The sequence below is a fragment of the Channa argus genome, chromosome 23 (genome assembly GCF_033026475.1).
Source record: "Channa argus isolate prfri chromosome 23, Channa argus male v1.0, whole genome shotgun sequence".
NCBI lineage: Eukaryota > Metazoa > Chordata > Actinopteri > Anabantiformes > Channidae > Channa > Channa argus.
This window is the reverse complement of record NC_090219.1, coordinates 9,603,828-9,675,916: the sequence shown is the minus strand read 5'-3', so window position 1 is coordinate 9,675,916 and position 72,089 is coordinate 9,603,828. Positions and strand designations below refer to the sequence as shown.

The following is a 72,089-nucleotide window of genomic DNA, read 5'->3' as shown; positions in this document are numbered from 1 at the left end:
TCCTTTTTCTTCCATATACACTAATTACAAAAAGTTAGGCAAAACTTGATTTTCAGGCTACAGTGATATCACCAAAGTGACCGTGAAAGTAGGGCATTGGACATTTCTTCATCTCAAACAATTTATTAAAGTAAATAACTTGTTAGGTGTCCTCTTGGTGTCATGATGTCAAAATGTGAACAGCACGACGAAGACGACTGATTAAATACATTTAGCGGTCGATTCATGGATATTGTTTTTTAGACTTTGTTTGTATTTTAAGAACCTTTTTTTCAATCACTATTTAACTATAAACTTTTTGACAGTAGAGATGTGACAGGACACGAGGACAGAAAGAGCAAATAAGACCCAACAAATCTGCAATTCTACAGTTAGTGTCCCACAATCCTATAGACTGTGGAGAAATAAAAACGAGTCGTAAAAATAGAATTTTTGTTAAATGGTTATTCTGAAGAATCCAACCTTTTGTTTCTTTAAAAACCGCTGGAGAGGGTTTTCCTTTTATTTAAAACAAAAAAAACCCACCGAACTTTGCCTTAAAACTCAGAGGCTTAAATTATAAACTGGGCAAAAACATGGAGAAGGACCCACTCAGCGTATGGAGATACTGCAAATGTGTATATTTTGGAAGAACTCCACTGTTGATGTTGGATGCCTTCACTCTCCTGTGACCACAGGTGTGCAGGTAGACAACCACTAGATGGAAGCAAATATCCATGTTATCCCTGAAGCCATTGTCCATTTACAGTACTGACTGAGAGCTTAGTAATGTGAAGAGAAAAAAAAAAATTTCAAACAGGGCGAGCTGGATATAGAACGGCGGCCGCACCATGTGGCTTCCCCCGTTCATGGGGCTTTTTATTGAAGAAGGCCTTCAATGGAGCCTGGATGTCGACTCGTGCGCTGTGTGAAAGCTAAATCCCCCAGACGCTGTTAATAATTACTGTTTCAATACAGCACACTGACAAAGACACAGTCGGGTCACATTTCAATTTGCTGATTGACATTTTAAAGTCTGATGTACATCAGCAGAGTTGCAGTCACAGCTTAACATAAGGGAGCCTCAGTATCACCTTCATCAGAGGCAAAAAGAAAGGGTGGGGTCTGCGGCTGTGGGGGTCTGGCCCCTAGGAAAAAAGCCCCTATAAAAAAAAAAAAAAAGGTTAAACCTCAAAGGATTTCATGTTGTTAAGCTGCGAAAAAGTTTTGATTAAAGTGAAAGTCATAATCGGAGCCGCTTTAAATTCAAATCACATTTTAAAAGGTTCATGGAATATTTTTCTACATTTCTAAATTTTGGATTACTGCTAATTTGACACCTCTTACTACACTGTCAAACACTGAAGAGTCACGTTACAAACCCAACTTTTTTCACTTCACACACCCCTTTGGAAACTGATCTTTCCCATGTGGACGGCATTAAGGGGGAACTGACCTCCTTGCATGAGCTGCATGGGGTGTCCTATAATGTGCTGAAGGCACAAATACACATTAAAAAACATATAATCCTGAAGACAGAAGTTGAGAAACACCTTGTAATGATTGATGTTTTTTGTTGAGCGGTCAGAGCCAAACGTGAGGGCACAAAGGTCCCGACCTCAGTGAAAGTTCCCTGCTTGTTAGACCTGAATAAATGCTGACATGTTCTGGAAAGTACCAACAAAGGCAAAGTCTTCTGCTTGCGCTCTTTACCCAGCTCCTACCTCCCTTAAAGAAAAACATTTAATTCAGTGTCTGAGGAAGTCTTTACAGTCACCACAAAAAAAACAAAGGAGAGATTCTTTTGAAAAATCCAGTTTAACGTCAGCACAGATCAATGGTGAATATCTATATGAGAGGAGGTGGAACACAGAGAAACTAATACCCAACGCTACGCAAAATTATTGTCATTCGCGACTAGCGTCAGACTTTAGTTTATATTGTCTTATGAGAGAGGAAAAAAAAAACCCAGTATAACAGCAATATCTTAAACAGCCATAACACAGAGGTAGATAATGCTGGAATGTTAATCCCTATAGTGCAAAGCCGCTATACGTTCATTGTTTACTAGCCTCCCTCCAAGTGCTGTGGCCATTCTTATCTGTAAGCCACTTTGGCTGACTGGCACCAAAGTCAGGAATTTTTTTCTATTATAAGAATCCAAAGCAACATGGTGGCCGACAGTAGGCAGTAATATTATTTTCATCTCAAGTCACCGCTTAGAGTAATGGCTACAAACTATAGTTTTCTCAGTTATGTGAAGGGAAATACAGCAACTGGAGCTGTGCTCGGCCCACATAGATCCACATAGCGTAACTCACATTAATTCTACTGCGGACGCTCCGTTTTGAGACACTCTCATCTGAGTTAAACTAAACTAACAGCATTAGATGCGAGTGAAGATAGAAGGCTTTCTGTGAACTTCCTTTCCCAAGATGAACAAACGTCTGTATTCACTGACAAACGTCTGTATGCTCACAGCAAGAGTGAGTTCAAGGTGTGTTTGTGTCTTAGAGAGTTGGTGTCCGAGTATTCCAACTGGAAAAAACTGCTTTTTATTTGATGTTGCATTATTAAACTCCTCTGCTTCCTTACAAAGGGCACAGACGGTGATGAACAGCCACCGCTGACAGTGGACCTTGAGGAGCGACACACAGAAGCCCTGGATGAGACCGTGCACAAAGGTGTAGACTTGCTTTACTCCCTGAATGACAGGCCGCCATGGTACCTCTGCATTCTGCTTGGGTTCCAGGTAAAGTGATGGGCACATACGCATGGACACCTGTGCAGAAAAACCTTCCACAAAGCTGCATCAAAGCTTGACAGGCTAGATTCTTTTAAAGACATGCTCCATAATCTTATTGACAGACTCTTGCAGGCCAGGCCCTGTGCATCACGTGCTGACACATCGCGGCATCAAAGGAAACCCACCGACACCAAGCGCTGACCACTCATTGCTCTGCTAATTATATTCTATATTACTGTAGTTAAACCTAATTACTGTAAAAACACAGCAGCCGAGCTTGTTTTCCAGCATTTAAACATTGGATTTTTTTCCCTCACCGTCTGCCTGTGTGAGACATTCTTAAAGATTTTTGCCTTGTACATATGAGTAGAACAGAACACTTGTATTGATCAAGGCATTGGAGGTTTCTACATCTAATCCAGTGGCTTATTTTGTCTCATTTAAGGCTCATTTGTTGCCACAAAGTACAATACTTTAAAGCACTCGATGGAGAAGACGTTACACGTCACATTCAATATAATTTCTACTTCCAGGTGTGTTGTCTCCGGGCAAATGTCTAGTGTGTGGGAAGACAGCAAACGCTTAGCCGCTGGTTCCATTAGGAAATCAGGGGAGCAGAGAGTCAGGGGTTTGATTTTAGAGACTTTTGAATCCTTCAGTACAATTCATTACAAATAAGTCCTTTTAAACCCTGGAGTGTTGGCCACCAATCAGTTTTCAGTGAGGAGGGATTTATACTGAGGTGTATTACTTCCAGCAGGGCGTATGAAACAATCCACATGTGCGTTTGCAGACTGCTGTGATAATCACAACTGTCTGCTTTTGTGCTGGTTCTCTCCCGTGTTTTGTCATTATTTTATGTGCATTTCTGTGAAGAAAATTTTGGAGACATTTGTTGTATATTATCCATTATTGCATCACTTATGTACACAGATGTCCTTTGTGTATACGGGCAGGTATTTGTTTTGGAGCCTGCTCCGAGATATGGCACCTTGCTGCGTGCAAAAATAAAAGATGAATGTCTCCTTTGTTCACAGGGGGCAAGGTAGGCTGCAACGACATCTCCCACGGCAGATACTATGGCTTGTACGTCACGATTGTAAAAACCAGCAGTGTTTGTTTGCACGCAGCCACATCTGTATGTGTAAAACTGCAGGACTGCTGTTAGACAGGCCTTAAAGCAAGAGGCTTGTGTAAAGCTGTGGTTATTGACAATAAATTCAATTGAACAGACAGAAATCAACCACCCTTGATATGTTTCTCCTTTTTATGAGCTCTCTGTAGCACTCAGTCCTAATGTTTCAATGCAAACGTCCCATTTTATCAGAAAAATGCTGTACGGCTTGTAGGATTTGCTGGAATGGGGCTCTGATGGTTTTTCTGGACTGTACAGGTCTTTGTCAAAGAGGTATAACACACTGTACATCTGACTTGAACTACACGGGCTTTGCTTTACTGAAGAATCGTGCAGATCGTGGGGCTTTTTGTTGGTTTTGTTCAATAGAAAATAAAACCAAATAAATACACGACCACGTTTCTTCAAAGTTAAAATGCTCTGACATCAGTCTATCATTCATTCACCGCCATTTCCTGGACACGTCCATTGATGCAACGTGAGGAGAGAAGATCGGGAGTAGAGCTTTGCACACTTGTGATGTATGAAGGTCACGCTGAGATTTACGCTGCTGTCCGTCAGTCTGAAATGAAATGAATTTTCTGGGGATAACATCCGATCTTATGAAGGCCTCCCTCTCACAAGGAATCCTTCTCTCTCAGTTTCAGTTAGCTTCCAAAACATCCCCATAAATTTTCATCTACATTTTCTGCAGCATTGTGCGGCTGTTCACAAATGCCAGATGTACAGTAAAATATGCTTAAATTTAAGAGACAAGCGCCGCCATCCAACATGACCAACGATAATCTATCAACCCTTAAAGAAACGCGCTGTGCACTTTAAACCAGCATAAACACGTGATGCAACAATGCCGACATCCTGCATGGACCGTGTTTCTGGTCACGACCTTTTAAAACGCCAGTATGTGATTTTTCATAAAAAGTATGCAAACGTTTTACGGCCGGTTCCCAGTGATGTGCAAGAGTTGACACAGACCATCATATCTTACTTCAGAACTGTTAACGAGCATTAGATTTAGGGGGTTTCGTTAAGGTGTGGCACCCTTGTCACGGAGAAACAATGTTGTGTTGCTTAATAGGGCCAGATCAGAGTTTTAGTAGGTGCCGTTTAGTCGTTGAGGCTGATTAATTTATTTAATTTTTTTTGGTGTGTGAATAAGCGAGAATATATCCAGATTTATGAGAACACACACCCTGCCAGCTAAAGTGGTCTGGCATGATCCGATGTGGTGTTACGGCACCATCACAGCTGGCCCTGGTCATGTTACGGCCTTGTTTATTGGACGAGTGACTGGGGTAATTCTGACTGGATTGTTTTTTTTTGGTTTTTTTTTTTTTGGTTTTAATTATGTTGCCATTATTATGTGCACACACACATCTAATTTATAACAATGCAGCAGATATGATTGGGTTTAATTTGAGGAATGAAATACATTCCCGTGGCGAATATGTAAATGCAAAGAGCCCTGACACGTCTTCGCTTGCTCCTGCCTCCACAGCATTACATACTGGCCTTCGGTGGCATCATTGCCGTCCCACTGATCCTCGCTGAGCCGCTCTGCATAAAGGACAACAACACTGCCAAAAGCCAACTCATCTGCACCATTTTCTTCGTGTCTGGAATATGTACAATATTGCAAACATCTGTCGGTACCAGGTAACACCCTCATTTCTACATTGCACAAGTTGAAGCAGGCCTCGACGTACCAGGCCACACAAAGTTTTCACGCGCTCTGTTTTTTCCTCCACAAACACATGGGAAGTAGAGTAAGTACGTGGAATTCGACAGCCTCCATTGTTCGTGAACCTGATAAGCACTACGTCCGTGTAATGGTACTGATTAGTGTTTTTGTTCACTTCTAATTCCTGCCGTCAATCATATTTAGAATTTATAGCATGCACAGAGTGAGGGACTCTCCCCGGTAAGAGATCGAGGAAACCTCTGTGGATTTTACCTTGCTCTTATTTGGGTGACAAGGAAGTATTTAGGTCCTGTATTTAGGATAGTGTGACACTATAATTTCCAGCACTGAGCCGGAGTTTTCAAAGGCCTGAAGTTACAGCTCAGCTTATGCAGAGATCCCTGAGGTGGTTCACGTGGCATTAAACTATGAGTCAGTCCTCTGCCAGGGGTCAACGGGATGCTAACGGACGAAGAACTCTCCGGAGCACAAGTTCTGGCTTTTATTTTATGACTGAGATAATCCCGGGAATTGTTTGCCACTTTCGATTGGAAAATCCGTCTGAAACTGGTGCAGCACATCAGTCTTCGTGCGCCGCCACAGTGCAGCTGCCTCCCACACATCGAGTACAGCGCAGTGCAGGGCTCCATAACACTCTCCTGCCCACTCAGAGCCAGTGCCTAACGCTTCCGTTTGACATTTCCACCTACACAGTTTGCCAGAAGCCTGGAGGGACAAATGTAATCTCTGTGAAGTTAGTCTCTAATTGTACAGTATTTTTCAGAACTGAAGTGCTTTGTGAAACGGGAAGATAAAGACGCATGCAGATACAAACACATACATTTGTACACTGCAACACAACAACTACAATATATTTTAGTTGAAAATACACAGACAACTCAGTCCTTTGTAGCTAGGTGGTAAAATCTGTACAATATAATATTTTACTCGTTTGTTAAGTTTACGTGTCATTCAATCTTTGGTCACATGGTGAGGTAAAGCTGCCAAGGTGCTGCAAATTGCATGCTGGGTATTTGTTCCTGTTTTCCTGTGGAGATACCAGAGAACTAGTTACCTGCTAATTATGACCAGGATGCCTTTGTTTTTAAATGAGTAAAAAAATCCGAACCACTTGCGGCTGCAGGTAATGCTACATGGAAAACTCTGATTACCACATATTTATTATGAAAAGGACTAATCTCCGGGTTCGCGGTCCCTAACTATGACCTACCAGTCTAGAGTAGATTTTAACACACATAAGGAACTAAGCTGTTTTTCATTCCTGCCCACAGGCAAAAACAGAGGAAACATTTTGGACTTGACCCAGTCTTGTGTCCACATTGTGCCTGCAAAGCTCCCGTAGACAATGCCACTGGCTTGGTAGGCAGTTTAGTCTGAGTGCTGTGTCCTGCATTACCGCTACAGTACTTATGTAGCCCACAGAATGACCACTTTCTAAAATGGTGCAAATTCTAATGGTTAGGTACGATTCGCTCTTATTTCTGCTTGGTATTTGCTCATATTCTACTCAAGTGTCTGGCACAACGGACTCATTAGTGAGCTGGTCCCACCTTCTGACAAGTAGGCCCCCTCTAGAAACAATTACATTTCATAACACGGTGCTCTTGTTGAGATTTATGTGTTCACATTATCTTTTGATGGTCACCAAAAAGCCTAGTTTTAAGCCTCTGTTAAAGTTTAATTCTGCCTCTATGTGGTAACAGGTGAAAACATTTTTTAAGCTGGAAACGTAACTTGACCGGACATCTTTTGGTCAGACCCCTGATCTTTGTGCCTAAATGACTCGCAGGCTGCCAATCCTCCAGGGTGGGACTTTCAGTTTCATCACTCCGACCCTGGCCATCCTTGCTCTTCCAAAGTGGCAGTGTCCAGCATCAAAAGCACCTTTGACTTTGTCTGTGCAGCTGCAAAATAGCACGAGCCCACAGCACACGGAGAATCCTGATGAGGTCTGGATGTCACGAATGCGTGAGGTAGGCTAAGATGATTGTCATAACTAAGTTTATATATACCATACATGTCTCCATGAAATCTGTGCACTGCATGTAACCCTTCCCCTAAGCACTGCCCGGGGACTTAATGTTGTGTGTGTTGCTCAAGGAAGCACCTGGTTTGTGAGCTGGGATTTCATCCTGGAACTTTCGCATTCCAACCAAACGTCGAGCCATCAGGCCTAGTCACCAGGTCAAGCCAATGATTAGTGGGGCCTGTTAACTATTTATAGGAACCAGATAATTCTTAGTGCACCAGTGGGAAATCTAGAAAAAGAAACATGTTTCCCCTTATTTCCCTGACTGGTTGATGACCCTGCATCCTTACTGTCACACATACAGTATATTACTGTGTGCAAGTAGAAACAATAATATCTCTACGTGGATCGACAAAGTTCACATAAAAGGTACGATTTTAAGGGTTAAGGTCAATCTTGTTGTGTTGGAGCTTAAAGTGTAAGAAAACCTCTGCGATCACACTGTGGTGAGGCATCGATTAGGACAATAGCATAAAACGTTATTAAAGCTTTGGATGTTCTCAAGAGCACTGTGGTCATGAATAAAGATGATCTGGTCTTATGAGACAAAAATGTAAGTCTGTGTGCTGAACTCAAATGTACCTGGCTAATAAGGACCCTATGGTGAAGAATGGTGTTGGCACGTCATGCTTTGGGAGTGTTTCTCATCTGAAGGGACAAGGAGACTCATCAGAAGTGGGGGATGAATGGTGCTTAAAGATGTACCTTTCAGCATGACAATGACCCAAAGCACACAGCCAGGACATCACTGGAGTGGCTTCGAGAAGTCTCTGACTGTCCTTTAGTCCAGCCAGTGCCCAAAGAACATCTGTAGAGCGATCAGGAGAAGTCTGATGGAGCTTGAGAGGATGTGCCAGGAATAATGTGATAATGTGCCCAAATTCAGGTGTGCTACTGGAAAATCATCCAAGAAACGTCCCCAAGAAGACGTGAAGATAAATTGTTGAAATAAAAAAAATATGCATTTGCGCCATATTTTGTTTTTCTAAATACTTTTTCAGTTCCATGTACATAGGTCACACTTGACCGATAAAGTTCATTCTCATTCTGACGATGCCCACATGTTTACTGAAACCGTGTCTCTCCTACATTGTCATCCATAGATCCAGGGAGCCATACTGTTGTCGTCTCTGCTTCAGGTCATCCTGGGTTTTTCTGGGCTGGTGGGCCTTGTGCTCAAATTCATCGGCCCGCTGGCAATCGCTCCCACCATCAACCTCATCGGCCTGTCATTGTTCAGTGAGGCTGGAAAGAAGTCTGGAGGCCACTGGGGAATAGCTGCCCTGTGAGTGGATGGTGGTTTACACTGTCTGTGACTGTCCAGGACTGCATGCAAATCCACCTGATTTCTAGATTGCTGCAAATTTCCGTCTGCTCCTGCCCTGCCCTGAAATTCATTACGTGCAATATACTGACTGATCCACCTTCTGCTTCCAGAAATAATCAAGCAAGATGATCAACTGATGAAGTCGCAGTTTATATCAGCATGCATCGTTATGCCAGCAGCTGTATATTTATACTAAGAATACTGGTAGTTCCAGGTAGTTAGAGATTATAACACATCAGCAAACAGTAAATCAGAGACGATCTCGTTGATCACGCCTCCACCCTGCCCTACGTCACATTTTCCTGCATGTCACTCCCCTGATTCCAAGAGATCTCCTGGCCCCGTCCTGTTGTTTTCTCAATTATCCAAGATCATTAACAGCTACATTGCGTGACATTTAAAAAATATTTTAATTCACAAAGGTGCTGTTGATGCCTCCCCTGAATACTCTCAGAACATATTCCTTCCTAAAGGTTTTCGTGCAAGGCTTGACCGACAGTCATAACCAGTTCGAAATGTCCACAATTTCTGCTTCATAATTTGTAATTGTTTTTATTGCTGTTCCCATAAATCATTTCCAGGATGACGAGTATGATGCAAAATGACCTCCCCCTGACTATGATATATGGGACCGTGCAATTCTAAAGCGCAGTTACACTAAGGGGCATGAAACAGGTTAGAAACATCTGTGGGCGACACATGTTTTCTTGTCTTCTGTTTTTCTACAGCACCGTCTGCCTGATCCTCCTGTTCTCCCAGTATCTCAGTAAAGTCAATGTTCCAATGGTTGCTTACAAGGACAAGAAGTGGAAGGTTTTCCATTATCCGCTGTTTAAGCTCTTCTCTGTGAGTTGCCGACACCATTGAGATCTTGTGCTTAAAAACTATTCAAGTTTGCGGACCCTGTTTAGCCTCCTCACACAAGTACATATTTCTAATGGAAGAACCACTGCAAAAGCATCATTCGGTGTGAAGCCAAATCCACTATACAAACATGTATAGAACACATTTGTTTTATTTTTTCCTATGTTGTTGAAGCTGTCGTCATATGGATCAGTAGCTGTTGGCTCTTTAGTTGCACCTGATCCACACGATCAGCTTTGAATGAACAAATTGATTACAAGTTAAATTCTGTTAAACAGTTAAGACCGTATATAATAAGTCCAGTTTTTTTAGAAGTCTATACTACACATTCGCAATTCCAAAAAGGTCAAGTCCAGTGTTTGCTGTACAATTGAGAAATGCTGGTTTAAGACCAAAGGATAATACAAAAGTCGCAAATTTCTTTAATTAGTTTCTGGTATGTAGCAAACAACCCACAATATAAAACGTTTTTCACCAAATCGCCTAAATCTAACTTAAGCAAATGTATTGAAACAGATTTAAGATAATTTCAGATTAGAAGAGTTTAAGATGGACGTAAATAAAAATATTTGGTTGCAAATCGCATATTTGCCATCACCAAATTGTTGGATTCTTCCTTCAGTTGTTGTTGGAGTCTCATTTGCAGCAAATCTTCTACCTCTGATAAAATCCTTTCTTGATCGTTATGTTGCTGCACAATAAATTACTTCTGATGCATTTTTCGATGCACTGTAGGCCTGGATTGTTTGGATCCTTTCCATCACATTATGTTGTTAACTTCTGCACTTTTCTGCAAGTTCCAAAGTCAATAGCTGCTGTTTTCCTTGGCTGACCCATTTTATGTATTTTTGCCCAGTACACCAGTGATTTCTTTCATTTTGATTGATTTTCCCGTGGTTTGTTTTTACTGTTTGAACAATCAATCTCAATTTGCGTGATTTTCAAACAAACGGGGCAATTTTCTAAGTTGTTTAAATATCAGGAAATAAAAGCTTATGGCCATTTTCAACCCAAAGGCCTTCAGTGCTCAGCAAACATGAAAGGACCTGCATTGTTGTTCCAGTATGTCCAACATGTTCGATGGGACTGTTTACATTTTAAAAGCTGATTTTTGAATCCCGAAAAAGGCCCGGCCTGTTTTGTTAACACTAAAATAGCCAATGCGGATGGGAAAAGTAAATCCAAATGTAAAAAAAAAAAAAACAAAGATAGGATTGCATTCATTTTTTTTCCTCCTCATTGCTGGGGATGTTTTAAGGGCGTATATGTTTGACTTCAGCAAACATGAACCCAGTCACCCTTTTGTGAAATAATGTGAGTCGTGACTCTCGACCTTTCGGCTATGACATTTTTGGGGGGATTACAGTTTTCACCTGTAAGATAGAAATCATCTCTGGAGATGCACCAGCCAAAGAGAAAATGTTTTTCTAGCCTTCGTTCACATCAGGATGGCTTTGAATCAACTACACATGCTCTGTGCGTCACATTCAGGCACGTACACGTTAAACGGCCAAAACACACAGCTCTGTATACTAAGGTTTACTGTATTTACATTGGGACAATACAACTGTATATTTTGCTCTGATTAATGCAGAAGGGCACTTTTTTTTTCTTTTTGTTCAACAGTAGCCAAACTAAACAAGCTTGGTCATTGGCCTTTTTGAATCCGAGTGAATTTGTTTAACTCACTGACTGTTTAGAAAGTTGGGGAGGAAAGAGAAGATACTCAGCTAATGGAATGCTAAGTCAATAAATGAAGGTTTAAGAAAAACAATATCGGAGTGATGACAGAAGCCCAACACCCGCCCGCCAGGGTTCAACCTTTGAGGTGCTTTATGTATAGCAGCTTTACACATTTTGGCGGAACGACTCAACATCTGGGTCCTCTCTCACCTCTTGGAGGCTTTACCATCGGCCTTCCTTCATTTATAAAGCCGTTCTTGGGATTCTACCAGCATATTTATGTGCATATATGAAAGGAAACATCAAAATAACTGTGCTCTTCATTCTCAGAGCCTTTTTCCGTTGACTGAACCTAAAGTTCTTCAGCATGAAACTTTCTACAGTCATTGATTTCTTTGGCAGATTTAAAGCGATACTTCAGGATCTCAGAGATCTGTCAGAGATCAGTGCTTTGCTTGGTTATGATAATGTTTCTTAAACAATTTTAATATGTTTGACGATTGCATACTTTTTTACTATGATTTTATCATTTATTTTGTTTGAAACTTGTTTGCTGTGTTGCCAGGACATTCTTGAAAAAGATGTTTTTATAAACCGTCATTTTTTTTTTCTGCTAATATAATGAATGGAAAAAAAAAAGGATAAATTAATAAAAATTAAAGTTTGCAAAACTTGGAAACAGTAACAGCTTTTTACCGTGCCCCATACATCATTAAGTCCCTGTATAATGCCTAAAATAATGGGTCACGTAAATCAAGTGACATCCATAAAAATGCAAACCTATAAACACATTCAAGGGCATTTATCTTCCTCTTGCATCATATAGGTAAAACAGAAATCAAGCAGATGTAAAGAACAGATGTTGGCATCTTCATCTCCCCTCAAACTGCTAGTTGACTTTCCTCCAAGAAGCCTCCAAATGATAAAAGTATTATTGCACAAAGCAAAACTCCCATTTAATTTGTGTACCAATGCAGCCAGGTGTGTTCAATGCGGTTCCTTTGCAGAAACCTGAAGATTCTTACCCAACAATTGTGGTTGCAACATTGATTTAATTGTTTTCAGCTTGATTTGATTGTCATTAACCTTTGATGAGAACAAAAAAAAAAAGAGAGAACTGGCATTTTTTTCTCATTCATTTTAAGGTTTTTGTCCTCGAATGAAGTAAATGCTACCTCGCCAGGCCCCTCGAGGAGGCGCTCAAAAGATTTATGCGCTGCATGTTTCCTGTAGGTTTAACTTCAATTCAAATGTACTGAGACACTGTGTTTCTCCTAATGGACTCTAGGCTTTGTTTGGGATGTGTGGCGGCTGGCTTGTCTGCTTCTTATTGACTGTCTTTGACATCCTGCCTTCAAAGTCTGATGAGTACGGCTTCTCAGCCAGGACGGACATCAACCTGGATGCTGTGACGAATTCTCCATGGTTCCATGTACCTTACCCGGGTAATTGCATTTAACACTGATCTTATCGGTTAAAGAACTCTCAAAAGCCATTTTAAACACTACATGCAGTACTGTGGGTCCTACAATTCAACTTGTCTGTCAGCCTCTTCTTAATTTCATCTTTGACAAACATCCAAAGCAAGTACGAACCAAGGACACTGTGTTCTTACCTGAGGGTTGCACACCTGTTCTTTAATGATCTGCCAGAAAGTTGTTGAGTCTTAATGCAAGTTTAACATAACGTTAAACCGGCAACAACTTGTGCTGAATTCATGTTGTAGCAGCACATTATAGCAGGTTTAATGGGGAAAAAAATCCAACCTCTGGATTGAGGTTTAAAACAGATTCTAATTAAAATATAAATTAAAAACTAAAGTTTGCTTACTTTGTGCCTATAGGTCAATGGGGTCATCCCACAGTGAGTTTGTCATCAGTGTTGGGCATGATGGCAGGAGTCTTAGCATCAACCATGGAGTCGATTGGTGACTATTATGCATGTGCTCGCTTGTCCGGTGCCCCTCCACCGCCAACTCACGCCATCAACCGAGGTATTGCTGTAGAGGGCATCGGCTGCATCCTGGCCGCACTGTGGGGAACTGGAAACGGCACCACCTCCTACAGCCAGAACATTGCTGCACTTGGCATCACCAAGGTACAGATAAAGTTGGTCTCCTCTTGTGTTTTAGGGTTTTTTTTAATGCCGCACTGATTGATCTATCTGGCCACTGGGTGCAGGGAATATTTCCTGAAAGGTCAATGACCTAAACGCCAGTAACGGCAGTTGCCACACAAGGTGCTCACCTGACCTGCCGGAAGCAAACTGGGGTTCAACGTCTTGCCCACGGACACTTTGACATGTAGCCAGGGGGGACAGGGAATCAAACCACTGACCCTCTAGTCTGTGTAGCGGATGATTGGTCATCAAACAACAAGTTGCTCATTTTTTCTCATGTGATGCTGTGGGTTCAGATCCCGTTTAAGGAAAATTGCTCATTTGTTTCAGTCGCTGTCTTCGTGTAGTTTTTTTTAAATCCCTTACATCTGGTGCTAGTATAAAAAATGACTTTTGTATCAAATAGGGTTGAGATGAATGCTGAAAAATGAAGGTGGCCCTTAGGTGCAACAACAACAAAGGCAGGCATGGCTGAAAAAAGTTTGCACGAAATTAAAAAACATACTTAAAAAAAAAACAATCATTTTTCTCATGCAAAGTTTTTGGTTTGAATTTTTGATTCATGCAGGCTTGTTAAAATGGAAGCCTGGATGTTCTTTCCCTTGTCTATTCTGAATTTGAGGGTGTCGTTGTTTTTCATGCATGTTTCTTCTTGTCATGTCGGTTTTCTGTATTTACTTCTATAGTTTAAAAAAGTATTTTGATGTTGCATGTTGCACTTAACCTTACAACCTTTTCAACGTTTAGTTTTGCTACATACAAAAGCTTATGCCATCGCAGTATTTGAAATGATGCTGAAGTTGCATAGAAATCTACACACGGACACACACGTGCACAGTGAAACCCAATAAATTGTATATTTACCTAATGCTGTCAGCGCCACAGTGTGATTGGTTGATTTTGGATTCCTTCGACAGCAGGATCTGTTTTCTGTATCATGACAGATGGATACTCATCTGTTCATGCAACAGTCAGTAAAGTACTTTAGGGTCGAGCACATTCTTATGACATCAACTCCCTTGGAAGAATCCCTGCTGCTTCCTCGAGTGCTGTTACATTACAATGAAAACTCAAACTTTCAAAGACCCAGTGAAAGGCAACAAACCTCACGTCCTACCCAAGATGCACAATGGAAGATAAAAAAGATGTAAATTTGTAAGACTGTAATTAATTGTGTTTAGATTTCATGTAAAACTTGATTATGATTCATTATTACCAGGGCAGTTTGGTGGCAATACATTTAATTCGCTCTGTGACGTCAGTGATCTGCAAAACTCTTTATCTGAGAAACTCCAGCTCAGAGAAACTGGAGAATTATTTGAAAATCGCCAACCCAAGTTCCACTTTTGTTCCCTGGTATCAGCTTCAGAACAGTTATTAATAAATCTTGGCGCAATTCTTGAGTCGGAAAGGTAATTTCTAAGCTGCCCTCCCAAACATCACTCTCAGCCCTATCTCAGTATTACTGTGGATAAATCCGGTTTTGGTGTTTATCAGTTCCATTGAAAAGATCCTGACAGGATTTGGCCAGGAAGCTGCCACCTCACAGCTAGAAGTTTGAGATTCATGCTCTTAAAGCTCTTAATGCTCTTAATAAATCATCCGCATGCTTCTCCAAGCTTTATTCCCACGCACCACCTTAAGGCATACGATAAAAAAATTGATCTATAGCATTTATCTGCTATACCCTGAGTAATGATTCCCTGTGTGTTCCCTGTATCGCAGGTTGGCAGCAGACTAGTCCTGCAGACGGCTGGCGTTATCATGATCATCCTGGGGATCTTTGGCAAGTTCGGAGCAGTTTTTATTACCATCCCAGACCCAGTGATTGGAGGCATGTTTCTTGTTATGTTTGGAATGATTGCAGCCGTGGGGATATCCAACCTCCAGGTAATTGCGTAAATATCAATGATACGAAGTAAAATGTTACTGCGCGGACAGAACCAGCTAGATGGTGTATTAGGAGCCTTCGTCTTTGAAAAACACCACGATCAACCCCGTTAAAGGGTACCTGAAGTAGACACGGAGTCTAGCTGGCTCCAGTGGTGCTGGCCCTAAAATATTAGCGAAAGCAAAAGGAATTGGTTAAAAAATAACTACTTAAACTACTTAAATCACAGACGAGCAGATTAAATATAAAATCCAACAGATACATCAAAACGGGTCAAAGGTTAAAGTAATCTACTGGTATTTAAAGGAAATTGGTGAGTACCATTTATACCATTATTCTCTCATTTAGCATCTATCATGGCTCAAGTTCCAGAGTCTATAGAGTTAAGACTAGGGTCTATGACGCATTAGAGTGTCTTTTCCCCCCCTAAGGGTAATGACACAGTTTTAGTTACGACTCTAGGTATTAAATAGCAGCAGGTAACCTAGGATCAAGTGAACTAAGGTCAACTGTAATCCTGTTTTCTGGTACAACATATTTCTACATGATTAGAAAGCAGGTCTTTAGCAACCCTGTGCATTAAAACCAGCCAAAAGTGTGGAGACATGGCTACACAACATGGCTATACTGGGTTAAGGAGGTACGAGGAAAGTGGGGTCATGGTCCCACTGATGTAATTTAATCCAAATTAAGTTAAGTTAGCTGTCAAAGGTGTGAGTGAGCGAGTGTGGAGGTCTGATGGAAAGTGTTGGTGTAATTTAAGAGACATGTGAGATGTGGGACACTGAAGTGTCGGGACTCCTGAAGAGGGGCCTGGTGAGCAGGCAGACCACAAAACTGAGACGACAGAGACCAAGCAACAAACAGAAACACCGCATACACGGAATTGGGTCTCATGGACTATTAACCCTCTCAGTACAGACCAAGACGTGTTTTAATGTGCAAGATTCTGTCGAATAAAAAAAAAATAAAAACTTGAACTGAGTTGACAAGTTTCACTGGTGTGACAGGAAGCCAGCACACTGGTCTCTGGTTTCCCTCTACTGTACGTCAGAGCCAACCCCCACACAATCAGATCAGTAAGACATTATGGGGGGGTGGGGGGGTGCTTTAAGCTGGTGCTTCTACTATGTACCAAAACCAAAGCATTCTGCTCTTTGTGTACCTGCACCACCGTGATCTTCTACCACCCGTCGTGCTCCACTGCATTGTGCACAAGCTTTGCACGTCCCAGTTATTAACTAATTGCCCTTAGTAATTTTATTATCACATCTTCACATTCATCATTATGTTGTTTTTTTGTCCTTGTTGACAGATGTAAATTTTTATTTATTTTTTTAGTCTTTGTGTGATTTGTGTCAGTGTAGTTAATTTCCCTTTCTCACGGTGCCAAGAGCAGCTGTAACGAGGCAAAGTGGTTTCCCCCAGGGATTAAAAAAGTAATCTGAGTCTTGAATCTTAAGTGTTAGAGTGCCATTGTGTGTGTTTTTTCGTTTTCCTGGGAAAAAAAAGAAAAAAACAAAGAAACCATAATAAGCACATCAACACATCTCATAGCATCACACTCGTATCATTTTTCCACTAACGAAACATAAAAGGTTACAATGCAAAATCTTGAACGCTTAACTGATTTTTATTAGTTTTTGGCTTCAGTATTTAAACGGCTCCTTTAATAAGCAGTAGGGTGGAGGAGGATGGGGGTTTTTGGGCGGGGGGGCTTCCATCAATTCTGACCAACAGGGAGTAAAGAGGAATGTTTGCCAGAGAATTTCACAAGAAATGCTACATACTTTCCTACTCCTCCTATTGGGAGGATTTTATTGTTTGAATCCCAAGATAGTGTTTTCTTGTAAAGGTTTACTTTATTCTGTGTAAATAAGATTAGGACACATGATGCAGCTTTGCCCCATGTTCTAAGTATGAGTTTTTTGTTTGCATGTGAGTCTGAACATGTACCAGGGGGGCCCGAGGGAGCCAGTCCACCAACTGTAAACCCTACAGTTGATGGGCGCCCACTCTGCCGACTAACTCGCCGCTGCCTCATTGAGCCACTGATGCCGACACTTGGTTTAGGATAATGGCTTAAAATCCCAGAATCGCTTCAGACGGCGCGATGCAAGAAAGCGAAAGTTAGGAACTCGTTTGGTGTGGTGCCGGGAAACTGACTTAGCTCTCAGGAGCGACACAGGACCAACTGGGGTTTGATAGTGACCAAGTAAAAAGAATTTAAAACAGAAAAGGCAACAGCATTGGAATAAAAGACCAAAATAATGATTTGTATCCGAGAGGTAACAAACCAATTAATACAAATGTGACGTGGCCAACAACATAATCTCTCGCTCTCTCTCCATCAAGTACGTGGACCTGAACTCCTCTCGAAACCTCCTCATCCTTGGCTTCTCTACCTTCAGTGGACTTGTCTTACCTGCATGGTTTCACTCCAACCCTGGCATCATTGACACAGGTGATTTCCACACAGACAAAAAAAAAAAAAAAAAAAAAAGGTTTGCCCCAAATCTTCATTTCTTTTCTGCCAATGGATTTGTGCAGGAGAAATGACATGGGTGGCTGTGGCTGCTCCCACTGCTCCACTTACAGATTACCCTTGAAAAAGGTTGCAATAGTTCTGCCAGCCTAAGCTCCTAAGATCAAAGTGTTCCCAAATCCCAAAGGCCCAGATGGCAAACACTAGGATTTTAAAGTGGCAAGGAGCTCCTCTCTAAAAGGGAGGTGGCCTTTTTAGCTTTTTAAAGTTTTTTTTCTTTGCTTGTTTGTGCATCTCTTTGCTTTTTCCTGGATGTGAATTAATAGTTTAGTACTGTAGGTCAGTTGGCCACAAGGCTCCAGTTGGGTGTAAAGATCCGTTTAGACAGTAGGGGGCACTATTGGAGCTTTAACATGTGAAGTTGTTTTCTTTCCCACACATGACTTTGACTTGCTGTTATTCGGGGTATTAGGCCGGGGTGTCGTTTTTATTTATTGTTTAATCAGATAGGTGCAAGTCGGTCTCTTTGGGAGTGTAACTGTGCGGGTTATTGCAACAGGCTTTTCTCGATCATAGCGGCCACCTAAGGAAAAATACAGGCAGAACACCAGGGCAGGGGGTGATTGTTAATTTCTAAAAAAAAAAAAAAAAAAAAAAAACCACTGATGGAGGCACAAGCAGCATTACACACATGTTTTCATACAATGGCCACTAATTTTTTGGTTTACTTTGGCATATTAATAAGCAAAGATACAGTCATTTTTGAATCTAATATCAGCAACAACCCCAAATCCTTCTATTTGGATAATAATAATAAGAAGAATATGAATAATGATGTTGTTTAATATTAAGTAAAGTAATAACAACAACAACATAATTAAAAAAAAAGTTGCAAATCTATTTGTAAAAACCTGTTTTGGATGTCACGTAAGTTGTAAAATGACCAAATGACCCTTTGGGAATTTCATTTGTTATGTGATTCAAAAAAAATTTGGGTTCAAGAAGGCAAAGTTCTCACACATTACCACCTGGGTTTAATCTGGGTTTAGTGGTACCTCTCCACTGGCTGTGTGTCCCAGTGTACATAAATACTGCTTATTAAAAAGCTGGTGGATTATGTCTTTGCCACTTAATTGGCGTCACTACTGACTGGTTAGGTAGGAAGGAGGCAGCCGGTTGGAACCTGGACAAAACGAACTGTCGAAAAAGTCAAAATAAAACAAAAAATGTTCTTTTTTGTTTTTTCTATATACAAATAAATAAATCAAGAACACGAATTTTGTATAAATGGCAAGTTGGGTGTGCGGTGTGTCAGACACATGCCTGCCATTCATCCCATGTGGCTTGCTTCCATTAGCCAATGTACCGGTGCATTCATTCAAAACTAAATATGTTGCATGTAACGTGATCCGTAACGTGCACGACCAAAGACGGAACCTAATTACACTAAAGCAACATGAGCGTGTGGAGCCTGCGACTGATCAATCGGAGATCAGTCGCAGGCTATTAGCTGATGACCCCCTGCTTTTGATGACACACAGATCAGCCGCCTCCTATGAAGTGCCGTCAAAAGAGCAATGCTTAAGATTAAACGGCTCTCTTCTGTAGACATAAGACCTTGATCCCATGAGTCATGTGATGCGAGTGTCTCCCAGGAAAGTGCTAATCCAGAGTTTAACAGTGGGCATGAGGGCTTGTCTGGTTTTCTCAGGTCTAGGCTGCTTACCTCTCAATCCTCTTGGCCGGGCCCCATGTCACTTGCTGTAATCTGCTCGGCTCAGATAAAGCACTCTTGCCCCCGAGTTTTTTCCTCAGCGTCGACACTCAGCTGAGAGCTCGACAGAAGACGAAACCTGTCGGCTCCCTTTGTAAACAAACTGTTGTTCATCCAGACGTTATTAGATGCACCGGCTGTGGGACTTAATATCAACTCAGCGGGAGCCTTGAACTTTTGACTGCTGCCTCTCTGGGAGAAAATCATGCATACGTGTGTGTGTGTGTGTGTGTGTGTGTGCGCGCTCACAAAGCGACTGCTATAAAACAAAAGTGTGTACAGTGTCCCTGCTGTTTGTAATCCGATTAAATTGGATATGACTTAATTTGGTCGTTTGTGACCTGAAGGGCCGGCATCCACGTCATCAATGGCGCTTTGTGGAAACATTGAGCAACCGACGAACCTACGTTGACACAGGAATTTGGACTGCCACAGGGGGGTCTGACGGTGATGACAGAGGCTGACCCGCAACCATAAAGCAACATTGTCAAGTTCAAAAATCTGGTCTGGGGCATGCAAACTTCACAGGACTCTCCTGTGAAGTCCTGCGGTTCTGCATAATCACATCTCCCTAGCTGCCATGTCAAACCCACCATCTCTCCTCCTTCAGTTAACTTCAGAGGGCCTGGAATGACTTTAGAAGTACATGGCAGACATTTGAAAACACAGACGCTTTATCATAGGGGCATCTAGCTGTGCAGACTGTTTTGGTTGAGGCTAGGCTTACGATATCCATCGCTGAGAATGTCGCCTGCCAAACTGTTGGCGATTGTGTTGCCTTGGCGGTAATGTAGGCAAAGATTTTGAGAAGAAGGAAGATAATGGGAAATGGGGGGGGGGGGCTCACTCCCTGCAGCTTTAGTTTCTTCATTCCATTCTTCTTTAATTTAGCTACTGAAGAGGAACTAATGACTTTTTGTTTATCGTCTTCTCTTCTGCGTTTGTAGGAATAAAAGAGCTGGATCAAGTGATTGTAGTGCTCTTCACCACACACATGTTCATCGGAGGATTCTTCGGGTTCGTCCTGGATAACACCATTCCAGGTAGGACAGAGACAGAGAATTATCCAGCACACCCTAACATCGCCATCGGCCGCAGGGACAATGTCTTTTTCTGTTTCAGGCACTCGCAAAGAGCGGGGCATCGAGAGCTGGCAGGACAAAGTGCGAGAGGAAAGCAAAAGCACGTATGACCAGTCAAGCTACGACATCCCTTTCTGCAACGGTGCTTTGAAACGGTTTAAGTGTTTCCGGTACCTGCCCTTCCTTCCTTCTTACAAGATGACTCAACCAGAAACGTCCCGGTAATAGTTTCCTTACAGAGTAGCACTGGCCAGTCCCTCCAGGATTTCGCAACCTTGTTTATGGACCAGCGCAGCCCAAAAAGATGTGATTTTGCTGTCTCAGCGTTGTGTCCATCCTCCAGGTGTGTGGGAGAAGAAAAGTGTCCCGTGACTTTTGTCTTCCGCCACATCGTTGTACTTCCATTAAGAATTCCTTTACACGTCAACAGCACCAACTTTTGCAGACACCTGGCCTGTCCTGGAAGTGCCTGGGGGTCTTGGGTCTTGTGTCCTCACTTTCTTGGCACAAACGTTTGTTTTTACATTATTTTTACTGTTTTAAAACCTATAAAACCTCACAGTGCAACGAAAGAGACGCGGCAACATCTTTCGGGTCCAATTTCATTACACACTTCAGGAACCCGTAGGTTTAAACAATCCGAAAAACAAAATATCCCTTAAAAACAAATGATTTGACTTTATGGGATTCTTTAATTGACATCCTAAATAAAGCCTGGGGTCAAGTCGATTCAGTCCGGGTGCCATTCAGACTGGACTGCCTGCTAATGTAAAGGGTGCTAATTCCTGGTCTTCTTGACTGCAAAGGAGTCTGAGTAATAAAGATGTTCTGTTAATTAAATACTATATAAAGTAACTTGTTCTGATCAGCCACAACATTAATAAATTAATTAATAAAACCTGCTGGTTTTAATATTTAATGACATGTTGTCATGAAAAAAAATATGAAGCTGATGCATCATTATGGGTTAACCACCCGTTAACACATAAAGTTCCTAAAATCAGCTCCAGCTTTGATACTTTGACTTATTTTTACTACACTAACACAATGTTTTCTTAGTGGTTTTCCTTCGATTTTGTAGGGTAATTAAAATGAGTAAAATGACAGATTAATGTACTTGTGAAGTGATGCTTGTACTAAAGAATTTTGTTTTTTTCAGACGAATACTTTTACTTGACTTCTAAGATTGTGTCCTTCTACCAGAGGTGCACACGTTGTGTCACATTTTACTGTGTCCCTTAGGACAATATTAAGACCACTAATAATAATGTTGTGGCTGATGGAAACTTTTTTCGGTTCAGAAATTGTAAAGATTCGTCACTAAAAGTTATATATTTTAGCATCTTTACCAAAGCTTTATTGAAACTCTTGACATGCCCTTCGTGTTTAAAGAGGACTATAAAAATTAAGTCCTGATGTTGTATGAAGTTGCTCTGAAGCTGCTGTTTCATTGTTGCTTAGGTCTTGTAACCCGTTCGTTTTCAGTAGGAGCATTACTACCTCATCACTACGTTTCAGAAAGAGAATTAATGGAAGAGCTGTTTTTAATCAACATTATTCATCTCACTGCTGTATGCATTTGATTTGTAATGTGCCATTGTGTGTTCAAACATTTTACACGTGATTCCTGTACATTTGAAATATAGTCATGTATTCAATTTTATAACTTTTTTGCATCATAGGTTTAAAACAGTCCTACACAGCTGATAAATAAATTTGGAAGTTTCAATATCTTTCTCACTCATCACGAGTTGACATGTTATATTAGAAATAGGTATTTATTAGTATTTCGTATTTAGCTGCATCTTCGTTATCTTACTTTAACAGAGTTGTGTTTGTGTGTGCAGTTCTTTCATTTGAAAATTAAAAGCCACCAGCAGGTCACAAAAACTGGCATTTATCATTTTAATATTCTCAATCCCAAAGCAGGTTTTAATCTCCATTTTTAACAGTAGGTATGAAATAGAAAGACCGCATCAGAGATCTGACTCAGGGTTACCTGCAAACAGCTACGGTCAAGTAAGAAACCCTCATCACTTGCATTGCCACTTAACTAGAATGGCCACCTTTGACCCTTAGAGCCGTATGGAGCCTGGAATGTCTGATCATGTCTTGTGCGGGCAGCAAAGAATCCACCAGCTGCAGTGAGAACCATGACTTCTGGAATTTGCCATGTTCCAGTGACATAGAACAGAACATCCCAAACATGAGCGAATGCACACACACACACACACACACACACACATGTGTGTGATGTTCCCCAGGTCCATTTTCCAAGATTCCAATAGACTTTTTTTCACATTTCGTCATTTCTAAACTGGAAGCAGCTGAGAACATTCTGCCCAACTTCCGTTGAAAGTCATTACTTAGGAACAATTGCAGGATTTAAAAACCTGAACTTTCGCTTGTTAGTTTTAAGATCTAAATTATTAATTGGACTGCAGGTAAGAAAGATTATAACGTTAGCTGCGATTTAATATAAAATGGCTGTTATGGTGGAATTTTAACCAGTTTTCTGTTTTGTTGGCCCTAATTTAAACCAAACCAACTTAGCCTATAACTTAAAGCTACTCAGCTTGACATATTTTCATATGATCATAACATGAAACATCTTCGAGATGTACAGGAGAAATATAAGCGATAAAAGCGCTGGTAGTCTTTGCTAAATGCTGCTATTGTGGCTCTAATTGTGGTGAAGAGACAGTTGAATAACCGAACTTCCACTGGTGTCACATTGTTTCTTTAGTTTGCTAAGTTAGCTCATTAGCTCATTTAACGTGAGCTAACTTAGCTAAGTAAGTTAGCAGAGCAGCCCGATGTGTCCAGCAGGTCACCAGAGGTCAGCTTGTTAGCTTAGCTAGCAGGCTGCAAATAATCAGCTAACTCGGGAAATCCTTTTTTTGTAGTAAACTGATGAAAGCAAAGTCCAACTAAGCTAACTGTCAAGCTATGAATGCTAATTTATGAAATTTAGTTGGAAAGAAATTTGTGTTCTATAAATCACTACAGTGTATTAGTGTAACTTGTTGTGCTATGTGCGGTGTGGTGTGTCTTTTATTGTATTGGCCATATCTTTAAGTTTTTAACTTGCTTTCCATGGCTTTAGTTTCCTATGGCTTCTAGCTGACAAACTCACATCACCCGGAGGAGTTTTCCATCATTAGGAGTTCAGCTGATATCATCTCTGGAGAAGCAGGTTGACTATGATTACAAACTCCATAGTGTGAGCAACATGACGACATAATGTGAACTGAAGGTTCCTTTCCAGTGATGTCATCTGGAGGCATTTTTCAGCTAGAAGTAGAGATATTTTGATACCGGAAAGTAAAAGGTGAGTTTAACGGCACTTATGTACACGTACGACATTTACATTTACATTTTGCATGTTCAAAATCAATCAAGGCCTCCCTAAGCATAGCCGTTTTATGATTCATAAATTTTTGCCTAGGGTCCGAAAGATGTCTGAAAGACGTTTGTTTGAAATCTTTTTTCAAAAAGATTTTATTAAAAATTTAAAATGAAAAAAATCACATTCACGTAGGTATTAATGACCTTTGCCATCACACTCAAAATTGAGCTCTGGTGCCTCCTGTTTCCACTGCATTAGAGATACCCCAATTTTATCCAGACAGAGTGGAGAGGAGGAGAACAAGATTGCTTAAATGTGTTAATATTATAAATATTTGCGTAGTTCTTCTACTCTACATGTTAGTACAGAGTTATATAACATTAATCATTATTCCTCGTCACACGGCAAGATTTGAAAGTTGTGCAAATCTGCTTTTTTGCAAGCGTCTCCCATTTACAGTAGGAGATCCGTGTCATCCTTTTCTGCAAAGGTCCCTGGACCATCAGAGAAGCATAATTCTGCTTTTAGAGACACTGGCAGTAAATGCATCACTTATAATCAGCGTTGGGCTTGTTACTCAGAAGATGTAAAATATTACTCTTTATTCAAAATGAACATTTCATTATTTACTACCCATGAAAAGTAACTTTACATTACTAGTTATAAAGCTTTTCTAGAGGGATGGACGGACAGTCAATAGTGGAAATGGGCAACATTTCATCCATCACACATGCAGCCACAAGCTTTGTTAGTTCTTTGTTTCTTGTTGTAGCCTGTTGTTGACCAGTTTGGACAAAGTTTTAGTTTCGTGACCATTGAGGGGCTGCAGGCATCCTGTGCGGCCGCAGGGGGGCTCATCTCTGTCTTAATAGGCGTTTCAAAAGGTTTGAGGTTGTGTTTTGGGGTGGGAAGAATCCTACACCTCCCTAATGGTAATCACCTTTCATCTTGATAAAATCAAAATAATTAAATAATGCAGGCACTTCCATCTTCCTTAATAGTGACATGTTATGTTATCGGTCATCTGAAAGGCCCTGTTGGGATCATTTTTGTCTCTACAGAGGATGTTGATTTAGCAAAGAAATGTGTTTGTTTATCAGTCGCTGCCACAATTGGCAATATTACAATGCCAACAATTAATTTAACAGTCACGAAAACATTTCCATCCGATTTTTATCCTGTAAATTGGTTAAGATGCTGGATAAAAGCTGAGGAGAAGTTGAGGTTCAGCACATGCAGGTGTGTAAATGTGCGTAGGTTTGCGAGAGGACAGATGAGTACATGCACTATGTGGACATATTTTGAGGTTTCCTTCCTGATGTTTGACTGGTGTTTTGTCTCGGCCTTCGCTTCTCTCTAGATATCGAAAAGCTCCATAAGCTCTTCCTTTCTTGTGATTACAATCTGTGCTACACCCCACAGCACAGATTAGCTTTGCAGCTTTTTCTCAAACAGTTTTAAGAAATTAGTTCAAACGGTCTTTGCGTGTCCTTAGGCACCAGGCAAATCATCCTTCATCAGGGGTCACAGGTTTAATCCCCTGTGGTATTTACTGTATGTCTGTGTCATTGAAAGAAACAACCAGACATCTCCAGACTCTTTACACAAACGGAAGAAATACAAGATGTGCAGTTTAGTTTAAACTTTCGATAAAAAGTGAAAAATTGTATGCTCATTTATTTTGTGCACTTAACCTGAAACAGTGGGCAGCAACGAGGAAAGCTCCCCTTTAGTTTTATGGCGAGGATGGGGGACTAGGCTTAAGTTACATGGAGCTTTGTCTCAATGACCAAGGGCCAGATTTTGGGATTTGTAAATCAGCATTGTGTTGAAGAGCAAGTCTGTTAAGGGCTTTCAACTCCAGATTTAACAGTGAGCCAGCTGCCCCTCACTACAGCTCTGACCATTTTCTTAAAGGTTCAGTATCATTTATCATTTTTGTCAACACGTCCATTATGTTAAAAGATTTAAAAGATTTTCTCTGGTTTCAGTTACATTCTGGTTTAGTTGCATGAAAACCTAAATTGTAGGAGACAAGCTCGTACATCCTCGTTTGTTTACATGTATCAAGTTTACTTCCACTGTGGTTAGGTTGTCTTCAAATAAAGGTCAAAAGGGCAAAAACAATGGTGGATTACCCTGCAGTCATAGTTTAGTGACAAAAAGTCTCTTTGTGAAGCTCAGATGGCCACTTGTTTACTTGTGTAGACATGCAAGTGTTTATCTTGTGTGAGATCAGATATCTCTGTATGTGGCGAAGTGAGAATGCAGAATTTTGGCAAATGCGCCTGAGCAACAGAAGGACATCATTGACAGCCACCTGACAACTGAAGGGAATAAATGCCTCTTTTGTAAGTTTTGGTGTAATGCTTTTTTTAGGGTTGTTTCTAAAGTGGGATCCATTCGGCTCTTGCTTTTGGTCTTATTGTGTTCTAAAGTACAAATGATTCGAGCCTGGTCTCAACCAGATGGCTGAGTTCAGCTACAATATACTGTGAACTTCGGGGACAGGTGAATATGGAACCACACTCAGTGAGCACCATATGTAAAAGCCATGTGGCTGGAACCCAGTCTGACACTAAGATCATCACTCAATCAAGGAACAGGCTCATTGCCCACATATATATTTACTATGGTTGTCTAGCCTTGCAACTCGGTTGGCAATAATCTAATTAGATTATAGGGCCCAATCAGGATTGAGATGTATTGACAGATGTGAGTTTGTTAAGTGAAGAGGCGCCTCCAGCATGAGTCTATCCGAGCCTCACTTGCCCTGGGTTTGGGAAACGTGACTCATCTTGGACCCGCGCCACGTCTAAGCTGAAGATTTGGGTTTTCTGGTCGGAGAAGTTACCAGTGGCACAAACTGAACTCAACCTAAAAATGCCACACTGAGAGTCAATGAGAAACGTTTTCCTCCTCGTAGATATTTTGAAACCATAACAGCTTAAAACTTCGCTTTCAAATCAGATGCAGTGAACTGCAAAGACATGGTTGCACCATGTGGAGAAAAGCTGGCAGAGTTAAAGAATAAAAATTCCAATAGCAACCAAACACAGATAAGGGATTAGGTGGTGGCGGTTGGTTTCCTCATGCTTAAGCTACTTTCTGCAGCTTTACTCTAAGGTACACCATACTGCGATAGTCCACACTGCCCAGAAGGCTGGAAGCTGTTATTTATTAGTCTTAATTAGGTCACGACAAGTCTCCAAGTTGGTCAGAATCAAAAAGTTTATTGAATTTCTATAAAACACAAAATGTCACATAGTAGTCTAGGTTTGTTTTCCTGTTTAGTTTTGAAAATGTAAAGTTGTCGACACACTGACACTCAAACTCATATTTATTTTACAAATACACTGTTGTAAAAACTACACTTTCCAATACTGCACATAACTGGACGTGTATTAGTAAGTAAACCCCATAGTTTGCTTACTTTTAGAACATGGACTAAATCTGTCTAAATGTCATCCTGCTTCCCCGACTACTCCAAATTACATTCATGTGGAAATAATTAGCATTGTCTAAAACCTTTGTGGTGGAAATGTAAAGCAGATCACATTACATTCTCTGGCAACAGTTAGTAGCAGTAAAGTGCAGGGTCAGGTTTGATATTCTACACAATGCAGTTTCCACTTTAGTTTACTGAGCCGAATCATAAACCTTGTACCAACGTGTTTTTTTTTTTTTAAATTAATGATCAATAAAATTACAGTGTATTATGAAGGTGGTCTGAAATAGTTTCAAATGTACAGGGTGTATTTTTTTAGTATTTTCTTTTGTTTGTTTCCTTGTGGCTTTTGTTATGCTTCTCATTTTTGTTATTGTTTTAAGTGTTGTTTGTTGCCGTTTTAATTCTGGTTACTGTTGTTATTTTGGTTGATTTTGTTGTTGTTTTGGTTGTTTTAGTTAATTTCGGCTTCGCTTTACATTTTTCGTATGCTTCATTCTTTCATAAGTGTTGTTCCCTCCAATGATCGGCTTAGTTGCTTATAGCAAACTCAGGAAAATCACATTAACTCAGAAGTGTGGAATTTCAAAAAATTTCGATTGTCACGCTAGAAAAGAAGAGATCGGAGCGCAGCCATGGTCCTGGGCCTGTTTAGTAAATACTGAAATTACTAAATTTCATCACTACAGACATGGCAATGGACAAGCAACCTGTCATCACTGACATCATTTCACTCCCTGCCCTGTGTTTACACAGATTTCTGGGAATAAGCCATACGTTATCAGGAACGCTGAACTGATGCCAAAGCGTAGTGCAGGTAAGAAGAGAGATCTAACCCGATCAATTGTATTCTCAAGAATGTTTTCACCTTGACAGTTACTCAACATAATTGTGCACGTTGTTCTGACATGTCTAATTTGTTAAGTGTGATACTGCCTGCCATAAGAGCATTCCTATGAATGCATGCAAACACAAACAAATATGTTGACAACATGCCAGGTTGCGTGCTTTACTCATACTGCAAAATGTGACTATTTACGATTAAGAGTTGTCATTTTTGATAAGTATTCTTGTTTCTTTATGTTATCTAAATTCGAAGTGTTTGCCATATGCATTTCACTGTAATAACTGTCACCTATGAAGCAACTGGTAGAAAAAGAAATCAACAGGAAACTCGAAAAACACTGGTCAGTGTTTTTGAGTTTGTCTTCCCCCCACCCACTGCAACACAAAATTGGAGTCATCAGGATCCTGCATCACAGGGCAGAAACAATTCCCATTTTCATAGAAGCCAAAAAGAAAGACAATCTGAGTACAGCTCTCAAGGTCTGCGGTTATGCTAAGGGGGGTTTTAACAAGATGGTGTCCAGATCCTGCAAAAGGACAACAGACATTGCAGAGACCTAAAGTGGATGAAAAGACCTGGTAATTCCTTGCACAGCTGGAGTGAAGAAGCCGAAAAGGATTTTTCGGAAACTCAAAAACACTGACCAGTGTTTTGATTCCCCCCACCCACTGCAACACAAAATTGGAGTCATCAGGACCCTGCACCACAGGGCAGAAACAATTCCAATTTTCATAGAGGCCAAAAAGAAAGACAATCTGAGTACGGCTCTCAAGGTCTGCGGTTATGCTAAGGGGGTTTTAAACAAGATGGTGTCCAGGTCCTGCAAAAGGACAACAGACATTGCAGAGACCTCAAGTCAATGAAAAGACCTGGAAATTCCTTGCACAGCTGGAGTGAAGAAGCTGAAAAGGATTTTTCGAAAACACTGCTCATCTGTTCGGTTCAAACCCACTAACATACTGAGGAAGAGACTCGTCCACCCAAAAGACGGGACACCAAAATACAAAAAGACGAACGTGGCATATGCAATCGAATGCAGTGACCATTGTTTCCCAAAAGAGAATTGAGTCTTTAGCATACATCGGGACATGGTCCATGTGAGACGCGCACACTTGTGAGGAAATACTCAAGGGGGCTGGTGAAATTTTGTCTTTTCTAGAGTTAGTCATAAAAATGAGTGTTCTTCATAGTCAGGTATATTTGTTTGTCTTTGCTGCAATCGCTTGACATAGACAATAGACACTCATCAACACGCCCACTCGTTCACCGGAATTCTCTGGATAATTACCAAGTCTATTCACACTTGCTCTTTTTTGATGCTTAATGCTGAAGAGAACTAATCCATTATCTTTAATTCGGCCACTTCTGATTATGTGCCAGCTATTATCTGGACTCTTGTACTAAGGAGCTAGAAGGAATTTCTGATGCAATTAACTTAGAGGTTTGCATTCACACATACAGCCCCTCCAGATATTATCCAGATAAACTCAGTCTGAAAGGGGCTTCTGTCTCCATTTTCTATGCTGCCCTTTCATCCATCCCCAGGAAGATTAGAACCACTTTACTCATCCAACAGGGAGCCCGCACCTAATGATCCCCTCCTAGGGGGATGAAGGATGTTTAGAGTCGTGATCCTTAGATCCCTATGACTCTGTCTTGCTCTCGCCTCCCTTATTTTCCATCCAAGCCCATTCAGGCCTTGTGGAAACAAAGGACCATCCTGGAGGATTTAACTGGGTCCAATAGTCAGCTTTCCATTACACCGAAAAGAAGCTGAGTTGACTCAACGTCCACGTAACCGACATTAGGGTTGATACTGAAAAGTTAACAAGGAAAACTGCTTTTAGTTGTCTTTCTGGTTACGTGCTGGGTCAAGAAAAGTAAATGCAGTAAATTCTCCTTTCAGAATCATGTTTAAACTTACAACGAGCTAAGAAATTGCTTTTTTCCATTCAAACTTAATTTTTATTGGTTTGTTTAGCTCATCCTCTTAAGCCCTAGGGGGCTGGGAGGCTTGGCTTTCCTGCACAGATATTTAAATTATTGCCATTTGTATTGCCAACAAACATTTCTTGGAGCAAATACAACGCCAATTCAAAGAATATATGGGTTGATGAGATGTGCAGATTGTAGCATTTTGTTTTTATTTACATTTTACCCAAACTCCCCACATTTTTTAAAATTGGGGTTGTTTTGATAGCATTAGGGCCTGGTTTTCAAAAAATACAGCTATACAGTTATTTAAAGGAACCGTACGGCTGATCATTCAGATGCAAGTGCAACAGGGCACACATCCCCTCAAGCAACACTAGTTATGAACAGATATAATAATAACTGTACAGTTGTTGATGGTTATTGACAACTATTGGTTATGTAGTTTTATAGTCCCATACATTTCTACTGTCATTTGTAAATAGCTTGTGGTTTGCCTTCCAGACACATTAACATGTGATCCGGGTGATAATGTCTCGCTATTTGTTAGGACCATGAGCCAAAATATGGATTAGAAACATCATTAAAATAATGATGTTACTGGTCGCGACGGGAGGTTTGCATAAGAAAAAAAATTCTATATTGAATCATGATGAGGAGATCCAGTATGTTAATTTGGATGAGGACGTGTTTTTTTTTTCTTCTTTGTATAAGAAAAGTCTATTATTAAGTTTTCTTTAGATTATAGCATTAAATTTCTCAATCTCATTTTGTGGGTCATTGACGGGGTCGCCATGAATTTGTCAGCTTGTTTTTAATAGGTATAAGACTGAGCCCGGCTTTTGAGTTATTACACCTTCTTAAAGGCACAAGGATAAGCTGAAAAGCTCAGTCCTACATACAATGGAGTCAAATAGCTACAGTACATGTAATGTGAAAGGGGTCATTCATAGTGCTTGACTTGCAAAAACAAGCCACTTGTCGTCAGCTCTATAAGGTGTTTTAGTGCACGTTAGCCCACCTTTGCAAGAGGTTTTGAAACCTGTGATGAATGAGGGTTTGATTGGGAGGCAAATAGAAGGGGAGGGGGCATGAAAAATAAGATATATAGTTATAATACTTATTTAAAATTATCTTTAATTATACTCCTTTTAAATGTCCCTACTTTTGAGCTTATAGTTATGGGTTTTAATTTAAGCTTTTTTGATCGACTCAGAAGCAAGCAGCTAATTTCAGCAACAAAGCTACTTTGCTAAAGTCGGTGGACAATAAAACAAAAACACCTGGTGTGAGGTCATTGCTCGGGTCATTTAGTCTGGGCTCTTACGTTTTTCAGGGTTCTGTAGGTCCGTGCCCATATTCTCTAATACCGACTTCCATGTTTACTGCTCACAGTGCAGGCTCGTGCTACTCACTCCATCCGCAGCTAAATATAGTAACCATTTCATAATGATTTATGATTTATGATTTAAATTTATGATTTTTGATTTAAAAAACTTTTGTTCCCTGAACGAACTGGGAGATGTTGCTCAACGTGGATCATCCTACTTTATGTTACTGGAGCTAAAGATTTGTGCAGAAAACTATCTTGTACGTCGGTGTGTTCGCTTCCTTGTGAGACATGGGACCACTGAAGCATTACTGTCAGACTAGTACCCAGTCAGAGATCAATCCCTGGGACAGGCGGCTAGGAACAGATGATCCCTCGTTGGAAACAGTTCAAACCCGGGGCAGTGAGTTCGCTTTGTGTACAAAATTGAAAGTGATCTAATCCCAGCATGCACCTTTCTATTCAAGATGTTGAAACATATCCGTTTTCTGAAGTGTTGGGTGCTCAACCAATCACGTACTATGAGACAAGAAAAATTGCTGTAGAACAAAGAGAAACAACAATGTCAACGCCCGTGTAGGGACATGTGCACACACGCACACAGGGACAAACACATACTAAGTTCCAGCAAAATACTATACCAGCACAAAGGCTTTCTAAAGTATTTGGCAGTTTTTTGGGAAATGTCCAAGCCTGTAGCCAGTTTGGTTAAACTGGAAGAAATCTAGGTAGCACAAGCAGCTCTACTGTGAAAAATCACTACGGCAACAAAAGCATCAAAATTTGGCACAACTCTAAACTAGTCCTAATTCTGCTGCTAGTTAAAAAAAAAAAAAGGGAAAAGTTCAGTGAGCAGCATTAGGGCAATAAAAGGAGGCAGTTTGATGCTGAAGGGAACTAACCATTATCTTTTGTTTGGACACATCTGATTATGTGCCAGCGATTATTAGAAAATATGAATACACTTCTAGTTTAAGTAACAAATACTAGTAATAAATTATTTATCTCTGCCTTCATTTTAGTTGTTCATTTCCTGAAGCTGCTACATTTAATACACGTTTTCTGAATCTGGTAGATGGATTTCTGGTTTAACCCCACCTCCACACAAAATACAGTATTTTAAATAAGACAGTACAAAATATTGACTTATAAAGTTGTATAGGACGTTGTGCATTGTGCAACTGTGTGCAACATGTTGACCTTGGAAGAAAGGAAATGTGTACATTAAGGGTCCTGGTCCAAACATGCAGAGCACCCTCAGTTAGAGCCCGAACTGTTATCCCAGACCAATTTTGAACTTAATCCCTTCCAGTTTAGAGGCCAGAAATAAGACCGAGTCTGCCTGCTGTACAGTTTTCAATGTTGAACCTTAAGCTTCTACGATGCCCGAAGGGATAATGTGTATATCTATACCTGAGTAATTTGTCTTAGGTGTGTGTGTGTGTGTGTTTGGTAACAATCAAATGCTCTATCTGCAGTTTACTAGCTCTAAGTTACCAAACAAGAACAAGAACACACATGGCAGCGTTTGTGCAACAAAGACATTTGATTTTAGGCCGTCCAGCCTGCACAAAGGAGATATTTGTCTTTCAGCTCAATTTATAGTGGCTAAGTTGAGCTATTTCACCACAGAGTTAGCATAATGACCAGCAAGGGAATTAGCAGAAAAACAAAAACACAAATGCAGACAGCTGAAAAACAAATGTACTTACTACGGTGAATGACTGCATGTGACTTTAATGGTGACTTCATCCCTGAGCGCTGGACTTTTAAAGAACGGCAAACTTTATTGTGAGGGAGTTGTACTTCATGTCAGACCATACAAATCTGTCTTTATACAATCCCAGCTCAGCCTTTACGAGCAAATGCCTAAAAGCTGCACAAAGAGGTTGAAGTTAATCTACATAGTCTCTGCATTTAAACAGATCTGCATTGAGAGGTTCATGACCTCGAGAAGTTAGCCGCAGCATCGACATCCCCAACAACAAACCCGTGGCAGCTTTAATGATAATCTGGGTCAGATGGAGGTAACCCACTGCTGACCTGGTCCCAAAGGTTACGTTAAAACATCTTTAACATGCAACACTCTCAGAAATAGGGGTCCATGTCTGTCCTCCTGGGTACAGTCCACACTAATGTACCTCTTAGGGCTAGTTATTGGAGCTCAATGTGACTATGTGTACATTTTGAGAGGCTAAAAAGTTACATATAGCTGTAAAAAGGTAATTTTTTATGCATATTTGTAGATACGACAATTGCTTTTACGATTATCAGTTATTAACGCTTATACATTAATCAAATAGAAAGCAATGCCAATACTGAGTACAGTTATCAACACAAGGGGACAGAAAAATTATCCAACATGAAGGGTACAAATGTGGCCTTTTAGACGGCACAGCCCCACTGAAAAGCCACTGTTCCCCTAAAGGTCTAATAATGTCACATATCTACTGAGAGTGAAATTGTTTTCAATAAAAATGGCGAATTTTCATTTACAGCAATTTACTGTAAATTACCACTATATGTGCGATTAGCATGTACTGTGTCTGGGCCTTCGACAGAAGAGCTGCATGGTTTGGCAGCACTTTGTGGCTTTATATCTTTACTTTAAACAACCTTGTGTTGTGTTGCCTATTTGAGTCAAAGCTTTTTCACATATAAAACAATCAAATGCATTCCACAGTATTTTTCCAAAGAACAACTTTGTTTTTTTCTTTTTTGGCACCTTAACACCAATAGAAAGAAAAATGTGGTTGTATCTGTTACAAGGAAGTTCAAGTTAAAGGAAGTAAGACATGGTATGTTGAGCATCAGATCCAATCAGTGAGGGTTTGTTGGGGATTATGAAATCGGATCAAGTTTATTATAATTTCCACGAAATACCAAACACAACCAAAATGAAAACATTTGGACTATTGCACAAATGTATCTGTTTTTTATGGTTTCCTACGGTTGTGGACATCAAGTCAATTGCAGACACAAGGAATTAGGTTTTGCGGTTCCATCTCAGACATCTGTGCTGGTTTATTAGATCTAGAGTGTAAATATGAGGCAGACTTAAGCTTAACAAATCACATCTGATATGCAGCAAAAGTCGCAGACAACAGTGGGCTGCTTCTTTCCCAGGAGCAGGTGGACGGATGTTGAAGTTTTCTTCTGTGAGTGTGTTTCCATTAGTGGTAGAGTAAGAGGAGCCAATTCCGCATTCAAAAAAAAAAATACCATCAATTAGACACTGACTTCTTGATCCCAGAGATTCTGTCAAATCATTTACACGTTAGTTTGACTGAGCTTATTTACACTGTATGTGTCAGATGGCTTTACAATCTGCGCAACAGATGATATATTGAGTGTCATCTGAACATTTATTCAGTCATAAATATTTATGATATAAAAACACTTGTGATTTGAAACCGCATGATTAGTAACAGACACAACCTGCTAACCAGGAAGGAGGCAAACCCAAACCCAATGCCTGGCAGGTGTATAATGAAATGGAACACCATGTCATCGGGGAAGGGTTTGTCACATTTTTGTCAACGAGGCGCACAGGTTCAACTTGCAACCTTTAGACTGTATATTCGGAAAAGGGAAAAATGGCAAAATGAAATCCCAGACGCAAGGAATAAGATCTCAGGAGGATATTCAGTGTGATACCTTAGGAGTAAACAGAATGTTAAAACATGAAGTACAAGCGTAAGATAATGAATAGTGTTTTAAATGAATATGGATTAAACAAAGGTCAAGCAACGTGGAGATACTGTGGGCAGGACCTCCACCATACAACTTGCTCTTCCTTCCATGAAAACCTGCCAGTCACAGTTAAGGGAAGACAACAAGAGACCCTGGGACAGAATGAAACGGCTGATTGTTAAGCTTATTGTTCTTATTATTCAAAATGTAATGAAACACAGTCCAGCAAGATTGTGCTTTTCTACCTACTTCGTCATAAGTTAAAAAAAAAAAAAAAAAGTCCGCGTTATTCGTTTGTAATTCGTAGCCTTCTTTGTTGTATTTCTGACTGTATGTCGGTAATATTCACCATTCAGCAAAATGAAGTGGCTCAGGTGTCATCACAGCTACGTTACACCGGCTATTAGCCAGCAATAGGTTTGATCTAATATGCTTTACTTTCACTGCTTGAATTATTGGTTATGTCAACATCATGTTTACATTTTAGAGTGAGGTGAGGCTGCCAGATTTCCATCAACACACAAAGGTGATTCCAGATCGACAAATGCCGTGCCATTCATATTCAAATGACTTTTGGTAGGATAAGTAAGGGTATCTGCTTGTACTTGTTTTTACCGGGCAGCTTGAGATGTCACAAAAAAAATCAAACTTGAACTTGAACTTTCAAGTTGCTGGGAGGATTTTTTTTTTTTTTTTTTTTTAATTTTCTTAAAATTTGGTCGCTAACATTTGTATTTACACTTGGCTTAGGTCCAATCACAGCCTCATATACTAATACTAATGCATTCCTCATGCATTTACATCTAAATGATTTGCCATTTTTTGCCTATTCAGACAGATTATCCCAGAACTCCTTAGATGGGGCACAACATTATCTAGTAAAGTCAGGTTTGTGTCAACTAGTTTGCCACATTTTCTGCCTAATTAGACTTTAACGGATTTAAAAAACAGATAACAAACCTAGAGACACTTGTTGTGCTCCCAGGGATAATAAAGCATCTTTGCAAGCTAAGCGGAGGCATCTGCAACCATTCATTGAATTAGAGGGAACATGTGTCAGGCAGGTAACAGAGCCCAGGCAAACATAACTGGAAAACTACAAGCAGCTGGACACCTTTAACAATTTGTGGATCACTACTGGTACAAAATGTCCTGCAGGAGGCTGATGATGGAGTTGGAGGCAGCTGAGAGGGAAGGTAATCTCTCGATGAGTGACATGGGTGACTAGAGGGTGAGCTGAGGTCTGAAAGTTAAAAATGACACACGGCAGCAAGAGCCTGAGGCTGAAGAGGGAGACATTTTTGATACAAGCCTGTGTCAAAGTGTTTCTTTTAGCCCAACGAGCTTTCAAAACTTTTACGACAAAAGCAAAGTGTCATTTAATTAAAAGTTCAACAATCTGAGCTCATAGCTCACTACTGGTGAAATGAGCGTGGTAGGAAGCTCATGAAGGAATTGGAGACTCAGCGAAGGCAACCAGATGAAGTGCTAACGGACAGTAAAGCCAAACGGTTTTTGATGTATTAGAAAATTATGTCCAACCCGCAGCATTTTGGATACGACCTTAAACATGAAGTAAACTAAGCCTTTATTTGTAGCAAAACACCTTTAAAAAATGTTTTTCTTCTTTCCACTTATCCCATAAGTTCAGAGTTCGCAAGTTCATAAGTTCAACATGCTGAGTTAGCACATTTTTATGCCAGATGCCCTTTCTGACGCAACCCTCCCCAATTTCTACCAGGCTTGGGACCGGTACTTGACACTGCGTGGCCGGGAATGGGCCCAGGAACACTTCGACATATACCTCGTGAATATACAGTAAGTGTGTTAAAAGGTCTTCCATTCTTTTACTTTTAAAAGACAGAACTGCAACGAGGACTCAAAATCAAGAATTGGATTGAGGACAATCTGTACGTTTGATCATCCATTTCCACAACCAAAAGAGTTTTAAAGGCACAGACATTCATGCTCAGGCACGGTCCACACTAGCCATGCCTAGTATGAGTATGGTATAAATTACCTGAAAACAACTGTCCTGCTCAGTATTTGATACAAGTTTGCCAGCATGTCATTATTATAATTATGTGTAATTAAGCATGAAACTACAGTATACAGTTGAGCTATTGCTTTAATCCACCCGTCTAGTCCAGTTGGTCGGGTTTATTGCTACTGACTGGAATTGGCTTTAGTAATCGACAGCAATGAATCATTCCCTTCCACCGAGCTTTTCCAAAACTGCTCCAGGAATTCAATCGTTTAGTGAAAAGTGCTTCTTTGGCGTCTGACGTGGTGATGAGCTCAGATGAGCTTTTAACAGCAGGCCCTGATCGAGCCACTTTGGCTTCTTCAATACATAGACAACTGCCACACAATGTTTGAGCGTTCATGACTATTTTAGTTTAAGTAGCATTAATTCAAGATAATCCGGTTGCACCAGTGACAAAAGCGAATTTATTCAGACACACTGGCTAATTTTCCCCCTCATAATCCATTTCCATGCACCTAAATGCTCAACCGAACGTTCTAATTGGTCAACTGTAGGTTTGTACACGGAGCCTGAGTTGGAATTTGGGTATGTGCTGCTGCCCTGAGGGTAGTGTGGTTTATTTTTGGGCAGTTAATCCTGCTGGCCACAGTGGCAGTTGCATTTCCTGTTGACAGGATAAAGTCGGTTAGAATCTTGTATAATTATAGACATTTAATAGCATGGCATCAATCCATTGTTCCTTTTTTTTTTTTTTTACTCTATTATCAACGGCACAATGCAAGAATAAAAGTAATGCAAAAACCTGTGTGTAAAAAGGGAGACAAATTAGTTCATAATTTGTTGTAGAAAGGGTCCGAGCACATGTTATTATATCCAGTATTAAATGGCACACACGGACCCCCGTACACCTAATCTGTGTACACTCCCACACGAATTCTTAACAATTCAGAACAGATCCGAGAAATCAGTTTTGCAGTCTAAATCCTCTTTTCCACCTCGCTCCACGCCTTCTTATACTATTGCCCTGTCTGGCCTGTGCATCTCCCCTTGGCATCCATCCGGAGTCTGAGGAGCATAGTAATTAGCAGGGCTTTGGGTTGACTTTAAACTAGGACTTCTGGGGAGGCAGATGACATCCAGTTACTTGTACTAGCTACTTCCCAGTAAATGAGGCCTTATGATGCCCCTGTTAGTGTGAATTAAAGGTCGGGGCGTTTAGGCCTTTGCACACACAAAGCTCCTTTCTTTTCACACTTGAACTTTTTTAATTTAATTAAAGTTTTAAAATGTTGCACACTAATTTCACATCCTCATCAGTCGTCAATGATTACATTGTGGCTTGGTTTTCTAGTGTAGAATACCTTTTTCAACACCGTCTTTCCCTGGGGCTGGACACACTGTGGCTGTGTAACACATCTCCTGCTGCTACTGCTGCTGAAACGGAGGATTTGCCAGATTGTGTCTAACATGTGTCTGCAGGTCTGGTGTGAAACTCTACTTCCTGTAATGCAGCTCGAGGGCTCCACTTTATTTTGTTTCGGGGAAAAATAAAAAAATAAAACTCAGTATTTCATAAATGAGAGATGTGAGTCCTCCCCACATTTTGCCGTTTGTCATTTTTACCACTAAAAGTGAATACATTTTGCCCTGTCCTTCACAGAAATGAATAGGAAGCAACCTACACCTGTAGAAATCCAACCTTTTAGTCTTGGTCCCCCTTATAGTTTATCGTCTCCATTCCTGGACTTTTGGTTTTTATTGCGTGTTCCACTCATCATTCTCTCAGACCCAACTTTGAACAGTCCACGCCTGTTTTACTGAGCCAACTGGCTACGAATACTTTAAAAGGTCAGGCCATGCTGTCACCGTTCCTCACTTGCTTATGGATCCATTACTATGTGCGCGGGTTTTTGAGTAACTGTGTCAGACAGTCCCACAGATGTCAACCGTGATGACAGAGGAGCTGCAGGCAGTCAGTGCAAAGGGCTTTCCCTCTCAGGTTCTGGAAGGCAGGAAGTTTGAAATTCTGCACATACCGCTGAAGGTAGTGAAAGGTTCTAATGCATGTTAAGGGTCAGGCCCTCAAGAAATTTAAGAGTTGGTTTATGCTTTAAGCATCACATTTACCGTACCTGCAGCTGCACTGTACCATGTGGCGTGTGTACTGCTGTACCAAAAATGTATGACCTTTACTAGGCATCAGGGTGGATCTGCATTGGCACGGGACCATCAATGGTTCCTTGGCATTCTGTGTTGGTGCGGGGGAGGTGTTTGGGTTGTGCCTTGGTACAACGGCTGTGATTTGATTGATCACAGGTGTGTGTGGGTGTGGTCTCCACTCTGCAGATCATTTAAAAGTCTGCAGACGATCAAAGATGTTGACTGCTCCTCATATCTGCCCTTAACATAGTGGCTTTCTTTTAAAAACATTTTGTGTTCTTTTGTCTGCTACTGCTATAAAAGATGCATTTAAGTTTTTTTTGTGACCTTTGAGATCAATATATGAAGTGAATGGTGCCACTTACTAATTATCAGCACTATGTTGAATCAGTAAATAAACAGTAGATAGTTCAGGTATCCTGTCCTTGCCCTTCTTCTTCAAGTGAACCAGTTGTACAATGTGTTTACACCTGTTCCAAATTGTAAAACTGGAAGATGGAAGCAATAGCTGTCATATCCCCTGTTGGTAGCATCAAAGGTTTTTTTTTTTTTTTTTTTTTAAATTCTTATCATTGAGCACATGCACATGTTCTGTATTTACCCCCCATCCCCCTGGGGGAGCAGTGGGTCGCCACAGAGCCACTAGGACTTAGTGTTAAGTGTCTAGCTCAAGAACATAAGTCGTGCCAGGGATGGAAATTGATCTAAGACTTGCAGCTTGATGCTTTATCCATTGAGTCCACGAGTCTGTAATACAAAAGACTCATCTGGGATTCAAACCCAGGATCTATTGTACCCTAAGCATCAATCATAACCCTAGAGAAGGGATGGGCAACCCACACTAAAAGACTGCAGCCCTGCTTGTTTTCCAACTGTCAATACCCCACCCACTACTCCCCCCTACTTTTGATTGACTAAACACACCTGATTCAGATAATCAGCAGTAGCTGTGTGTGGATGGTTGGAAAACACTGATAATTTGATTGCAAATTAGATACACTGGTTAACAGAACTTCAAAAACAGTGGAAGGACAAACTTAAAAAGTTGCATAAAGTTTTTTTTTTTTTAAAGCAATTTATTCTAACAATTATCTCGTCTTTAATATTTACACAAAGCATTTCCACTTAAAAGAATGATCTGTGGAGACCTTTACAGCTCGAACAACGCATGCTCGCAAAATTACTAATGCACTATTTTTGTTTCTTGAAATTTTTAATAAGACGAATGAATTAACAGAAGTTAATTTAACTAATCGTTTCAAGTAAAAAGGCGAAGTTGTAACAACTTGATGTAAGCTTGAGGATTTCTATTGCACCTTTCATGTACATGTGCTGTACAGGTGGGTGTAAAGGTTGGGACACTTGTTGGTTATCAAGCTTTTACACTGAAGGAATGTGCTTTTACTCGGGGGGCTGCAGACAACGACTGCATTTACATGCATTTAAATTAACACTTAACATAATGGAAATCCACGTATACATGCAGCAGAAGGTTTCTGATTTCTTTCTGCCTGACTCAAAGATTTTGACTATGTAGGGACAGAAACTCACTGCTTTCTTTTTTTTTCTTTCTTGTTTCTGTGCAGCTTATTCACACTTCTGAGGCACTTTGTGTTAGTTTAGTTTCCACTGGGTCTATGATGAAAAAATGAGTCAGTTAATCATCCCTCCTTCCGCATTCGGCCTTTTATTGTCTTGTTTGGAGCCTTTCGTTCTGCACAAGAGCTTTTGGACACAGCTGATTACAAACTTGCTTTTGCGAATACACGGCAGAGAAATGGATGATTTGTCATAAAAAAAAAAAAATCCCCTGTCCCCATTTTGGAAAGCAGTTTTCCTGTCTATATTACAATTAAGAAGAAAGCGGAGTCTAACTTCGTTACTAAAGTCCATGTAAACTTCTCAAATGACATTTCCTAAATTTTGGATTTGACTGTAGCCAGCCTCAAATGTTAAAACCTACACAGGTGCTTTGCCCCTAGCATCTCATTTAGCGTATGCTGTAAGTTCATGTTTGCCACAGTGGATCATGTTGATTTTGCATATCTTCATGCCGGATGCTTTTCCTGACAAAAACCCTCCCCTACTGGGCTTGGGACTGGCACTACATGGCTGGGGATGGGGATGGGCGGTTGGGGGTTCAGTGTCTTGCCCAGGGACACTTAGGGAGGCAGGGATCTGTTAAAACTGCACCCCTTTTTGTCACCAAGTACAAATAGCCATGTGAAAATGATACATTACAAGAAAGTCCTGCAGAATCCAAAACATGTATTTCAAAAGTAAATGTACTCTGAAGAATGCATGTTTTTTTTTTCTTTCTTTTTTTTGTCTGTGCCTATGGAAACATTTTTCTGAAGAATTGTTGATGATGAAACCCATAGCGAATATGTGTAAGTCAATCATTAGCAGACTGAAATCTGAAGGACTAGCTTCTTGCTTTAACATGTTCTGGCTCCAAGTGGCTAAAAATCAATTAATGCAACTTTAACATGGACACGGAGTCTCCAGACATTCTACATGGAAGCAAATAGTACAGAAAAACCGGTTTCTTGCGGGTCTGGTTTGCATTGATTCATCAATTTTGAGTGGGCGGTGTAGTGATTTACAGACAGATTTGCCAAATAAGCACATTATGTAATTATGGCTCTCAGACTGCTGAGATACATGAGGGGCGGGCTGTGTTTTTTTTTTTTTGTAAGTGGTTCTCATTTAGCAAACAACTAGCTCTCTGATTGTTAAACCTATTATTTCCCGTCAAAGAGTCCAAGGTATTGTGCAAATTCTACACCAATGCCACGTAAGCTTTGGAAAGTTGAGCATGACTTACCTGCGGGTCATCCGTTCTCCAACAGCCACCACACACATGCCTCATTCTTCTTTGATGCCCCTGACAAACAGGGAGTGACAGAGGTATATTTAAAGCACTTAACATGTTACAGATCCACAAAAACTGTAACAACTGGCCACAAAAACAGATTGTTTCTCCCTTAAGGCACTCACAGCTCCTCTGCCAAATGCCTGTGCTAGAAATCCTACAATAGACTTGGTAATCTACCTCTGTAAAGCCACAACAGAAAAACAGGAACACCCAAATGAATGAAAGCCTTAATTAATGTTGACATCAGCGGCTTATTCACAAAGCATTGATTTGACACTATTGTCAATCTCATATCAAGGCCATATTGTTTGAAGCATAAAATGTTAATTCTGCAGAGAAGAAGACATCATTGCTTTCAAGTGTTGGCCTTGACAAAAACTTGAAAATGAGACAATAATACAGCACAGCCATTCCATTCTTTGTATTTCACAGTTGAACAGCGGGCTAAGGAGTGTTTTTAGGCGACTCACTGCACCGCAATACAACGAGCCCAGTTAAGGTCCGTTTGATTCTCATTCCTGAAGCATCAAAAAAAGCACCGCTTCGTCCAGACCCTTTGCATTACATGCCGACGCTTGAGGTACCCATCAGTGATCGACGCTCCGAGCTCACAGTGTAGTGCAATGGAGGCTAATCGAGGCTTCAATATTTGCTTCAGTCATAAGTGATGTAGTAGGTAAAGAGAAAAAGTGTTGGACTTTCCTCATAAGAGACCAGGGTTTGACTCTAGTGCGAGACGCTGTCCGGATTATGACATTCTTCAGAGAGGTTTTCTCTTGGTGGTGCTCCTAGAGTGTCCAACAGTAACGCCAAAGGCTACGTCTGGTGTCAATGTGATAAACCAAAGAATGTAAAAAAAAAAAAAAAAACAAGCAGCACAATTTGACGCCTTAGGAAGCGTCATTATCTGACACTGTGGAATGAGAATGTGTTGCATATGTACTACTCGCAAAGAGTTATGGATGTTTCGACTTTCGGGTGAAATTTATGGAAAGCGTAATAAATGCTACAATGACGTTATATCATGAAAGTAGAGCATTTAAGTAGAAGCATGCAATGGTAAATTCTTCAGCCCAAACAATTAGCTTTTGTTTGAGTTAAGAACAGAGGTCGGTATACCACAACAACAAATGTCAGTGTCTCAATAACTCGACAGGGACAACTTGAGGACGACGTCTCATTGCTGTTCACGCTCAACTTATTATCTGCTGAGTCACGGCATTCCACTCTTCTTGAAGGGCTGCCCTCAGGTCACTGAGGTTCAGGGGTGCAGGGTCATGATGACTCAACTGATCCAATAGGTTTTCTATGGGATTCAGGTGTGGAGAAAGTGCAGGCCACTCCGTTTGAGGTTCCCTTAGCCTCCGGCAGCCGTTCCCCGATGAGGCGACCTCGACGAGCTGGGGCATTGTCGTCCTTGAAGATGAAATCAGACCTGTGTTGCTGATGCAGCGGCACAGTGATGTTATTCAGGTGGTATCGGCTTGTACAGCACCATTCACAAGGTGTAGGCCAGTTATTAGGAGTATTAGGTAAAGTTCTCTACACCATGTTTCATCTCAGGTAATGAGCCTCTGCATTGCTGTGGACCTGTATCCAGAGCACTCTGTACACTTTTTATTGGCAGAATACGCCCATTAGCACATGATGTTTCCAGTATTTCAACTACCCTTCCAACAGCCCCCGACCGTAGCATTTTAACGCACTCTCCCCCGTCAATAAACCTCTACATGTAAATCTCATTAAAGTCACAGGATGCTGAAAGTGTTTTCACGTGCTCAGCTTTAAACAAACACAGACACGGTTCAAACAAGCAGCTTAAAGCCCAAAACTTAGGAAACGGCCGTTTGCAAAATGCTCCCGGCAAATACTCGACAAGCTTCCTTGTTTGCCCCACACAGAGTATTTACAGTGCAGCAAGAGCTTGGAAGCAACTAAGAAACATGTTTTCATTTCACCGAGTATTAAACAGCTTTGAGGGTGATTAGGGTCTCATGAAACTGTTACCTTTATTCCTAAAAGATTAGCTTTTTGGAAAAATAATCCAAAAGACAAGTTTGCACACCAAACATTCTGAAGCTGAGGTTTAATAACAGTAACATTCAGCTTCTTCTGAAAACATTTTCCAGGTTTGTAGGTGCTGGTGCTTTTAATTTCACCATATTTCAGCTGTTGGTCACGAGACAGTTTTTCTAACAGTTAATTGTTTGACAGTTTTCATGTTAAATCATTTCCTGATTTTTTTTTTAACATTATTTTTATATTTTGTATAAATTAATGACAGACTATATTCTTAATGCACACGTGAAATCACGACAGGCATCTGCAAACAAACAAATAAATAAAATAATATTGTATAGATCTCACGGTTTTACTTGTTCGTATTGTTTTATTTAATTAATCTAAGTGCAAGAATAAGTAGAAATTCTTAGAGAAATGCAGCCGGTGGCTGTTACTGTGTTGATCCCCTGTAAAAACTCTCACTATTGTGCCAGAAGCAGAGTCCTGAAAGTGTTTTCGTGTCTAATTTGTTTATATTGGCCGTAGTGGGTTTGAAGTGAGAGTGTTCACACCGCGCCTGGCCGGCGGGGGGGGCGGCTCTTTTTATGCATCATTATAAATTCTTAACTCCCTCCCTCCGCGCGCTATCCCGCTCCGCCGCTACGCGTCCTCAGTATCTGGACCTATTTTGTAGATAGATGGACTAGATGTCACACGCTACTAGTCTCCAGGTTGCAAAGGTTGAAAGTTTACCGTTTTCTCGCCCGTCTTCTCCGTCTCCTCCTTCGTTTTGGGGCCGTTTGTTTCTCCTCTGCTGGGATACTACTGACTTAGACGTTGGATATGTGCACACAGGATGATGACAGCCCCTTTCCTCCCCGTAGAAGTAAAATAAAATAGGCTTTCGCGCACACTGGATTTACTCCTGTCGTTCCATATGAAGAAGTCAAAAGTAAGTGAAGGTTTTTTTTTTTTTTTAATTTACTTTGTTTTAGATTCAGGGTTTGCGTTGGCGCGTGACGCACGGCAGCGGAGCACGCTCCCACGGCCCACGAGCTGTCCAACTTTACCACAAAGTCGTTGCGATTTGACAGTTTGTTTGTTTTTTTTGTTTTTTTGTTTGCTTGTTTAATTTTTTTTAAAAGCTGCACCAGATACTGAATGTGACTTTATACAGCGACACGCTGCTTTGTCGTTGCTAACTGGATCACGGCTGTTCGGTAGCGCTGCGTCCACTGTGGTCTTGCAGCCCTGTTTCTCGCAGCGCGCTAATCCCGCTTTCCTCCAAAGCGCAGCCTTTTCCAAAATGCCTCACTTGTCCAAAGTGCGTGCAGCTCAACCCCACATTCACCGCTTCCCTGTTTCAGCCAAAGAGCGCAGATACCAGAGGCTCCTGATCAGTTTTTACCGGCGCCAGTCGGCCACTTCAGAGAACGCTGAACGCTTTACGACCTGCATAACTGCGGCTGCCGGCAACAATAAATAGTTGCATTGGTTATGAGGGAAGCAGGTAGAACAGGAGAGTAAACCCACTAAACAGCTTTTTCTTTCTTTCTTTCTTTTTTTTTTTGAAACCTGCAGAATAGAGTTTGAGTTGTAATGTTGACGCTGTCAGTCAATCTGCAATTAATATAAAAGCACAAGCTGTTGCTGCTGTTTGAGACATGAGCCATAATTTATCCACCTCTCCAGGCTCCAGATCGTCAGCAGCTAAACTGATATAAACATAGTGTTTTATGGACATAGTTCTGTTATATGCTAGTAGTTATTTGCATGAATGTGTGCTCAAATGAATAATTGTCCACCTGGAGAACGTGTCTACCTTTTCATCCTCTGCCTGTACACCAGAAGGTTTCTCATCAGCCTGCTATACTGCAGCAAGCCCTGACACCTTAATCTGTCGCCTGTGACATGGCTCGTCCGAAAGCGACAGATCTAGTCTTAAAACGTGTATTAGTTTTATCAAATGAATGAAGCCACTTATGTCTTCGTCTTAACAGCAGCTGTCATTTATAATGCAGTTTTTGGCTAGATGCAAGGTTTGATCCTGCGACTACACCAGCCGGTGATTACCTTAAGGCGACACAACAACTGGTCGGTTTTTGGTGTAGTTTAAATGGAAGCATGTGTACATGTCCATTTGAGGAAGTCCACAATGGACCCTGGCTTACATGGATTTAATGTGTGTGTGTGGCTTGTGAACATAAGATGGTGTGTAAACCAAATGTGGGCAGGTTTGACCTGCATCATATTCCCCAAGCGGTTAAGCTCAAATTTCTGCTTCATGTTATAAGTAAATGAAAGTGTATGAAATATATGAAGTGTGTGTGTGTGGGTGTGTGGGTGGGTGTGGGTGTGTGTGCATCTGGGAGCAAAAGTCTTTGAAGTGTCCTGGAGGGTGGGTGGGTATTTCTGCATTTCTTTTGCTGTAAACCGTATCCCGAGCAGAGTTTCCTTTTATGCTTATTTAATGAAGTTAGACAGTACGTTGTGATGCATCAAGCGACACCTTTTCATCTTTCATTTACTGCCCTTGCTCCGGCCTGTAGTCCCTTCCACTTTTATGACCTGTAGAAAATAGGACATGTGGCCCATTTCTAGTCATAAAAGTAAGAGACCAAGTGAAAGGACGTGTCCGGGCCTTCACGGAACATTTAGCATCAGTAGGGGGCGCTGATTTTCTGATGTCTGCACAGAGTTTCAAGAGACCACTTGGCCAGGGTCTTTGGTGTGTGTATGAGGTTTAGAGAGACGTCACTCGCAGGTGACCCTTCCTGAGCAGGAAATCAGCGAGCAATGCCAATTCCGCTGCAGTGCCTCTAGATAAGTCGAGCCACATTCGAGGCCTCTTTTCCTCAACTGCCTGTTTCCCCAGGACCAGACTTCTGTGATTATGTGCAGTTTGGTTGTTGCTGACATGCTGAGCTACAATGTTTACGCAGGCTGCAGTTTTCCCTCCTGGGGAGACGTGACACGAGACAGGTAAAGGGGTGCCGCAGTGTTCCGGACGCAGAAAGAATTAGACCCACACGATCCCGCTGGAGCTGGAGCTGGAGCTGGAGCTGGAGCTGCGCTCTCTTACGTAAACTCACAGGCCCAGCTGCTCACATAAAGTGGGCTCAGTTTGCCTCTGCTTTATTGTTGTGGCCAGTATGCAACGTCCGAATCCCCCACGGCCTCTGTTTTCGGCCCTGCTGTTCAGGGAATATTGCTTGTTTCGGATGTTTGAAACTGTGCAGGTAGACGCGGAGCAGAGGGCACAGCATGAAAAGAAATTACTCCTACTGCTGTGCTTCATTAGATTTATTATGTTGCATGTTCTTTGAAGCACACAGGAGGTGGGTGTTGTGGCAAAAGAGGACGGCCGACGTCCCAGAATCACACTCTCCAGAGATCACAGCAATGTGATTATGCAGAGGACACGTAATAAAGACTTAAAACTGCTTGAGCTAATGGTTTGTTTTAAAAGTTTAATAATGAGATTACATCAACAGCAGGAAACACACATCACATTACAGCTGTCACACCGCGTTGTGTAAGCTCACCAGGTGCAGGCGGCGGGTGGCGGCGATACTGCCGCCATTAACTCGCTAATTACATTAAAACATTTTGATATGTTGTGCACTCATGAAACGATCATTTCAGTTGCATCCTCCCAGGGGTGATTGATGACACCTCCATTGCAGAGCCAAGTGCAGAGCCAGAGAAAATCCCTGGGATACAGACAGTTATTAACGTTCTGTCATTGTCAACATATAAATCAGCAGCTCCCATCTCTGATGAATGCTCATTTGTCAGTGCTCTATATAAAATCGACCCTATGACTCATGGTTTATCCACAGCTCATGTCTGACTGCATATCTCTCCACAAGTAATTTGCTTTGTTAAAACAACATCAATCACTGCCCTGTTATTGTGTGGCAGCTTAATGTATTAATGCGTCTTTAATGCTCCACATATTCTTCTTAAATTAGTTTTCACAGCCAAGTTTTTTTTTTTTTTTTTTAATCGCTGCAATATTAACTGAAATGACAATTAGTTGTCTTGGATCGTTTCATATGTTTTTCACAACAGCTCGACATATAAAACATTTGGAACATTGTCACGTAGTTTTCAATTGCAGTTGAAGTTAATTGGGCTTGAACGTTGCTTGACTGCAGGATCATTTGAGCAGCTGTATTTTTTTGTTGTTGTCTGTCATATGTGGTGATCTGACAAACTCCTTGTTGATTTCTGAGGTCACATTGTCATTGCTCAACTAAAATTTCTTTTGTGTGCAGTTTGTTTTTATGCATTCTGGTATTGAATGGAGGTTTTGCATATGAATCAAAAAGTGATTCCACATTAGTTTGTAGTACACTGGAATAGTGAATAGAGAATTCAAAATCTGCACAGTTGTGAAAAAACTAAATTCTCTAAATTGCATTGCAAGTTTTATATACTGTCACGGAACAATGGTTTTCTTAACCTTTCCTAAACATTAATGACAGAAATCACCAGGCAGAGATGTGCTGATGATTGCAGTGTTGCATCGGGGGCAGGCAGAAGCAAAAGAACATTTTAGTAGATAGAGACACGTCACTGTTTCTCACAACTGTAAAACACGCAGAATCTGTAAAAGCAACACAAAAATGGCACTAACAGCATTTTAGCTTGTCACACAGTCTAGGCCTGTTGAGTGTTTGATGTCCTTTATGTGCAGCAGCAAGACATTAAGTGTGCTGTCCCAGGATCCAGGGAAAGGCCAGAAACCATTAAGAGGATCTTTCTTTAGGGTCTTTCGCACATGCACAGGAATCCTGAAACTCTCCTGACTTTATCTGGGGGCGGCGCATGAGAGAAAGCAAATGTCTGAGCGAGACGCTCCCGAGATTATCCAGAGTTTATCCTGTGAGCACCCCAGTGCATAGTCCGGATTATGTGCATGATGTTCTGTCCTTAATTGCCAGGAGGATTTAAAATGAGCGAATGGTTGTGTTGATGAGAAAGATCGTCACTGTGTCTTTAATTTATTATAATTTGTATTTTATTTTTTTAAAAAAATGCATGTTCTTGATGGGCTGTAACCAAAACACTATTTCCCGTAGCCTCATTTTTGTTGTGTGTGTGCGCACTGACCCCTCACTGAAATCAAGTTTCTCCAGTGAGAGAATTTCTGACTCGGACTCTGTGTTACACGAGCAAAACGCAAGAGCAAATGTAAAAGAGGCTTTTTGAGTGACATTGTTTTTGCAGAAAATCTGCAAGCTGCACATACTAAATCCTACTGTTCACCTTTGGGCGACATCTGTGATGTTTGAAATGTGGCTTCACAAAGAACTTGTTTTTGGGAGTCTTCCCCTGAAATGTCAAATAAGATGAAGTAAGTGTTACCTTTGTTCATGTGAGTAGCATACATACCCGTAAAGTCAATCAGGAGACAAGAGACGTATAGTCTGAAAGCAGTGTTTATGGATTCATGAAGCATTAATTACTGCATGCTGAGATCTGTCGGTGAAGAACTCCTGCAGGTCCTTTTTAACCTGACATGCACGGTAGACAAGTTAAATATTTCTAAAGAATTATTCGATCTGGGTTGTCTGTCTGCAGAAGGAACAGTGAGTGGGTGTCATGTGAATGTGAATGTGAATGTTTCTGGGGAAATCGCTGTCACATGGACGCGGTCCATGACCAGAGGGCCACGGTGATGGGTCTGTTCTGTGGGTTGGCAGGAAGTGTGAACCAGAAGCTGCAGTGATGCATTTGTTAGAGGCTCTTAACACAGAATCTTCTCATTTTCTCTCTCAATCTGATGTCCAACACATTACTCGCTGATGGGTTGGACGAGATTTCTGACTTTGTGTCTCCAAATTAAAATTCCATGGTTTCCTCATGATTTGTCTTAAGTTTGAATCATTTCTGAATGTTAAGGGACTGAGTATAATAAAGAACCAATTGCATGTAATAGCACGACAAATAAAGGATATTTATCAAGAAGCTGGGAGCATTTACGGCTTCTCAAATGAGATTCCCTGCATTTGTGTCACTGTGAATTGAGTATCCCTGGGCTTTGGACTGCAGGATCTGGTGTGGTGTCATGGGCATTTTCAAATACTCATCTACAGTATTTGTGATCTGGGTTCTAATTCTGGTTCAGAGCTGGTTTAACTTGCAAACCTTCGAGGAACGTGTTTGCTTTTACAGAGGCAAGAGAGCCGCATAACTGCATCAGTACAAACGCCGTTTGATTTCCCAAGTGTTGCTCCTGGCATTGCAGGTCCACTCTCCCGCTCACTGCGACTGCTTTGGAGAATGATTACATTTGTTAGCCTTTGTTGTAATGTTGGGTAATACACTGACTTTTAGCTTTACAACAAAGCTTTGGTTGGTCCAGTTCTTCACAGTAATCCCACATCTAGCCCCTGGTCCTTGGCTCTACAACAGTAAAGATACGGTGCCACCCTGGAACCGGTTGACAGCATTCATTCTTCGCAACCCAACACAGACGAAATGGGGGCTTGAACAATAATTTGCGTGATTTCAAAAGAGCTAAAGGCCCCTTAACGTTTGAGTAAGATGCTCAAAGTGAGTCTAAACAAATCCGCACTTGACTGAAACGCTAACGGTAGTTTCAATTACAGTACTTCACCCTCTGGCTGGTCTGAAACCTGGTTCAGAACCAGCCCTCAAACTGGTTTATGTTCAGCAGACGCCTATAACTCTAGTAAACTACAGGTTTTCTCTTTATCTCTTTATACTTGATGCAGGAAATTTATACTATATTTTTTCTTATAATTATTTCTCCATGTGTATTGAAAGTTGGTGCTTCTCCAACTGCAGATCTGAAACCTGGCAACCACGTCAGTAGGTACATCAAGGGGTTCGTATTATCTCCTGCAGTACTTGTCAGTATAGAAGTGGCATGAAGTAGAATTTGAAAATGTGTTTTGTGGGTTCTGGTTTGGCCAAGAGATTGAAGTGCAAATTGTGAACCAGCTCTGGCCCCACAGTGTTTCCTTTTTTTTTTTTTTACCCACGCATCTCACATTTCGAAAAATTACATTTAGGCCTTATTGCACTGCTGAGGTTTGGGAAAATTCCTTCGTCCTTAAAGTCTTGTGAAACATGACAACAACACAAAAAATCCCCTGGACAAAAGTCAATAAAGTTTGTTGTTGTTGGTCCTAGAAAAGCTGACATTTTGGGGGATAAAAGGTTTCACAGAGTAGCCACACTATCTTTTGAAGTGTTTAAAAGATTTAACTATCACATCCTTTTTTTTTTTTTTTTTTTTTTTTTTTTTGGAAGTCATTCAAAAATTTAAAGTGTGGATATATCGTTACATTAAACACTCAAGGTTGACAAATTTGAGGCCGACCCCAAGAGGCTTAATTACGGTAACTTGAAACAGATTAGGTTTGTGGCGTTACGTTTAGAGGGCGTCGGTTTGATTTCCACTTTTCTGGAGCAGCAGTCTGCTGTCCTGTGTCCTGAGACGCTGGCGACATCTGAAACTAATAGTGACGTGACTAATTAGTCCGTCATGTCTGCGATGAGATGTCAACTTTAATTAGCACGCTCATCATCCTATTTTGGGTTTTGTTTGTGGAAATTTTATTCAGACAGGGGAACAACGAGGCTGAGAACTCACTACAAAGCCAATAGAATGCAAACAAGATCAACCCTGTAGAATTTCTGGACTTGACAACATATAAATATTTGATTTAAATTGCTAAGCTCGCAATCACGAGTCATCCCTTAAATTCTGAGCCAACAAACAGAAGAAAATTAAAAGCTACACAGAGGAATAAGTGAATTTAGGCCCAAGTTACATTGCGGTTCATTTCGATAACGGGCTGGAAATGGCTGGAAAACTTTGTGTAAGGTTTTCATTGAATTTACTTATTGAGATCATGTACTCCGCTAAACTCCTTTTCAGAGAAATACGACATTGAAACTAAAGAAACCAGTATGTAGATGCCTGCTAGAAGCCGGGGAAGCCCATCACACCTTTTCGTGCAAGTCTGCTGTCATCAAGTAAATAGCACCATGATAGATGGCAGCAAGCATGAGCATACATGATACCTCCATAATCCAAAGCAGATGATATGGGGGCCTGAACAATCATTTTCTTCTTTTCAGAAGAACTAAAAGCGCCTTAACCTCCCATTGAGCATCTTCAAAGTGAGTCTAACCAAATGGTTGGGAATAGGGACGTCTGAGGTCTGGAGCCAAGGGGTATGCATAAATTTTGTCTTATTGCCATTTAGGACAAGGTCTTCACTTACATGGGGCAATTTTTTAAATGCCTCAGACAAGTCTCCTTAAACTCACATGCTTTACAGGAGCTCAAGGTACATGTGGTGCACAGGTGCAGAGATGTGAGACTTGGCGCGACCGCTGTCGGAGGGCACTGTGCCTCCCCATCAGTGTTTTCGCTTGTTAGGAAACTGCAGTTTAAAAAAGATCATGTCTTCCTCAATCAAGGAACAATTTGCACAAAAATCAGAAAGTTCTGTTATGTCCACTACCCAAGAAACATTATAAAGGCCTGGAGTTAAGACACGTTCAGTCAACTTAAATATTTAGTTTCAAGCTGTTACATGCATTTCTTTTCAGTTTTTGTTAGTTTGGTTGGTTTAGTTTTGGTTCAGTTTTTGTTCTGCTCCTCTACTTTTGAGACTGGATTTAAAATTTTAATAACTTCAGGGGGACTTTCTCCATCTTCATAGTAAACTACTTTTTGGGATTCAGTAAACAAGCGAGCAAATAGAAGAACAAGTGGCCGCAATTGCAGAAGCAACTGGAAGAATACGTACCATTCAGTGCAGGTATTCAGTACTTGACAGCATCAATCCTCCTCTTTGCCACAGATACCAAGCAACTCACAGGATCAAACTTCAAAGATAAGTAGACATTTCTCTGAGCTGTGGTTGAGGACTCGTGAATGTTAAATCCTGACAGGATGTCTATAAAGCAGTCTGATAAAAAGAACATGCACAACTTGGTCTACTTCTATGCCACATCCCCCACCCCATCCATTAACTGTTATCTTTATGCTCCCCCGTTGAAAACCTCCTCTCGGTAGCGAGATCTGATTTCGAGCTGGACCCCAGTGGGCTTAATTGCAATCAAAGGATCAGTGGTTTAGGTTTATTTGAGCTTATCAATGCTTGTTACACGTGGATCCTATTTTGTAGCAGAGCAAATGTTGTATACAACTGAGAGAGTGCAAATTTCATAGTGAAAAATTAGTGAAACATTTGGCTATAAGATCATAACATCTGGTTCATAGCCATCTTCCGACCGCTTTGTTTAAACCAGCGGGGGTTCTATCTAATTTCCATCAAAGCCATAGTGAGGTTGTTTCCTGTTTTTCTCCACACATGCCTAGTGACAAACCCATCACAACAAACAGAATAACATTTGTTCATTAAATACAACATAAAAGCCGAGCGCCTCGCTTAAAACACAATGCTAGTTACAGCTTCAATTGGCAGCTTGCTTGACATTATTAGCACCAGGCCATTCATTTGTTCAATTTATCTCAACCCACAGGGTCTCAGACTCAGTCGGTTGCCAATTGCTCCGAAACTGCATAGCTGTACTCGGAGGTCATGCACATCAGCTGCGGCAAACATGTTCGTCACATGGCAACTGATACTGTCTCATTTTGCATTCGTTCGCTCATTAGGACTTCATTCTGTATTTCTTTATTTTGTGACCTTACTGAGTGGATCAACTATTATAGGAAAAATAATAATAGTAAAGCCATTATTATTATTATTATTATTTTTATTATGAGCTATTGGCTCAATTCACATTGAATACTGCCATTTAAAATATCTGCTATAACGCATCAATTATCCAGTTATATAGAGTCTATACTGAGTCAACCAATGCAACTTTTACCACTGCAGCTTAAAGCTGTGATGATTGTTGTCTTACTAACAACAAGGAGTTCCGAGCAAAGACAACTGTCTTTGGATATTCCATAATGCGAGTGTCCTTGCCAACAAGCCCTCCATCTTTGGTGCTCATATAAGGTCCAGCAGGACAGATTGAAGTGCCGCCCCCATGCACAGTGGTAGACATCCGTTGAAATTGCACCAGAATGGTGGAAAACAGCAGCTTACATTGGCAAAACGTTTCACACAGGTTTTTGCCGCAGCCAAATCATGGGATTTCTCTGAAACCTGTCTGTCTAAAAGTCAGGGGAATGTATTTTGTTATTGGATGTTTAGGTGGGCGAAAAAGACCAACATAGTCATGTATTGCAGGACAACAGCCTTGTCCTCGTGCAAGAAAAGCCCATGTTGCCCCTGTGTTGGCCCCTCTCTTGGATTAAATAACTAAAGCTGGGGACACACCTGAAGACTAGGAAAGACTGTCAAAGACTGTACAGGTTACACATAAAGACTGTTTCTAGTCTCTGAAAGTCTGGGAGCAACACACCTGCCAAACCAAAAATGGCGGGATTTTAACTTTAGTTCTTATTTGAACTTTTTTACTTTAAAAATTTGTGCTTAAAAGAACAAAAGGTGAAGAAAAGCCCCAAAATTCTGAATGTAAAGGTGAAGCTTTGTGTACTTGTAGGTTCCTCTCAGTGATCTTCATTAAAAAAAAAAAAAGCACTTCCCGTGAGTGAATTGAAGGCAAGATTCACCCAAATATCTCTTGATATTAGGGGCCACATCAGCTGAAAGCTACGTTTGAAGACCCAGGGTAAAGCAGCGTTGCAGCAAGGCTGCACATTTTAAAGGCTCTAACCTGGCCTTCGTGGCCCAAAGAGAAAGTGGCGGCCCACAGAACTTGGAAAGTACAACAATACAAACAACCACAGGGACCCAAATTCACACGGTTTTGTAAAATGTATTAAGTTTTGTGCTGTGGTCAGCAAGCTGTTAGCTCTACTGCCTTCATCCAACTGAGAACAGCTGGTGATGAATAGGGAAATCCCCCACAGACCAGACGGTCTCATTTCAGCTCAGCCTTTCCCACGTTCTTTTGAACGACGGGGCACCTTAATCAAGACACAACTTGTATGTTCTGTACATTCTACACTTTTTGAACGTAGCATAACGTGTGCTGTGAAACAGATCTTTTCAGGGGCATGGATTCGTTTTTCTTATGAATGCAACAGTACGGGATCATTCAAGTTGACGTGACACTTCAACGAGCTTCTACTGATTTATTTGCCGTTGTTAACATAACGAAAAGTGCTGCAAAGGCCACTTACCCCATGTTTTCTTGTTCCAATAAACAATAATCACAGTGTTAATCCAGAGGTAATAATACCGTGTCATCACAGTCATTTGTGCCAAGAACCTTGCCAGACTTGTCAGACCTATTAGGCGCCTGGGCAACCAGTTTCATTCTGTCCGACTCAGCGTAATGGTCTCGCTCCTCTCTGTTACCTTGAAGTCTATTTAATTAGTGGCAGCAGCTCTAAGTGCACCTCAGGAGACAGAGGCAGACTGAATGTTAGATGCTAATTGGATTTAAACATGGAATAAGTGAGCTCGAGTCGCTTGAAAATTCGCTGCGCATCCATTTCTCATGTCAGGGCTTTGTTATATCATTTGATGGACGGAAACTAGATTTAACAAGTCATTGGGTATTTTTATTATATAGTCGAGGAAATGGTTGACTACCTGTCTTCATAGTCTTATCTTTATGTTGTTTTATGAGGTGACGCGGCTTCCTAAGCAATGGAGCCTCGTTTCTGTGTGGTTTATTTGCTGAGATGTTAAATATTGACATGTGTCTGCATCAGAGGTGATTCGTTACAGTGTGGTGTGAGAGACAAACCAGCCTTTTATCTACAAAGCATGAAGCTATGAAATTTGTCGGAAGTTTACAAAGCACTAAGTCACATAACACATAAAGTCAACAAATTTTGAAAATATGGGAAAGTGAACCACAAAAACCTAACTGATCTCACACAAGGCTAAGTATTAATTAATTTATTTATTTTAATTTCTGCAGAAAATATCACTAGGAAAATAAATGAAATGGGCAAAAACAAAACTCTACAACCGTAATTTGAAATCTGTCGTCAACTTTAGCCTGGCTCAGCTCCAGAACATCTGGACAACAGCAGCAGCACAGTAATTTCCTTGCACAGTCTTCGTCGTCTGCCCTGTTTTAATCCTCATTATGAAACATGGGGACTAACATCACGTGGCTAAATTCAAAACAGTGATCTCGGCAAGAGATTAGGATAAAATGCCCGTCTATCCGAGAAAAGAGGCTGCATGTTGCTATGGAGGACTAATGTCATTCAAGGTCCTGTGTGTCTGCTTTTATGAGATTATGTGGCTAAGAGGGCCACAAGGCCAGGTGGTCTGGAGAGCCTGTTCAGCTAATGATACCTTGGGTTCAAAGTGGTGGAAAATGACACGGGGGTAATCATCGTCAGCATGAATATGATGAGAGGTAGTGCAGGTTTGCAGGCTTCAAGAGCTGTAATCCACCTGATGTTATGATGATGATGGACGAGAGTGCTTTAGTTTCGACCGTTGAACACATTTAGTCAGCTGGTCCGGATGTTGAAGCAGTAAAAGTGCTTGGTTTGGTTGAGTTTTGGACACAGCGACATCATTATCTGTGTTCCAGAAAAATACAGGACATCATTTCCTCCCCTATCAGTGCTGCTGGGTCTTCAGTCTCATAGGGTCCGTCAGAGTCCTAAGGAAACATCAGGGAGATGAAGCCGTCTCCCTTTTCAAACTGAGGCCCATTATTTATTGATGTGTTTGGCTCAGAGTGTCAGTCTGGGGTCCACAAGCATTTTTGGAACTTGTAGAAACAAGATGTGTTTGTTTTTGCTCTGGTGTTATTCAGTATTAAAAAATGTTCCCATCTGTTTTGTTGTTGAAATAATACACAACACGATACGATGGGGTTTACTGTTGCTGTCTATTATGTTTTTAAAGTGTTTGCTGAATTACTTGTAAAATGATGTGGAAAACCATTAATTATCATTTTTGCTTGCTAAAGTCTGAGATCACACTGTACGTAAAAGTGTTTCTTCATGCAAAGTGTGGACTGGAGACTGGAGACATGTTTAACAGCAGAAACAAGTACTACATTTGTTAATACTACTTTTCAGCTAAACCATCCATAACATGGAAGCCTTTAGCATCAAGTCAAATTCTTCACATGTCTTAGGGTCATGTATACTCACCAAAAAAAAAAAAAAGAAAAAACCCCCACATGCAGCTCATTAACCAGTCAGCATCACTTGTCTAGCTTGAAATGATCTAATGAGCCAATGATCTTGTTATCAAGTAAATAATGTATGTGCTGTGCACATGTTGTGCAGTTTATTGACTTACATAGTGCAGCAATAATTATTTAAATGGAATAACACTTTTATGTACGTAGGCTTAAGTGAGAGGAATTTGACACGTGACACCCGGACTGTTCTGTGCAGATACAGAACAAAAAGTATAACAGTGGTATTTCTGCAGAATACAACCCTGTTTACTAAAAAAGAGAACATGTGGAGAACATGGTCACTGGATTGTTACAAACAACGCTTTTAATATTATAGAGTGTGTGGCAGGAATATAAAGTTATGGACCGTCTAACCACAGACCACTTTATGCAACACAAACTCTAAATATTTGCTCTTCAGTGGTATAGAAACATCATTTTAAGGACACTGGGTGGATGAATGGATTCATTATGTGACAGGCTCCCACCGTATAGCAGCAACGCTTCAATGTGGAGAATATTGTAACTGGGAATGTTCCAGCATTAGACGTGCAGTTTTTGTGCTGCTCAATAACATTTTTATTATTTATTAACCATTATCTAACCAGGAAAAAAATAAACTTTTACCAGGAAGTTCTGGCCCAAATAGGCAGCAGCAAAACACAGTCACCAATTTACAGAGTTTGCACACATGCAAAAACAATAACATAAGAAATTATTTCGAAGCAAATTATGAAAGCCAAGTGGATGTTGTGGTCTGAAGAACTCTTAGTTTGGATTTAAAAGTGCACAGTGCAACTTATTCTATGCAAAAGCTGCAGAATGGACAAAAGCCCCTTCACCGAGTTCAGTACGGGCATTTAGAACAGGAAGCAGCAAAGAATCTTTGGAACGGAAAGAATAAGGCTCAGCTCTTCTCTGTACAATTAAAGTACAAACCCAGGTGGGCAGTAATCCAACTATTGCCTTATATATGAAAGTACTACTAATCTACAGAGTACTGCCTGCGCTTTGACTCTCACCTCTACAAATTCCAGAAGTGCTTGTTTTGTTTTTTCTTCAGTAGGTGTTAACTCGCCGCCCACGCGGGAATTAACAGTTAGATGAAATCTACCAGCTAACGCCAGCAGATGCGCCGTAGTCGAAGATCACAATGCGGTAGAAACGCGGAGCACGTTCTCAGCACTAACCTACGAAATCACCCAGATCGTTCTAGAATTACTCATTTGTCGCAAACACAGCTATTTAAGTTATCTGGGGATGATTCCGGAATCTCTTCATATTGCAATAATAGCAGAAATTATTGTGATGCCTCTTTTGCAATCATCACCACGTTTGTTTTACCTGTTCCTGCTTCACAGTGAACCCTTGCACTGGCTCGGCCGGTATAAAAGCGTGCACAGACTGCATTTGTAGTCTGCTTTATTAACACAACTTTGTCTGTTGAACTAATCCCTGTTTGATTGCAACAGACGCCAGTGCACAAATTGTGCACGTGAGATAATCCAAATAAATAATAAGTGCATTAAGTGTGTAACACAGCACTGTTAGAAAACGCACCAGAAAATCGGGTTCAGGCAGTTTTCCCTTCAAACTTCTCTGGTTTTCCTTCAGATCTGTGCTACATTTTTTTTGGGCAGATTCATTCACACTGTGGTCAATGCTGTTGCACAATGGAGAACCACGTTTTCAGCATCCACTTAAAGGGCGACTTCACCCGTTTTCAACTTCCTCTCTATCGCTTTAGTTTAGGGTGCAAATGAACATTAATGCTGGTAAATGTCCCTCTGACTTCACTATATTAAAACATTCCTCTGGTTCTAGCTGAAAAACTCCTCCAGATGACATCATCCGGGAGAGTTTTTCGGCACTAGGGGGTCAGCTGCTTTCATCAGGAGGAGCTCTGGAAAAGCAAGTCGACCATGGATTCCAAACTCCACAGTGCGAGGGACCAGTTGACATAATCTGAACTGAAGCCTCCTTTTGAAGTGATGTCATCTGGAGGCATTTTCTTCTGAGGAGTAGAGAGATATTTTGATATATGGAAGTCAATGGAAAGTTCAATGGCATCTATGTACATGTACTAGCGTTCAAGGTGTCCTTTTAAACAATCCCTATTCCTTTCACGCGTTCCGTAGTATAATTTCAGGAAAACGTAGAGGATATGAAGTCAGATGTGGACCACCATCAAAATACAGTCAGTTCTTCCCTTCCCCAGGGCCCATCTGCCCAGCAAATTTTATATAAATCTGTACAAGTGTTTCAGAAAAACCACTTCACAGCGAACCTCTGTTTTGCTGTCGGATTTTGCGGCTCCTCTACCACGAGTAGCTTTCCGCTGGCTTGTTTAATGGGCTGTGAATGTGTCCCATAAAGACCTGAGGAGCGGCGGCCCGATATCGCCGTCATCACTCACGCAGCACGTCCTGCTGTGTGTACTGTTCACTGGGCCCTACTTGCACTCGCAAAAAAGCCACGGGGCTTCTTTTAAAGGACAAATAAGAGAGCAAATAATGATTAATTGCAAATGTTGCTCGCAGCTGCTCGCTTTAAAGCATAAAGACTGCAGATGTGTGCAGAACCTTTTAGCCTATACATGACATGTAGAGAAAAGCTTTTTTTGTATTTGAACATTTTAACAAGAAAAATTGGCTGATTGCTGAGGATCCAAACTTCGCATACAATCTCTGCTTCTTTTTTTTTTCTCCACGGATTCTGTGTTATGATTGTCGGGCTTTCTAGGAAGGATATCACTTCTTTTGCAGTCTTGTGTTTTGACGTGATGGCATTAAAGTGCCACCTCCTACTTTTCATTCCCTGATTCATTCTTTAAACAAACATTGAGGGGATTAAACTGGGTAGTGTCGGCAAACGTGTTGAGTGACACTCCCATTCTTTGAAACCGGGCACAGGGAATGTGTCAAGGATGCTGTGAAACGTGTAGAGTAAACTGCTGGACCGCTTTGCCGCAACTTGCAGCCACATTTTAAACCGCTACGAAATCAAGCAGCACCACGTTTAGCGCCTAGGTGTCAGATCGTGTTAAGAAACTGCATTAATTTAACGCGTAAAGCTTGACTCTGCATTCAAAACTCTCCCTTAAATGAGCCATGCTGCAAAGATGAGGTGCACTTCCACCAAAAAGTTCCTTGTACTCATCTTTCCCAAAGTGCAGGAGGCTTTTCTGGGGTAAAAGTGTGTCAGCTGCACTGTGATGACCCTTGACTTACTAAGAGCCAAAAGGTTGGTTACGTTTTGCATCATTATATGCAAAACACTGCTGCAACTAAATTAAGACCCCGGTTCCTCTGATGTTCTGGCTCTTTAGAAGGTTCCTGGACCTGGGGAAAGTGCCCGCAGTGGAAATGTCCCTTTGGTTCCCAATTAGGCAGTGAAGGAGCAGCCAAGCGTCAGTATCTGTGTGGAACGCTGCTTTAGAGATGATATCAAAACGGTTGGTGGTTAATCAGGAAGTTGGGATAGTGAGTTGAGTTTCTGACATTTTGACTTGTCTGGAAGTTATTAAATTACATTTTACTCATATTACATCATCAACACAATAATCCTATTGTTTATATATTGGTGTGATGAATCATTTCCTTTCATTCTTTTTTTCTTCCTTTTGGCAAACATCAAGGTTCACTTGGCAACATGTAAAATCCCAGTTGTATTAGTGGCATCTTCGATTTAATTCAGTGTTATCTTGTACAGATGTGGTTCATGACATGCATGGATTTCGGCATGACTCCCTAATAACACGATGTCCCATACATTTACATACATTTTATTTAATCTCTCCAAAAACATTCCCCAGTTATTGTCCCTGTCGGCTGCTGCTGCTGTTGCTCACAAAAAGCAGCGGAATTGTATTACATCTGCTCTTTACATGGTGCTTTTCCTTTGGCCTTTCCTGCTCTTGATGGATCATTGTTCCACCGTCTTCCTGTTGTGGCTCCGTTTGACAAACACTGTATATAGTAACAGGAGGAGCGTGGGTGGCGCGGATTTGAAAATGACAGTTCTGAATCACCACACCGCTGGGGAAAAGGTGCATAGCGAAGGTATGAATGTGTGTGACTGTGAATGAGAGCAGCAAGTTGCTGCAATGAAACCCTTTGCTTAAATAAACTATAGGAAGGAATCTTGTTGTACTGGTACCTGACAATTAGACACGGCTCAGTTCGCTATGATCTTCTTATCCCTCCGACTTAGTTGCATTTGTAAAACACTCTAAAGCTTTGTTGACCAAAGAGGAGGTTTACTTTCAAGGTCACTGAATTGTTTTGGGTTGGGCTCTGGCTGGCCCTAATCTCCATTAAGAAGAGAATTGCGGGTCCATTGCATAATATGGGTAGATTGGCACAAACAGGAGAGAGGTCGGCCAAATGAATGGCAACTGTCAAGGGAGGGTAAGTCCGTAAAATCACAGGTCTGCACAATCAAAACATGCAAGTCTGACAAAGGACTTTCTATTTATTCAGCCAGTGCCCCGTTTCCTAAGGCAAACCTGCGACTATGTGCCGTTTCCTTTCAAGCAGAACTTCTGTTGACGTTCATTGTTCCTCACTGAGAGGCACAGTGTGCATCCCTGACATTCCTTCCTCGGAAAACGCTTGCAGAGCAGAGCTGAGATCGTGCACGTCTTTTGCCAAAGATGAAGCCTCGCTACACTTCACACTTTACTTAACTATCACTGATTACAACCTACATACAAATAGCCCAACTGAAATTTACTGTTTGCATCACTTCGAAAGTTGGTTTTAAACTTTTGCCACTCTGTCAAGATGCTGATTTGATCAGACGCCAAAATCACTAAATGTGCGGCTGCTGACGCCAGGATCTGGGTCCCTTTCTTCCTTTTACAGAACAAATATGTGCATGATCATGTTTTCTGTTTGCAAAGTTAGAAGCACTATATCTTGCAGCTCACATTTGATTTGACTGCACATAATGACATAATGAACCGCCTGCCTGAACATGGCAGGCGGTTGCCCGAGTTGAAATTCATGTGAGAGTCAGCGTCATGGCCTCATCTATAGAAAGCCGGGCTCACTGAATGTAAAGAGCCTCTGTGTAATTACTCTAGCTGTTATTCATTGTGCTGAAGTATTAGTATCTGTACTTATTAAGACAGAGAAGGACATGACAGCACCTCAGTGACCTCAGTCTATAAGGACAAACACAGTAATCACTCAGTTGTTGTTGTTGAAGAAGTTCTTTTTAACCCAGTTCTGAATTTCTGGTTAGAACCCAGCAAGATGGTTTTTCAAGGAAAACATTTGATCACAGAAACAAAAGTGACCAGTCCAGATAATCAAATTAATAATGGTTAAATTCCATTTAGCTGTTTTGCTGTTGTGCGTGATGTTTATGTCACACTGGCCTACTTTGAAATGGAATGAGGCCTTTGTTAATATTGTTAAACACTTTTTTCCAACGTGAAAAGACAAATTGTCTCTCTTCTGGGACCTTCAACAGCTCTTTTGGTTTGTGTCAGCATTATAAAATGTTATATTGGGGACGAGGCCACATGTATGTAAAATTCTGTAAAAACTGTTTGTCCTTATTAGAAAAGCAGCCAGAACACACAGGCTCATACTCATACTCTTCGTGTTTTATTGCCAGTCACTTATCTTTATAGCCATTAGGTGTGGCCGCAAGACTCTGGGTCACCTTGTGCTCAGTTGACGGACAGTCTGTTCCTTCTTAGTATTTGCGGTTTAAAGAGAAAATATTCTTTGTTGTGATGCCAACTCCAATGGGTTGTGCTGCTCTTCTGCTCTTCATTTACATGTGTTGTTTTTGATTATTGCTTATTATGTGTCAAGAATGTGACTAATCTTGTGTTTGCTTCTTTTGTCTTTTGACCTGCAGATTTGGATACACGTCTGTGTCCATTTACTGCTGTGCATCACGCTTGGGGTATATTCAAGTAAATTAGACGTCAACCCAGTGACAGATGACATCGCTAGACTTTCTGTTTTGGTAAGGACAATTTTATAACTTTGAATATTCAAAACTTTGAATATAAAACGAATATTCATCCTGGACCACAGCTTAACGTCACCTTAAAATTCAGCTAGAATTTTCTTTTTTTATTCGTACTATATAGAATAGATTGAAATCTAAAAGGATACACGATAATTCGATTCCTAATCTTTTCAAAATTCTGGCACCACATTTTGCTAATACAACGAGAGCAATAGGTAGTTGCCATGCATTTGCCTCATCGAAATGAAGTTGCTGTTTTTTTATTATTATTTAATTTACGGGTTATGGTTTGTGTTTTCGATTACTACTTTTCCAAGATTCAAGTGTGATTAAATGTCTTCGTTTTTTCCACAGAGACAAAATATTCCTAAAGATTACAGAATTCCTGTAGAATACATTCCAAAAGAAGAGGTAAGATAAGTCGATGTGCACAGAAAACCACAGGGACTAAGAAAGCTGAGGGGATGAGCATTGAAATCTAATGAAACCTTTCAGTTTTTTAACGGGGAAGTAACCCCTGACTGGGAATATTATTTGACTTGGCTGGATATGCACCTTATTAAAAGTGATATTGTTGAAATTTTGGTAAATTTCATTAACCAACTCTGTATTTAATTATATGGTCCAGTGCTCATTTTTGTGACACAGCTGTGCTCCTTTCATTCCAGGGTGGGATGTGTTGGGTAAAATTAAACCTCTTCAACTTGGAGAGGAGCTTAGATGATTTATCTCAGAAGTTTGGAAACATTTCATCCAACAGAAAAGATATTAGCATATTCATCCAAATGCTCCAAGAAGTGCGGATCAACATGGGGTCATTGGTAAGTTCGTATCGTGTTTTTTATGCCGTGTAAACAGAATGTGTTCGGAAACCAATGCAGAATCACTGCTGGGCCCAAAACAAGGGTGTAAACCTCATTATGATTGAGATGCTAGTGTAACAAAACTGCTACGTTAATGCGCACGTTGAGCATTTTGAGTCTAGAGTTGGCTTTTATTTTTATTTTTTTATTATTTTAAATCATTGAGTTGAGCTTTAAAAACCATGTAATCCTATAACTTCCATGATTACGATTCACAGCATCATCACAAACATATCTGTTTGTCTTTGCAGGAAATGATCATGTTGGACTTTCAGTGCCACTACAGGACAGAGAAGTGGCAGACAGCACAATATTTTGACTTTGTCAAAGACTTCTTTGTAGCTGCAAAGAATAGAGAATATTCAGACGACTGCGATCCTCCTCCCTGCCCCACCACCACATCACAGACCGTAACAACGCATGGTATGTATTTGATTTGTCATTTCATTTCCTGAACAGTTAATTGTAAAAAATACACAGGTGTGAATTGTTAACTACTGTACATCTGTGCATCTCTCAATGTGCCTTTGGATTTGAGAAAAGTGAGTAAGAAATAAAAAATCAGCCCAGTTTCTACAGAGACAGAGAGATGAAAGAAATCACAATATCATTTGGAGCATTTTAACTGTTAATATTCATATCAACTTGAAACAGCTGATCAAAATCAGAATGAACAAAATCAATCAACTTTATTGTTTTAAAAGAATTTTATTAACAATCAACATTAGTCTATGAATCGTGTGCAAAAATCTCAAACACAATCTGCTTCCAGTTTCTCAAATATACATTTTTGATGTATTTATTTATTATAAAATCAGCCAAAAGACTCATTGGTTGCAGCCATACACATAATGGCTTTTGGTGCTGAGCGTGTTGATACTGCGAGTTTAGTCTGTCTTTTAAGAAACAGTTGCACATTATTCCCACCGCTTAAATATTTCACAGCAGCTTGACATGTTTTGCTGTGCACTTTTATCAATTTCAAACTTTACTTTCTAAAACCTGCCAGATGTGAGGTCAGACACCCACCACATGTTCGATCCCTCTATTCTCCCACCATTGGTGGAAAGTCCTGTCAAGCCAAGCTCGCAGGAGGTCGCAGACAGTTTGGTGACACACAACATACAGATGTGGCTTCTGCCTCTTGTGTAGAAAAAGCTCTGATTGCTCTGTTATATGTTGTGCAGTGAGTCTTAACTGCTTCAGTTGTCGCATCCCCACAATGCACTGCCTGCTGTGTGTCCCATCTGGTCTGTGAACCCTCAAGCTGCAAGATGCTTGCATAAAATGAGAACACTGGCAAAAAGTCTAAAAGTCTGATTACCTGGATCAGGCGTGTTCCACCTTCTGATTGACTGGAAACACCTGAGCCAGGTAATCAGCAGAGAGAAGTGCTGGTTTAGTTGGAAAACAATCAGGGCGGTGGCTCTCCGTGACCGGGCTTGGCCACTCCTGATCGAAGTGGGATGCGGCCGCCTTTCACCTTCGAGCTGTAAAATACAGAGGTGAAGATATTCGGTTGCATTAGTCATACAAATCAGGTTGGGGCGAAGTTCAGGAGACCTTAAAAGATAAAATCACCCGCATGGCTGTGGAGCAGAAATTCCACATCTAGCTATGCGATCACGGCACAGTAACATGTTTTTGGAACAAAAAATCGTGGATTATCCAGACTAACCAGGAACTTCCGTGGTTGTTTGCCTGCTGTGGTCAAAGCAACCTAACAACCCTCAGCACTAGCAGCATTTTTGTGTGGCACATGCAAAATGTCAGCAGTGGAAATCTCAAAACCTTAATACACCCAGTGATAAAGAAGAACAAATGCAGTTTTATGATTTTCACCCACTACCGAAGCATTTGAAGTGTTTTATTGTTCCCACATTCCCTCCCCCCCTTCACACACACAAACACACACACATTTTCTGAGCTGGTTTACAGATTCAAACCTGCAACATTCCAGTCCCATCTCACCTCTGCTTGTAAAACCGCCGCCACCCCTTTTGTGAACAGGCTCTATTTAGGACAGATCTCTTGTGGCCGTTTCGAGAAGCTTTTAATCCAGGAACTATTATTTCTTCACAAGACCTTGTTGCGAGATAAAAAGTCAAAAAAACGGTCTCAGTGCTTAGACGGCCCATTGAGACGAGACTGAGAGAAGATGTCCCCAGGTAGCACAGGTGAAAAGGAAGAAAAGGCCCGAAACCAGATTGTGTGTGTGTGTGTGTGTGTGTACGTGTTGATTACAGAGCAATCTTCCCAAGCGCTTGGCTTTAGCACAGTGGTCAGATCACATCTTTTGTGTGTGTGTGCGAGGGAAAGTAAAAAAAAAAGAAAGAAAAGGCAGCGCTGAGGTGACTTTTTAGCACCTGACAATGAAACGTGTTCATCATCAGACAGTAATACTTTACCCTTTCCCCCGCATTTCACCTCCTCTCTTTTTTTATTAGTCTCCCCTTGTGACCCCAGACTCATCAATCCACCTCTTCTCTGTTTGTTTGTTTTTTTTCCCCCCACCCCAGGAGAAACCACCCCCACGCCCACGCCCACGCCCACCTGTCAGACAGGCTGCAGTCCACGTAAGTTTCTAATTCTCAGCGTTTCTGAGACAACAAGTTTCGCGCGTGTGAGTGATGGAGTCGCAGTATCAGCCCAGCTGGTGCATCTAAGTGGCGACGTTTGCAGCCCACTACCCCAGAGCTGCTCTCACTTTATTGTGAAATTCTTCCTCACGTTTTATGCCTGATGTTTTATTTTGTTATCTGCAAGAACCTCTTCCTTTCCTGCCCCATTGAGACCTGCACCACCTCAACATGAGCGTGTTGTAGCTATTTGCACAACAAACGGTGGCAACAAAAACCCTAATGCTAAAAAAAAGTGGGACCATGTTTTTTAGTAGGTAGATGAACGTGTCAAAGACAAACAAGCTAGTCTGGAAAGTCCTGTATTTAAAGTCTGTGGTTTATGTTGTATGTTATGTCAGCATTTAGCCGATGACTTAATGTTTTATTGTGTATTTGCCGTCTTCTGAATGTCGTCGTCGCCTTTGTAAAAGAGGAAAATCATGTTATCAATAAAATCAGAGATGGATGTCGCAGATGGTTTTTTTAATTGCAACCATCACCGAAACAGAAAAACGGAATAATTGTTGAAATATAGACAAAAGATGAAAACATGAACATTTTTGGATCACATCCATTATCAACCAAGAGTAACGGAGCTGACAGTTTCTTATTTATGTGAACGTTTCTCACTAAAAGTCGTAATTTCTTACTTTTTTCTCTCTTTCTTTCTTTTTAAACCTTGATTCAGAACCACGGGTCCTGTCTGAAATGATGGAGCGAAGCCTTCTCTCCTTACTGTTCATTCCACTGCTAGTCCTCGCATTCCTGCTGGTGTGGAAGGTGAGTTGACCTTTGACCCCTGGCAGTAAGCTCCTTAGCCTCCCGAGCCTTGACTGTCTGTTGGTGTCCTGTTTTTATCGCTTTGTGCAGTAAAATTTATGACAGCTGTCAACAGCCTTTAAAGCTGTGGTGACTTCAGCTGGAACTTTCAAATTTAACATTAAAAGCAATTTTCCTATTGCGAAGCAGGTCCGATCACGGAGGAACAGGGAGGACCTTCAACAGAATCCTGGAAATGGTGGGCTCTTAGTTGGAACAGAAGTGACTGCACTTCCCCTAAACGGAGAAATGTCAGAAAAGTAAGCAGTTTTTATCGTGTTTTACAGCAGTCGTCAGATAAGTTTCTTGTGAATATATGTCAGCAGACAGTGGGAGAGGCTTTGTTTAGACTTCAGACACAATTAAGGTTCCTCCTGGGTTATGTTTATTATGGAAAACCTGTGCCAAAAAAATGGTGCGCGTTTATAAAAGGCCGGACGTTTTCTGGCCTTTCACTCCTACTTCCAACAAGAGTCAGTGTAATTTGGCTTTAACGTCGGGTAAAACTGTTTTACCTGCCTTTCACACTTGAGCAAAAGGCCGAGTTACCAACTGACAATTGCTCAAAAGGTCAAAGTTAAACGTGGGTTTTTCTCGGAGCACAATGACCCGAAGGTACGACCGGGTGTTCGGTTGTTGTTCAGCCGTGCTTGACTCTTGTGGTTCGGCCTCCGTGTTTTGCACGGTCTAATAGTTTATTTCTGCTCAATTACAGAAACCATCTGAATGTCATTGAAACTGTGTAAATCCTTCTACCATTCGATGTTCCTCAGAGTAATCGGTGAGAAATGAGATCTATTTATAAAGGTTTGAATGTTAAAAAAAGACACTGTTTGAATCCTCTCCCTGCGCTTCTCTCTCACAGGGGCTCTACTCTTTTTCTCCTGTCGATGTCCAGAGGTGATGACGAACAAACATGAAGCTGAATTTCATAGTTAGATCTCCGAGGTGAACGGCCTGTTTTTTTTTTTTTGACTGCCCTCCAGTTTCACGGCGGCACGTCGACAGTCGTCGGCCACGATTGTTCTGGTTGAACCACATCCGCTCCCCATATGGATAAGTTTGCCTTTCTTGTAAGACTGCGTTAAGCCCATGCTCTGGAAAAAGGCTGACATTTCAGCACAGAGAAACCCCCCCCCCCCCACACACACACACACACCCGTATCAGACCTTCACTGGAATTTCTGGCTCCTGCGAATCGTTGGTCAACACCTGCTGCGGCTTCATGAACTTTTTTTTTTTTTTTTTTTGGGACAACTTTGCTTCCCCATCAGCACTTTGCTACAGTCTGCCTGTGCTTTCGGACCCGCCGGTTCACCTTCAAACAGCAAACGCAGAAAGTGGCACCGACACTGACACTGGCTATCTCTCGTATGAACTGAGGCATGAATTTACTACCTCCAGTGACCCTTTATGTTAACCACAACCTCAACGGCTCTGCAGTTTCCTTGTAGTCCGGGGTTTCTCCAAGAATGTAATGTCAAGCATTCTAATGTCCAGAGTGTAGTAACGATGTCTGGTTTAGCTATGTACCCACCGGGGTGTATGATGTATTTATTTATTGCTGGTGGCACTGAGCTGCTGCTGCTGATGCAACTGAATTGTTTCAAGCTGTCGTTTTAAGAGCACCTTTTTACCGATAGGTCACATTTAAAGAACAATCTGCACGCAAACGCGTCGCGAACCCAGAAACACACCCCCGAGCAAGTGACGTTTCGGGTGATTTTTAGGTTGTGCAAATTATATGTACAGTACAAAACACACAAACTATTCAAAACATGCTGCTTTGACTGATTTAGTTTTAGATTTCTGCTAACGAGTATCAGGGACAACCTCTGTGGATCCGGGATGGGTTTTTTTTTTTTTTTTTGGTTTTTCTTCTTAAGTTAAGGTGAATTCAAAACCGTACAACACACTGGGCCTCCCATAGTTAATGTTAGCTAAATAATGCCTTCATTGTTTTTTTTTTTTTTACTTCTCTCACCTTAAAAACTGTTACTTTAAACAATCTCCCACCACAAAAGGAAAGTAACTCGCTACATTTGTTAGAGCGAAGGTTTGTAGAAAGAGATCAAATGCTGTTGAACAGACTTTTATATCTGAAAAGACACAAATTCCTCGGCTCAGTGACCAAACGTGTTCAGATCACAAGGTTTAATCTGTTCTTACTGACTTTGCCTTTGTCCAGTGTCAGTGTTGTGTAATTAAACCAATTATATGCAACCTTGCAAAGCTATAGTTAGTGCATTTATTGAAATTCAAACGCTGAAGAACGAGATTGGTTACGGTCACATTCCACGAAGCAACGCAGACCTAAAAATCAGTTTTGCCTTAAAGTTGCGCCGTAATGCACATGATGTCATCTCCTTCACGTACTGAACTGTAGCACACAGAGGTGTTTCTCCCAGACGGAGGCCAGCAGATCGTTCACCACATCCAACCGGTTGACCGCGAGGTTTGTAAACTCACTAGGACTGTGTCAGGCTACGGCAACAGCAGAAGCCCTCGGGGCCCATTCCATTATTAAGCCGACTGGGGCCCCCGCCTGCCTGCTCTGTGAGGAGCTGTGGGTGCTCCCTGTCTCCGCAATAACAGATCTTATCGGGAAAGGCGGCGGCTTTTCAAACATCTAAATGTTAAGGGGTGACTCCCTTGAAGCCGTGACCCCCCCTCCAACCCCCTAAACCCAAACATAGAGCAGTAAAGCAGTGGTTTGTGTGAGAGCAGGGCACACTGGATCCCAGCACTGACCGAAGTGGCAAGACACAAGCATCTGTTTCTGCATCTAGTTTCGACTATTTCTATCATGTTTGTGGTCTTACTGTACATTGTAACGTGTCCTTTTTTTTTTTTTTTTTTTTTGGTTTTGTGCCTTGTTTGATTATGGTGATTGACTCTGTCTCTGTGTGGTAGCAGAAAGGGGTGATGAGAATAATCTCACCACAATAAATCCAACACGCATGATCCCTAATCTAATTGAATTCAATCGAAACCGCGATAGTTCAGTCAGCTTGACCTGTGTCCACTTGTGATTTGGGAGACGGTTGTCCCTGAATCTGTGTACTTCAGCACGTGGGATCTCCCGGGCTTCTCAGACTGCAGCGGTTGGGACATTTCCGCCCTCAAGCGTTACATTCTAGCCTCCTTTTAGGAAAATCTGCCCTACAGGACGCGCGAGTACGTGGTGCATAATTGAATCTGTGTTTGTAGCTCTGAGCAACAGCACCTTTCAGCATCCGTCGCTGGAATTCTCCGGTGTGTTTGCTGCGTTGAGCTGCGAGATAATTTCATTCATTCAAAAAGGCATCTTTGAGCAACCGCCTGCTAACGGCGGCGTATTACCAGTTTAGAGCTGAGTCTGTGTTCAGAGTCAATCGCATCTGTGTTCGTTCCTGCTTCTGGCAGGACAGTCTCAAATTAGCAGTGTAAAGTATTGTTATTTTAAAGCTTTTAGCCAGTTATTTCTATTCAAAAATGCATTTTTGAACAATATTGGAATATACTATCTATGGCAGTTTAGACCTGAGACTTTCTCTACAATCACCTTGTAGGTTTTTCTTCTCCACCTGACCCCAGTATTCCTACAGAGACACAGGCTAGTTTAGCCACAAACTAAAAGAAAACAGTGAAAAGTGTACTATGTCGAAAGTTGCTTTTTATACATAGTCTATGAATATCATGAGCTGCAACAGGTCTAAGCTGTGAACAAAAACACACACACAATAAAAAAAAAAACAAAAAAAAACAAAAAAAACAACCCATGGTCTCCCATTTTCCTGTCTGCACGAGAGCCACACGCCGTCTGTCCGTCTGATCTACGGATGCCAGACGGCTTGTTGCGTGACCTGAGCCCTGAAACGGTGCTTTCAGGGCTCAAGTGTTTCAGTCCCATCGCACCTCAGCGGGCGAATCGAGTGGCTCTGGGCAGGAAATAAGTCTGGGTGCCAAAAAGCAAATGTAATTATTGCCCGGTTGGTATTCTGGGTGAAAACTCTACTGTATTATGTATTTTTGTATAAATGTAAACAAACATATATGAGATATATGAATAAAGTACACGTATCCAACTGTTATTCACCGCATCGTTTGTTTCTGCGTATCTGTTCAAATGTTTTTAACAGGCATAATCAGCAGGGAATAATTTCAAATCCATAC

The 72,089-nt window shown here is 41.1% G+C and overlaps 2 protein-coding genes across 7 annotated transcripts in view; both read left to right on the top strand.

Annotated features, from left to right (window-relative positions):
- si:dkey-106n21.1 (solute carrier family 23 member 2) overlaps positions 1 to 22,700 on the top strand; it is a 24,898-nt gene extending 2,198 nt beyond the window's left edge. Inside the window, exons 2-12 of the mRNA XM_067493837.1 lie at positions 2,579 to 2,731; positions 5,359 to 5,516; positions 7,352 to 7,535; positions 8,695 to 8,876; positions 9,647 to 9,764; positions 12,754 to 12,910; positions 13,309 to 13,562; positions 15,309 to 15,473; positions 17,830 to 17,938; positions 20,681 to 20,776; positions 20,856 to 22,700. Of these exons, the coding sequence (XP_067349938.1) occupies positions 2,579 to 2,731; positions 5,359 to 5,516; positions 7,352 to 7,535; positions 8,695 to 8,876; positions 9,647 to 9,764; positions 12,754 to 12,910; positions 13,309 to 13,562; positions 15,309 to 15,473; positions 17,830 to 17,938; positions 20,681 to 20,776; positions 20,856 to 21,040 (1,761 nt within the window). The 3' untranslated portion in view covers positions 21,041 to 22,700. The remainder of the gene's footprint in view (positions 1 to 2,578; positions 2,732 to 5,358; positions 5,517 to 7,351; positions 7,536 to 8,694; positions 8,877 to 9,646; positions 9,765 to 12,753; positions 12,911 to 13,308; positions 13,563 to 15,308; positions 15,474 to 17,829; positions 17,939 to 20,680; positions 20,777 to 20,855) is intronic.
- Positions 22,701 to 45,055: 22,355 nt separating this feature from the next.
- Positions 45,056 to 71,869, top strand: kitlga (kit ligand a). 6 transcript variants are annotated; one of them, XM_067493628.1, is made up of 10 exons: positions 45,060 to 45,392; positions 63,515 to 63,625; positions 63,986 to 64,042; positions 64,300 to 64,452; positions 64,746 to 64,917; positions 66,942 to 67,070; positions 67,804 to 67,895; positions 68,082 to 68,194; positions 68,650 to 68,715; positions 68,800 to 71,869. In XM_067493628.1, exons 1-9 carry the CDS (start codon positions 45,378 to 45,380, stop codon positions 68,678 to 68,680), a joined length of 873 nt encoding a protein of 290 aa, XP_067349729.1. In that variant the 5' UTR covers positions 45,060 to 45,377; the 3' UTR covers positions 68,681 to 68,715; positions 68,800 to 71,869. The 6 variants fall into 6 exon arrangements, with proteins under 6 accessions (XP_067349731.1, XP_067349729.1, XP_067349730.1 ...); XM_067493629.1 differs by having other exon boundaries at positions 45,062 to 45,392; positions 68,085 to 68,194; XM_067493631.1 differs by having other exon boundaries at positions 45,067 to 45,392; positions 67,014 to 67,070.
- Positions 71,870 to 72,089: the final 220 nt, after the last annotated feature.

Bases quoted from the DNA above. Each gene is read 5' to 3' on its own strand.
- kitlga (XM_067493628.1), top strand. The intron at 64,453-64,745 runs GTAAGTTCGTAT...TTGTCTTTGCAG, and splicing joins GGATCAACATGGGGTCATTG to GAAATGATCATGTTGGACTT. The intron at 68,195-68,649 runs GTAAGCAGTTTT...GCTCAATTACAG, and splicing joins AACGGAGAAATGTCAGAAAA to AAACCATCTGAATGTCATTG.